The sequence below is a fragment of the Pongo abelii genome, chromosome 19 (assembly GCF_028885655.2).
Source record: "Pongo abelii isolate AG06213 chromosome 19, NHGRI_mPonAbe1-v2.0_pri, whole genome shotgun sequence".
Taxonomy (NCBI): domain Eukaryota; kingdom Metazoa; phylum Chordata; class Mammalia; order Primates; family Hominidae; genus Pongo; species Pongo abelii.
This window is the reverse complement of record NC_072004.2, coordinates 29,478,184-29,550,272: the sequence shown is the minus strand read 5'-3', so window position 1 is coordinate 29,550,272 and position 72,089 is coordinate 29,478,184. Positions and strand designations below refer to the sequence as shown.

The following is a 72,089-nucleotide window of genomic DNA, read 5'->3' as shown; positions in this document are numbered from 1 at the left end:
TTTCTCCATGTTTATTATTTTTTTTTTTTTGGGACAGATTCTCACTCTATTGCCCAGGCTGGAGTGTGGTGGTGAGATTTCAGCTCACTGCAACCTCTGCCTCCTGGGTTCAAGCGATTCTCCTGCCTCAGCCTCCCAAGTAGCTAGGATCACAGGTGCCTGCCACCGTGCCTGGCTAATTTTTGTATTTTTTAGTAGAGTTGGGGTTTCGCCATCTTGGCCAGGCTGGTGTTGAATTCTTGACCTCATGATCCACCTGCCTCAGCCTGCCAAAGTGCTGAGATTACAGGTGTGAGCCACCGAGCCTGACCAGTTTGGGTTTTTGGAGACAGAGTCTTACTCTGTCTTCCAGGCTGGAGTGCAGTCTCATGATCTCGGCTCACTGCATCCTCTGCCTCCCAGATTCAGGTGATTCTTCTGCCTCAGCCTCCCGAGTAGCTGCGATTATAGGTGCATGCCACCAATCCCGGCTAATTTTTTTGCATTTTTGGTAGAGATGGGGTTTCACCGTGTTGGCCAGGATGGCCTCGATCTCCTGACCTCATGATCCACCCGCCTCAGCCTCCCAAAATGCTGGGATTACAGGCATGAGCAAGGATGCCCAGTGAACTGTGACCATTTTCAAAGCCATGATTTATGGGAATAGCAGTCCTTTCTCTTTGTGTAAATAAACAGAGGCCACCAAAATAAGAACAAAGAGAGGCTTATGCATACAGAACTTGCTACAGAGTAAGGGTTCTGTTTAAGTTCCATTTGTTTAAGTTGTTTATAGATTCTGAATATTATTAGGCCTTTGTTGGATACATCATTTGAGAGTATCTTCTCCCATTCTGTAGTTTTGCTCTGTTGATAGTTTGTCTTGTTGTGTTTACGCTTTTATTTTACTTTAATTTTTTTTTTTTTTTTTTTTGAGGCAGAGTCTCGCTCTGTCACCCAGGCTGGAGTGCAGCGGTGTGATCTCAGCTCACTGCAACCTCTGCTTTATGGGTTCAATGGATTCTCTTGCCTCAGCCTCCTGAATAGCTGGGATTACAGGTGTGCACCACCACCACCTAATTTTTGTATTTTTATTAGAGACAGCATTTCACCATGTTGGTCAGGCTGGTCTCAGACTCCTGACTTTGTGATCTGCCCCACCTGGCCTCCAGCTTTTGGTTTAATTAAGTACCACTTGTCTATTTTTGTTTTTGCTGTGATTGCTTTTTTGGACTCTTAGCCAAAAATTCCTTGCCAAGGCCGATGTTGAGAAGACTATTTCCTAGACTATTGTCTTCCAGGATTTTTATAGTTTGAGGTCTTATATTTAAATCTTTAATCCATTTGGAGTTAATTTTTGTATATGGTGTCTGGTTAGGGGGCCCAGACTCAGTCTTCTGCATGTGGGTAGCCAGTTATCCCAGAATCATTTATTGAATAGGGAGTCATTTCCCCATTGCTCACTTTTGTTGACTTTGTCAAAGATCAGATGGTTGTAGGTGTGTGACTTTATTTCTGGGTTCTCTAACCTATTCCATTGGTCTATGTGTCTGTTTTTGTACCACTAGTATGCTATTTTGGTTACTGTAGCCTAGTAGTATAGTTTGAAGTTGCATATACGATTCCCATCAGCAGTGGACTGGATAACGAAAATGTGGTAATTATACACCATGGAACACAACATAGCCATAGAAAAAGAAACCATGTCCTTTGAAGCAACATGGATGCAGCTGGAGACCATTATCCTAAACGAATTAATGCAGCATCAGGTAACCAAATACCCCATGGTCTCACTTATAAGTGGGAGCTAAACATTGAGTACACATGGACACATAGATGGGATCAACAGACACTGGGGCCTGCTTGAGTGGGGAGGGTGGCATGAGGCTACGGGTCAAAAAACTATTGGGTACTGTGGTCACTACCTGGGTGATGATCTCATTTGTACACCAAACACCAGTGACATGCAATTTACCCATGTAACAAGCCTGCACATGTACCCCTTAAACAGAAAAATAGAAAAATTAAAAATAACTAAATAAATGAGGTATAAGTCTAATTGTTGAATGTTGTGAATGGTAACCAACAGAGCCATTGAAAATAGTGAGAGTGGCCGGGTCGGTGGCTCACGCCTGTAATCCCAACACTTTGGGAGGCTGAAGTGGGTGGATCACGAGATCAGGAGTTCGAGACCAGACTGGCCACAATGGTGAAACTCTGCTTCTACTAAAAATACAAAAATTAGCCAGGCTTGGTGGCTCATGCCTGTAATCCCAGCTACTCATGAGGCTGAGGCAGGAGAGTCACTTGAACCTGGGAGGCAGAGGTTGCAGTGAGCCAAGATTGCACCACCGCACTCTAGCCTGGGTGACAGAGCAAGACTCTGTCTCAAAAAAAAAAAAAAAAAAAAAAAAAAAACAAAAGAAAATAGTGAGAGCACACGTAAGAAAAGTGGTTCAGGCACTGGATTAAGGGGTGAGTGTCAGCCAAGTCATCAGCTATCAGAACAGGAAGCCATCAGGTAATATATCAAGTTGATATATTAAGAAGGAGGGGCCAGGCATGGTGGCTCACACCTGTAATCCCAGCACTTTGGGAGGCTGAGGCAGGCAGATCACGAGGTCAGGAGATCGAGACCATCCTGGCTAAAACAGTGAAACCCCGTCTCTACTAAAAATACAAAAAAATTAGCCAGGTGTGGCAGCGGGCACCTGTAGTCCCAGCTGCTGGGGAGACTGAGGCAGCAGAAGGGAGTGAACCTGGGAGGCGGATCTTGCAGTGAGCTGAGATCACGCCACTGCACTCCAGCCTGGGTGACATAGCAAGACTCTGTCTCAGAAAAAATAAAAATAAAAAACAGAAGGAAGAGGATCTACCTATTATATAACAGAGATAAGCACTCAGATATATAGATTATAAATAGTTTAGAAAATTTAAACATTTGATTATTCAGAAAGTAGACTTGGGAGCATTGGAGAAACGGTGAGGGAGTAGACTGCATGGAAAGCTCTTTCTTAGTGTGGGATTTTCAGTTATGCACATAGGTTTCTTACATAACATGGAAAATTCAATTAAAGAAGAAACAACGTTGTGTTTTGGGGTCCCAAAACTTCAGTGATTGATTAGAAGGATTCATAAAACTGAGTCAAGCTGAAGATACTTTAACTCTTACAAATAATGAGTTAGCTTTTTATCTACTATAAAGACATCCTAATACCTTTATACCTAAAGTGATATCAATGGCAAATTGTTATATAAAAAAGGAGAATGCTTTATAATTAAAGAAAAAAAGAAAGAAATGTTACATAGTAGCCCTCCCTTATCTGCAGGAGACACGTTCTAAGACCCGCAGTGGATGCCTGAACCTTGGATCGCATTGACCCAATTGCCGTCAATCAGAGCGCATTTCTGTTTACGATTTCCACGCACAAATTTAATGCCTTTTTCATCTTAACTAAGCACTTATCACACACATGGCTGTACTTTTTAGAGCTTGGGGTGCAACAAACAAGACTAACAGAAATTTATTTTTCCTTCTTACACTTTCACCATTAAAGGATTTGTTCTTACCATCGATCTTAGCAACCTGAGCACACGACTTCTCTCTTTCTATTTTTCTTTTTCTTTCTTTCTTTCTTTCTTTCTTTCTTTCTTTCTTTCTTTCTTTCTTTCTTTCTTTCTTTCTTTCTTTCTTTCTTGCTTGCTTGCTTGCTTGCTTGCTTGCTTGCTTGTTTGCTTTCTTGCTTCCTTGCTTCCTTTCTCTGACTCTTTCTCTCTCTCTTTCTTTCTTTTTTCTTTGTTTCTTTCATCTTTCTTTCTTTATCTTTATTTATTTATTTATTGAGATGGAATCTCACTCTCTCACCCAGGTGGCAGTTAAGTAATGCGGTATTGGCTCCCTGTAACCTTCATCTCCCAGGTTCAAGTGATTCTCGTGCCTCTGCCTCCCAAGTAGCTGGGAATACAGGCGCCCGCCACCATGCCCAAATAATTTTTGTGTTTTTTTTAGCGATGGGTTTTCACCATGTTGGACAGCCTAGTCTTGAACTCCTGACCTCAAATGATCCACCCGGCTCAGTCTCCCAAAGTGCTGGGATTACATGTGTGAGCCACCACACCTGGCCCATATATGCCATTGGATGATCGCAAATAATTATATGAATCTTGGAGAACATCATGGAAAGATGTTCATCATCTTGTTATCTGGTTATTTCAAGAGTGGAACTGGAGGGGGAATACTGCCTTTCCTGTGCATTTATTTGTAATGTTTCATTTTCATTATGAACATGTATTATTTTAATATGTTTAAATATTAATAAACACAGGCAAAAATATGTAATTTTAATTCAAGCTGAAATCGTCAAGGCAATCATACATAACCGACGGAGCAAATAAAACATTTAAAATCCCTGAATGAAAAAGAGGGGATGCCGGTGCACAGTGGCTTATGCCTATAATCCCAGCACTTTGGGAGGCCAAGGCAGGCAGATCACTTGCGGTCAGAAGTTTGAGACCACCTTGGCCAACATGGTGAATCCCTGTCTCTACTGTAAATACAAAAATTAGCCGGGGGTGATGGCATGCACCTGTAATCCCAGCTACTCGGAAGTCTGAGGCAGGAGAATTGCTTGAACCTGTGAGGTGGAGGTTGCAGTGAGCCTAGATCGCACACTGCACTCCAGGCTGGCTGGCACAGTGAGACTCTGTCTCAATAAATAAGTAAACAAACAAACAAACAAATGGAGGGGAAAAAACACAATATAAAAACCAAGTGATCTAAAAGTAGCAATATATCATAATGCCTAAATATGTGTAATTGGTGGGGCGTGGTGGCTCCAATGTCTCATAATGTCTAAATTTGTGGGATTGATGGGGCGTGATGGTTCCCACCTGTAATCCCAGCACTTTGCGAGGCCAAGGCCAGTGGATCACCTGAAGTCAGGAGTTTGAGACCAGCCTGACCAACATTGTGAAACCCTGTCCCTGCTAAAAGTAGAAAAAAATTAGTCAGGTGTTGTGGCGGACACCTGAAGTCCCAGCTACTAGGGAGGCTGAGGCAGGAGAATCGCTTGAACCCAGGAGGCAGATGTTGCAGTGAGCCGAGATCACCCCATTGCACTCCAGCCTGGGTGACAGTGTGAGACTCCCTCAAAAAAAAGTTTGTGGGACCAATTCCAATCGAGTCCAGGGGAGCACACACTGGCAACTAACAAGCCTCCTCAGGCCTCCTCAGGCCCCCTCAGGGTCCAGAGAGTGCGTCTGGAACAGACTGGGAAACTCTAGTAGGCAAAGTAAGGTGCCAGGAATAAAGACACAGCCTGACACATTCTCCACGTTCCCTCCACCCACTCCTCTCCCCACCATTCTTCCACCCGGCTCCAACTCTGCCCTCTCCCCAAGAGCCTCAGATCAAAACGTTGCAAGGAAGACAGAGATTCTCAAAGTCACAGGCTTGGGAATCTGAGCTACAAAGAATAATGAGCCTCTGCTCCCCCAACTCCTCCGTACTCCCCTCCGCACTGCTGCCCTGCACCTATCCCTCCTCCATAATTTGAACTGTCCTCCTAGAAGCTGGAGAGGCGGCCCGCCTGTCAGGAAAGAAAGGATCAGCATGCAGCAAATGCCTGGGCTACGTAGGAGCAGACGGCAAGATCAGTGCAGGGATTTAAGAAACAAGTGGCTCTCAGACCAAAGAAGACTCTGCCCGAGAGGGCACACTAAGCATTCACAGGGGCGTGCGCTGGACAGTAGCTCTCCAGTTACCCAAAGAATTGTCTGAGAAAGGCTCTGATCTGACTCAAAAGGCCCTTGGTTCCCACGGCAACGCCTCAGTGTCTGGCAGTAATAGGCTTCTGTGCCCAGACTTTCTGGGTCTGGAAGTCCCGACTCTGCAGCCTCACACAGCCCAGAGGCACATCCTATTGGCGCCTGATGGGTTAGGGAGGCTGTTTTTCCAGCTACGCCAGATGCAGCCTGAGGACAGCTCGTGTGTCTTTCTTAGTTGTTTCTTTCCGCTCACTTGCCACTCAAAGCCACAATCCACTTGCAGGCCCCCTTGTGGACACCTTTAAGCGACCGTCTAGATCTGAACTGCTCTGAGGAAATGGTCAGCTTCGTTCCCATTAGATGGCTTGGCCCAAAGGACCTAGCGATCGCCCAGACAAAAATGTCTTCCTAAAAGCTGCATGTGTCTGTGATCTCTAAGAGGCAAAACCAAACCCTAAAGAAAAAGCCAACCCACCCAGCCCTATCACAAAACAAAACAAAACAAAAACAAAAACTGCCGACAACCCACCTTTCACATGAGGAGTGCGTGAGAAGGACCTCTCCAGCCAGGATCAGGTAAGGGAATCTTTGCACTTGACTGGACCCAGAACACCCAGTGGCAGGGACCTGACTGTCACACTCTGACCCCATAGAATTTCCACCACTGACACACAGATCAGGATGCATCAGCCTGAGAGATGACACTACAAATCTGGCCTTCACAGATTGATTCCACACACATCCCATCACTGACACCAGATTCCCTCATCACTGACCCTATATATCCACAAGAATTGATTCCATGGACCTCATCACTATCCAAAAGACCACCCATCACTAATCTACAGACCCTCATCTCTCACCCCAGGGACCCCACAATTTCCCCATCCCTGATTCCAGGATCTATAGAACCTCATCTCTTATCCTCACAGACCTATTAATAAGAGGATACATTCACGGGAGACTGTGTTGACCATTTTACACATCCATTGTGTGTGTGTGTGTGTGTGTGTGTGTGTGTGCTGATTAATGGACTTAGGTGAACTTTAGCATTTTGGTAGCCAATGCAGTTTTTCAATGCCTTTTCTTTTTCTTGTACAACGTTAAAGAGCTTAGTTCAGTAAGTGTGGTTTGCAATTTATCAATGCCTATCCCTTATTGAGTCCTCGTCATGCATATTTGTTATTAATCATAATTCACAATTCTTACAACTCAGAGACACCAGAGACTCACATAAGAAGAATGGCTGTGGGTTTATATTATTGTTATTTTTTGGTTTCTGTAGATTACAAAAGTCATTCATTTGTATCAAGTCACTAAGGGTATATTTTGTTTTCTTAAAAAAATGTAATTAAAAATATTTTTTCTGGAATGCAGTGGTATAAACACGGCCACTGCAGCCTCGACCTCCTGGGCTCGAGTGATCCTCCCACCTCAGCCTACCTACTGGCTGAGACCACAGGCATGCAACAATACATCCACCTAATTAAACAACTTTTTTTTTTTTTTTGATAGAGATAGGCATCTCACTATGTTGCAGAGACTGGTCTTGAATTCCTGGGCTCAACTGATCCTCCCACCTTGGCCTCCCAAAGTGTTGCAGTTAGAGGTGTGAGCCAGTGTACCCAGCTGATAAAATCTTAAACAGAGTAAAATACTTTGGGAACTAATGTAAAATTTCCACTGAGGTGATGCATCAGAAATTAAAGTTGAATAAAATGGTCCTAAGGCATCTAAAACAATGGAAACTAAATCTTGAGCCAGGTGCAGTGGCTCATGCCTGCAATCCCAGCACTTTGGGAGGCCAAAGTGGTGGACTCATTTGAGGTCAGAAGTTTGAGACCAGCCTAGCCAACACAGTGAAACACTGTCTCTACTAGAAATACAAAAATTAGCTGGGAGGTTGCAGTGAGCTGAAATCGTGCAACTGCACTCCAGCCTGGGAAAGAGAGGGAGACTCTGTCTCAAAAAATAAAATAAATAAAATAAAAATAAAGAAGAAGAAGAAACAATATCTTGATTTCTTCATCAAGTGTAAAAATGTGGACTCTGGAGGCACACAAGTACTCTTTTCCTTGAAGTTTTATTGAGAAATATTAACATATCACAGAAGCCACCCATTTAAAGTGTAAAATTCAATGATTTCAGTATATTTGCACAATTGTGCAAACATCACCACAATAAATTTTAGATCATTTTCATTACCCCAAAGTAAACCCCATATCCCTCCATTTCCTCAAACTCCCCTAACCCTGGGCCACCACTAATCTACTTTCTGTCCTATGCATTCGTGTTTTTTGGACATTTTATTTAAATGGAATTACATGTGATATTTCGTGACTAGCTTCTTCCACTTAGCATATTTTCAAGGTTCATTCAATCCTGCATGTGCAGAGGGGGCACTTTACGTAAGGATAAACCTCGGGGGGTGCTTACTGATTGATTTTGAAACTTTGCTTCAAAATTGTGTGTGTGTGTGTGTGTGTGTGTGTGTGTGTGTGTATATATATATATATATATATATATATATTTTTTTTTTTTTTTTTTTGAGACAGAGTCTCACTGTGTTGCCAGGCTGGAGTGCAGTGGTGCAATCTCGGCTCTCTCCAACCTCCACCTCCCGGGTTCAAAGGATTATCCTGCCTCAGCCTCCTGAGTAGCTGGGATTATAGGCATGGCCCACCACACCTGGCTACTTCTATTTTTAGTAGAAACGGGGCTCTTCCATGTTGGTCAGGCTGGTCCTGACCACCACCATGCCCAGCTAATGTTTTTTTAAAGACACGGTCTCACTCTGTCACTCAGGCTGGAGTGCAGTGGCACAATGTCAGCTCACTGCAGCTTCAACCTCCAGGGCTCAAATGATCCTCCCACCTCAGCCGCCCAAGTAGCTGTGACCACAAACATGTGCCACCACGCCTGACTAACTTTTGTATTTTTAAAATACAAAAAACCCTGTTAAGACAGGGTTTTGGCATGTTGTCCAGGCTGGTCTCGAACTCCAGAGCTCAAGTGATCCACCTACCTTGGCCTCCCAAAGTGCTGGGATTACAGGTGTGAGCCATTGCACTTGGCCTAATTTTTTTTTTTCTGAAGAGATGAGGTCTTGCTGTGTTGCCCAGACTGGTCTCAAACTCCTGGCTCAAGCAATCCTCCCACCTGGGCCTTCCAAAATGCTGGGATTACAAATGTGAGCCCCCACACCACCCCATTCTTTCTTTTATACTGAGTATTCAGAATTTTTTTAAAATGTGTTTTCCACTTACAGCATTTCTCAGATTGAAATAGCCATCTTTCAACTGTTCAGCAACCTTATCGGACAACACAGCTCTGGAGGGTGATTTTATGTACATTCCCACTGCTCTCTGCCTCCTTGATTCCCGTCTACCCCACACCCCTGCAGTCTGTGACTACCGTGTCCCTCTCTCCTCTCTGTCTCTTGTATTCCTTTAATATGGAGAATTATTTCCAATTCCTTAACATCGTGCCCTGATTTTTTTCTGTCTTATATTCAAGGGTCACAGTTTTCTTCTCACCATCATTGCAATCTTTTCCCATAAGATGTGACATGCCTTTTTGTCTTGGTTGAGTATTTATTTGCAATACATGAATGACTGTTTTATTTGATACATTAGTGACCTTTTCTTTTTTTTTTTTTTCTGAGATGGAGTCTCGCTCTGTCACCCAGGCTGGAGTACAGTGGCATGATCTCAGCTCACTACAACCTCTGCCTTCCAGGTTCAAGTGATTCTGCCACCTCAGCCTCCGAAGTAGCTGGGATTACAGATGTGCACCACCACGCCTGGCTAATTTTTGTCTTCTTAGTAGAGACAGAGTTTTGCCATCTTGGCTAGGCTGGTGTCGACCTCCTGACCTCAGGTAATCCACCTGCCTTGGCCTCCCAAAGTGCTAGGATTATAGGTGTGAGTCACCTCACTTGTCCAGTCTGCACTATTCCTTAGTGTCAGACAATTTGAGCCAAACAATGTCTTTCTCATTCAGATGTGACCTTCAGGGTCTAATTTTTGTATTTTTAGACAAGGTTTCATTTCTTTCTTTCTTTCTTTCTTTCTTTCTTTCTTTCTTTCTTTCCTTCTTTCCTTCTTTCTTTCTTTCTTTCTTTTCTTTTCTTTCTTTCTGTTTTGTTGAGACAGAGTTTCACTCTTGTCACCCAGGCTGGAGTGCAGTGGCGTGATCTCAGGTCAGTGCAACCTTCGCATCCCGGGTTCAAGTGATTCTCCTGCCTCAGCTTGCTGGGTAGCTGGGAATTACAGGCACCTGCCACCACACCTGGCTAATTTTTTGTATTTTTAGTAGAAACAGGGATTCACCATGCTGGGCAGACTGGTCTTGAACCCCTGACCTTAGGTGATCCACCCACCTCAGCCTCCCAAAGTGTGGGGTTACAGGCATGAGCCAGTGCCTGGCCTCTCCTGGCTAATTCTTTGTATTTCTGAAGAGACGGGGTTTCACCATCTTGGCCAGAATGGTCTTGATCTCCTGATCTCGTGATCTGCTGGCCTCAGCCTCCCAAAGAGCTGGGATTAGAGGTGTGAGCCACTGCACCCAGCCTCAGTGTAGCTTTTTATCAAAGTATTTATTTAGTAAAAATTAATCAAAGGGCACAAGCATTTCAATACTTAGGTTATTTAAGATGAAATTTGTGACCAGAAGAGTGCCAGACACACAAGAAATGTTTTGTGTATGAAGGAACCACAAATTAGATAAACAAATTTGAAGGAACCAAGTAACAAATAATTTTCTGTTGTTTGTTTTGGTATGTTATTTTGGGAATGTGATTAATCACATATGTCAAGGGCATTGGGAAGAATTTCCAGATACTCTGATAAGCATGACATCTTAATCATAGGAAATAAAGCAAGGCTATCTTAGGAAATTAGGTATCACTGCCAAGGACCTCTACATGAGAAGATAAATTAAAATTACTATTAAATTTGTAACAATCAGATGGGCTGGCAGTCATGATGTGTCATTTTTTCTCAGCATTTTTTCTTTTCCTTGATTCAATAAAACAAACTTAAACGCCAGCTATCTGCAGAACCCTCACTAGACTATGTTTAATGATATGTGAAACACAGCCTGCACACTCACAGATCCTTGCCATGTCCCGTTCCCATCCTCTCAAAACCTGTGTTACCCTGTGGCTAGATTTCTCAACGAGAAGAAAGAGAGAGAGGAATGAGAACCATCTTTTTTCAGGTCGCTCTACACAGCTCCTGCAGGTAGACAATGACCTCTCCGGTGAGGCTTTTATCCTTGGCTGGTGGGTGGAGGCCTTAATCCTAGAAAAGAGGGCTCTCAGGGTGGGGAGGTGATTTAAATCCTTATGAGATAGACGCAGCTCCCCACCTCACCAGACCTTCACAAACCCAAACTGGAACCACCAGAAAAATGACTGACAACCGGCCACAGGACCCAGGCAGAGAGGCGGAGACAGGCTGACCAGAAGAAAGGCCGACGTACAAGATACTGCCCTCTGGCACACAGGGCACATGTGTCCCAACACACACACACGCGCACACAGACAGACACAGAGCGAAAGAGCGAGAAAGGAGAGAGAGAGAAATAAGAGAGAGACTTACGCACACACACAAACGCACAAAGACGTAGGGCAGTGGCACGTTAACACCCACCCCCAGGCAGTCCCTGAATTTTCCGGGTTCTGCTCTCCGCAACTATGACCCACCGGTGAGAGAGCAGCCTACGGGCACACAAGCAAGCCTCTCCTTTTTTGAAGAGACTCACTGGCACACCGTCTGTGCAGGCGTGAGGCTGGGATCCCGCGCTGCTTCTTCGGCCCTCTGCCCGCGGTTTCTTCCTCTTGGACGACCCTCCGTGAATCCCGGCCTCCAGAGACCATCCTGCTGATGCCCTGGCCAGGACTGGTCTTAGCCCCGATTCTGATTAATCCTCTAATCCCAGGTACTCGGGAGGTGGAGGCAAGAGAATCATTTGTACCCAAGTGGCAGAGTTTGCAGTGAGCTGAGATCCCGCCACTGCACTCCAGACTGGGTGACAGAGCGAGACTCGGACTGTTAAAAAAATAATAATAAAATAAATGATGGTGGAGAGGCGGCTGCGGGGACTGGGGCGGTGGCTGGTGAGGTGAAGATTGGGAGAGGGGCCTCATCGACCCTCGGCAAATCCTGGCCTGAGGCTGGGATCTCGCGCTGCCTCCCCTGTGATCTGCCTGAGGTTTCTTGCTCCTGAGGTTTCTTCCTGGTTTTTGACCCTCCGAGAATACCGGTCTCCGGAGACCATCCTGTTAACACCCTGGCCAGGACTGATCTCAGCCCCCACTCTGACGCACTATCACGCAGGGCTCCTACATCGCCAAGTCTCAGGGACCCACTTCTGGGCAACAGTGGCGGTCACTGCTACCAAAGCCGTGGCTCGGGCCTCCCGCATGCGCACTGGCAAGGCCGACTCCCTCCTTGCTCCCTACAGTCAGGCTGCGGACCCTTTAAAAAATGGCGGCGACACGACGGGCTGCGGGGACTGGGGCGGCGGCGAAGTCAGAGATGGCAGGTGGGAAGAGTACTAGGAGAGGGCCTGCAGGAGACCCATGGTTGGACCCATAGGAGTCCTGTCATCAGGACCTTCTTGATCGGTCTTCTGTTTCAGTTCCTAGTGGTGGAGGAGCTTCAGGGTGCCGGCTGGGCATTCCAGACTCCTCTTCGGATCTGATTATGGATCCGAACGGGTGATCAGGAATGGGGTTACAATGTAGTGAGGCGGGAAGGGTCTCGGTGGGACACAGAAAGATCCCAAGGGCCGCAAGGCATACTGTAGGCTGAAAATGCACGGACCCATGAGCCCACTGCCTCCCTTCTTCCTGGGTGGAGCAGTGGCCTGCCTTTATCTCCAAGGCCCGGGGCTCTGGCATCCCGAAACTGCTTTCTGCCACATGTGCAAAGAGAGACAGAGGTGAGTCCGAGATGGAGCCAATGTGACCACACGTGGTACTGACATCCCCCAAGAGCAGATGGAGTGAGCGTGTGTCTCTGAGGCCGTATGGGGCGATGCCGAGACAGATAGTGACGTCCAGGCGTGCCTCCGTGGGCCACTGGGACCTTCCACACAAAGCTGAGGAAAAGCCAAGCACACCTGAAAACATGCGAGGCAGGGCCTGTGCCCCAGTCCAAGCCACATTCAGGGATGCCTGCCAGAGGGCCCCAGAGGTTTCGACAAACGACACCACACTGACACCCCGCCACCGGGTAGGAACCCCTGACGCCACCTCCCCTAAACCCAGCAAAACCCAGTCCCTTTGGCTCCCTCACATCAGTGGCAGCCAAAAGATTCACTGCTTGAAGGCACTTTCCCCAGGAGCAGAGCAACCGGATGGCCCTTAGGAATGAGAGAGGAAGCACAGGTGGGAGGCAACACTGCCTTTCCTAGAAGGCAAAGGTCCGCCACGTTGGGGTCGCCTCCCGCTCTTCCTGGACTGACCACGCAGCCCTCAATTCCGACATGGAGACCAAGGGAGCTTCCTGTCCAAGACAGGTATGGCAGCCCAGAGCTCCAGGATCATCACACCTGCCCAATCATCCAGAAATAGGTTTGGAGAGGGAAGCAATCATGAAACGGACCCCAAAGAAATTTCTCCCTGATAGACTGGGACGTGTTCTTTGTTGAAGACGTTGAGCCAGACTAAGAAGCCTCTAGGATTCCAAGAAACTGGGCAGACAGAGAAATAAGGAGCAGAGAGCAGAGGCCAGCGCCCAGGCAGGATACGGCACAATGCCACCATCACGGGCATCCGGGAACAAGTGCCAAACGGGTGACTTGGCCAGGAAGGCTAGCGTTTGGGTGACAGAAATGCTTGCCGCATCCCATTGCCGGCTTCCTTCTCTGTCCCTGTGTCTAGCTGTGGCTAGATTTCTCAACGAGGGCAAAGTGCGAGAGGAGTGGAAACCATCTTCTTGAAGGTCTGTGGGCACCCTCCTGCGGGTGGACAATGAGCAACTGTGAGGCCTTTGTCCTTGGCTGGGGTGTGGTCGTCTTGATCCTAGCAAAGAGGCAGCTGAGGATGAGAAGGGTATTGAAACCCTTGCGAGTCAGGCTGGAGGCTCAGAGCCCCGACAATGAAGCAGGGCCACGGAGAACTCCTGCTTTGCCAAGCCTCAGGGACTGGATTCTAAGTCAACCATGGAAATCAATGTGACGGGAAAATCAGCTAGAGCCTCGTGGATACGCATTTGCTGGGCCGATTCGCGCTCCACTCCTGGAAGTCAGGCTGTGGCCCCTTTAAACAATGGTGACTGGCGGTGGCAGGGGGAATCCTGCTGCAGCTGCGGCGATGGTGGGATGCAGGTTCCAGTAGGGGGCTGCAGGGGAGAGAGGGCCGCGGGGGTCCCAGGGCCAAACCCTGAGGAGTCCTGTCTTAAAGACTTCCTTGAGCTGACTTCCACCGGTGGAGAGAGAGCTTCAGGGCACCTGCTGGCGTCTCAAGACCCCTCTTCAGATCCCATTTTGGACCCCTCCGGGTGAAGAAGGTTAGGCTCACCACATCTGCTGACAAAGGAAGGGCCTCGTTGCAGGACAGAATGATCGCATGGGCCTCAAGGCGTGGTGTCAGTGGAAAAATCACTGATCCATGAACCCTCTTCCTCCCTCCTCCTTTGAAAGAGCAGTCGCCTGCCCCACTTGTAAAAGCTCTGGGGCCCTTGCAAGCTGATACCTCTTTCCAGAACACATGCAAACAGAGACAAGGGCAACTCCAAAGTGGAGCCAATGCCAACACATGTGGGACTGCTGTATCCCAGAATAGACAGTGTGAATATGTGTCACTGAAGTCATATGGGGCAATGGCGAAACACAAGATGGTGTTCAGGCATGTGCCAGGTGGAAGGGGGGCACAAGTGACCTTTCCATCAATGCCAAGGAAAATCAAAGAACACCTGGATCCAGGAGGGGGCCAAAACATTCAGGGAGTCAGTCCACCCAGGAGCAGAGGAGAGAATGTTTCTCGAGAATGAGACTGGAAGTGCAGAGGAAATGCAACACCACCTGTCCCAGAAGACTAGGCCTGTCACAGTGGCCTACTGCTCATTCTAGGCAATCCACCCACTGATGAGGTGAAACACGGAGACCAAGGTAGCTTGCCTGTCTGAGACACCTATGGAAGTCAAGCTCTCCAGGGTCATCCAACCAGCCCAATCCAGCAGAAACAGGTTGGGAGAGAGAAACAATCATGACATGGATGTCCACCAACTGTCTCCCTGATGGACAGGGAAGTGAGCTTTGTTGAAGACATTCAGCCAGATCAAGAGGCATCTAGGCCTCTCAGAAACAGGGGAGATAGAGTAACAGGGTGGCCAGAGCAGAGGTCAGAGCCCAGGGAGGATACAGCACCGTGCCACTGCCATGGACATAAGGGGAGAGGTGCCAAATGGGTGACTTGTCCAGAGAGGCCAGCGTCACAGGGACAGGGATTGCTGCCATCTCCCATTCCCGGCTTCCTCTTCAAGACTGTATCGTGGTATGGCTTCATTTCTCAGAGAAGAGCCGTGAAAAGATACAGCCATCTTCTCTGACGTGGGTCTGCTCCTCTCCTGCAGGACAATGAGCTCCTGTGGGGCCTTTGTCCTAGGCTGGAGTGTCATCATCTTGATCCTGGAAAAGAAGCTGCTAAGGATGGGGATGATAGTCCAATTGCTCCGGGACAAACGCATCTCCTCATGTGTCCAGGCCTTCACAAACCTAAAGTGGAAGGGCCAGGAAAATGATTGACAACCGGTCACATGAACCAGGCAGAGACGCAGAAAGAGGTTCACCAAAGACCGGCCAACATGGAAGAAATCGCTTTCTGGCACACAGGGCACATTTGTCCAAAGACACACACGCACAAGGGCACACACACACACACACATACAAACCGACAGAGAGAGGGAAAGAAACTGACAGAGTGACAGACAGCGAGAGAGGAGAGAATGGGAGTCACCCCCCCCCCCACACGCACACACAGACACATACACAGTCAGAGCAGTGGCACGGAAACACCTCCTCCTCAGCCCACAGGCAGCCCCTGAGGCTGCGGGGTTCTGCTCTCAACGAGAACGACTGTTGGGTGAGAGAGTAGCCCAAGAGCACGCAGTCCGACTTGTCCTAGAGATCATGGGGGCACAACTTTTGGGGAGACTCACCCGAACACCGTCCGGGCAGGCCTGAGGCTAGTCTGTCGCGGTGTTTCCCCTGGACTCCGCCGAGGGTTTCTTCATCCTGGTCGGCCCTTTGCGAGTCCTGGCATCCGGAGACATTCCTGTCGACCCCGTGGAGAGGTCAGGCTGGAGCCTCGGAGCCCCAACACCCAAACACTGCCATGGAGGTCTCCTGCTTTGCCAAGCCTCGGGACTGGTTTCTGACAACCGTGGGAATCACTGTGATAGCAGAAGCAGCTGGTGCTTCACACATGCGCATTGGCGGGGCCGACTGAGGCTCCGCTCCTGGGGATCAGGCTGCGTCCCCTTGAAACAATGGCGGCTGTGCGACTGCAGGGGCGCTCCTGCTGCAGCCTCAGCCACCTCTGGATCCGGGATCCAGTAGGGGGCGGCGTGAGAGAGGAGGCCGCAAGTGAATAGCGCCAAACCCTCAGGAGTCCTGTCTTCAGGACTTCCTTCAGCCGACTTCCACCAGTGGAGAGGGAGCTCAAGGGCTCCTACTGGGGTCTCAGGACTCCTCTTCAGGTCTGATCTCGGACCTACCCGGTGAGAAAGGAGGGGGAGCTTCAGGGCGCCTGCTGGGGATCCTTCAGATCCGATTATGGACCCCTCCGGGTGAGAAAGGATGGGCTCACCACATCTGGTGAGGCAGGCAGGGCCTCGCTGCAGCACAGAATGACCCCATGGGCCTCAAGGCGTGGTGTCAGCTGAAAATTCACTGATCCGTGAGCCCTCTGGCTCCCTTCTCCTTTGAAAGAGCAGTGGCCTGCCCCGCATCTAAAAGTCCTGGAGCTTCTGCAAGCCGACACCGTTTTACAGAAGCCGTGCAAGCACGGACAGGGGGGAATCCGAGGTTGAGACAATGCGACCACGCGTGGCACTGGCGTATCTCAGTGCAGGTGGTGTGAATGTGTGTCACCGGAGTCATCTGGGGCGATGGTGAAACAAACAGTGGTGTCCAGGCATGTGCCCAATGGAAGGGGTGAAAAAGTGACCCTTCCACCAATGCCAAGGAAAATCAAAGAACACCTGGGAACCAGGAGGTGGCCTGTGCCTGAGTCCAAGCCACATTTTGAAACATCTGCCAGAGGAGCAAAGAGGTTTCTGCAACATTCACCCCACCCCCAACCCTCCACCGTCCAGGTAGCCCTGATGCGACCTCCCCTGCCCCCAGCCCCAGCCCCAGCCCCAGCCCCAGCCCAGTCGTTTTGGCTCCGTGACGTTCGATACGGCCAAAAGATCCAGGGAGTCCTTCCACCCAGGAGCAGAGGAAAGAATGTCCCTCAAGTATGAGACAGGAAGTGCAGAGGAAATGCGACACCACCTGTCCTAGAAGGCAAGGCCAGTCATGGTCGCCTAGCGCTCATTCTAGGCAATCCACCCACCCATGAGGGGAAACATGCAGAGCAAGGAAGCTTCCTTGTCTGAGACACATATGGAAGCCAAGAGCTCCAGGGTCATCAGACCTGCCCAGTCAAGCAGAAACAGGCTTGCAGAGAGAAACAATCACAACACAGGTCTCCAGGAAGTGTCTCCCTGACCGACTGGGAAGTCATCTTTGTTGAAGACATTCAGCCAGAGTGAGAGGCATCCAGGCCCCTGAGAAACAGGGGAGACAGAGCAAGAGGGAGGTCAGAGCAGAGGCCAGAGCCCAGGAGGATACAGCACCGTGCCACCGCCACAGGCATAAGGGGAGGGGTGCCACTAGGGTGGCTTGTCCAGAGAGGCCAGCGTTCCAGTGACAGGGATTGTTGCCATCTCCCTTTAATGGCTTCCTCTTCCAGACTGTATCGTGATGTGGCTTCATTTCTCAGAGAAGAGCTGTGAAAAGATACAACCATCTTCTCTGACGTGGGTCGGCTCCTCTCCCACAGGACGATGAGCTCCTGTGGGGATTTTGTCCTTGGCTGTAGTGTGGTCATCTTGATCCTAGAAAAGAGGCCGCTCAGGATGGGGATGAGATTTCAATTGCTCCGGGACCAACGCATCTCCTCACGTGGTCAAGGCCTTCACAGACCCAAAGTGGAACCGCGGCGAAAACGATTGACAACCAGCCACATGACCCAGGCAGAGACCTAAAAAGAGGCTCATGAAAGACAGGCCAAAAATCAAGAAGTCGCTTTTTGGCGCACAGGGCACATTCTTCCGAAGTCACTCGCAGACGGGAACACACACACACACAATGACAGAGAGAGAGAAAGAAGCCCACAGAGAGTGAGAGACAGAGAGAAGAGAGGATGGGAGACACGCACACACACACACACACACAAGTACACACACACACACAGTCATACAGCAGTGGCACAGAAGCATACACCCCCACGCAACTCCTGAGGCTGCGGGGTTCTGCTCTCTGCGAGAACGACCCTTGGATGAGAAAGCAGCCTAGCGACACGCAGGCCGACCTGTCCTCGAGATCACGGGGACAGGACTTTTGGGGAGACTCACCCGAACACCGTCCTGGCAGGCCTGAGGCTGGGATGCCGCGCTGGTTCCCCAGGTCTCTGCCTGTGGTTTCGTCATCATGGTCGGCCCTTTGCGACTCCTGGCATCCGGAGATGTTCCTGTCGACCGCGTGGAGAGGTCAGGCTGCAGCCTCGGAGCCCCGACACCCAAGCACTGCCACGGAGGGCTCCGGCTTTGCCAAGCCTGGGGGACTGGTTTCTAAGACAACCGTGGGAATCACTGAAGGCAGAAGCTGCAGGCGCCTCGCGCATGCACATTGGCGGGGCCAACTCGCGCTGGACTCCTGGCAGTCAGGCTGCGCCCCCTTGAAACAATGGAGGCTGCGCGGCGGCAGGCGCGCTCCTGGTGTAACCTCCGCCGCGGCTGGATCCGGGATCCATTAGGGGGCATCGTGGGAGAGGGGTCCGCGGGTGACCTAGGGCCAAACCCTCAGGAGTCCTGTCTTCAGGACTTCCTTGAGCCAACTTCCACTAGTGAAGAGAGAGCTCTAGGACTCCTGCTGGAGTCTCAGGACTCCTCTTTGGATCGGATCTTGGACCCCTCTGGGTGAGAAAGGATGGGCTCACCACATCCGCTGACCAGGCAGGGCCTCGCTGCAGCACAGAATGTTCCCATGGGCCTCAAGACTGTAGTGTCAGCTGAAAATTCACTGACCCATGAGCCCTCTGCCTCCCTCCTCCTTTGAAAGAGCAGTGGCCTGCCCCGCTTCTAAAAGCCCAGGGGCTCCTGCAAGCTGATACCACTTTCCAGGACACAGGCAAACGGGGACGGGGCTATTCCAAGGTGGAACCAAGGCGACCACGCATGGCAGTGGCGTATCCCAGAGCAGATGGTGTGGATGTGTGTCACTGAGGGCATATGGGGCGATGGCGAAACAACCAATGGTGTCCAGGCATGTACCCAGGTGAAGGGGGGTACAAGTGACCTTTCCATCAATGCCAAGCAAAATCAAAGAACACCTGGGATCCAGCAGGGGGCCAAAAGATTCAGGGAGTCAGTCTACCCAGGAGCAGAGGAGAGGACGTCCCTCAAGAATGAGACAGGAGATGCAGAGGAAATTCGACACCGCAGCTGTCACAGAAGACAAGGCCAGCCATGGTCGTTTACCCTTGCTTCTAGGCAATCCACACACCCATGAGGTGAAACATGGAGACCAAGGTAGCTTCCCTGTCTGAGACACATATGGAAGCTAAGAGCTCCAGGGTCATCAAACCTGCCCAATCAAGCAGAAACAGGTTTGGAGAGAGACACAATCATGAAATGGATGTCCACCAACTGACTCCATGATGGACTGGGAAGTGATCTTTGTTGAAGACATTCAGCCAGACCTAGAAGCTTCTAGGCCTCTCAGAAACAAGGGAGACAGAGTAAGAGGGAGGACAGAGCAGGGTCCAGAGCCCAGGCAGGATACAGCACTGTGCCACTGCCACGGGCATAAGGGGAGGGGTGCCAAACGGGTAACTTGTCCAGAGAGGCCACCATGACAGAGATTGTTGCCATCTCCCATTCCCGGCTTCCTCTTCAAGACTGTATCATGGTGTGGCTTCATTTCTCAGAGAAGAGCGGTGAAAAGATACAGCCATCTTCTTGGACGTGGGTCTGCTCCTCTCCTGCAGGAGAGTGAGCTCCTGTGGGGCTTTTATCCTTGGCTGGAGTGTGGTCATCTTGATCCTAGAAAAGAGGCCACTCAGGATGGGGATGAGATTTCAATTGCTCCAGGACCCACGCATCTCCTCACGTTGTAGAGGCCTTCACAAACCCAAAGTGGAACCGCCAGGAAAATGATTGACAACCGGCCACATGACCCAGGCAGAGATGCAGAAAGAGGCTCACCAAAGACCAGCCGACATGCAAGAAATCGCTTTCTGGCGCACAGGGCACATTCGTCCAAACACACACACGCACAATGGCACACACACACACATACACACACACACAAACTGACAGAGAGACGGAAAGAAATAGACAGAGAGTGACAGCGAGAGAGGAGAGAATGGGACACACACACACACACACACGCACACAGTCATACAGCGGTGTCACGGAAACACCCCCACCTCAGCCCTCAGGCAACCCCTGAGGCTGCGGGGTTCTGCTCTCCACGCAAATGACCCTCGGGTGAGAGAGCAGCCCACGGACACACAGGCAGACCTGTCATCCAGATTACGGGGGAATGACTTTTGGGGAGACTCACCCGAACACCATCCGGTCAGGCCTGAGGATGGGATGCCGCTCTGCTTCCCCGGACTCTGCCTGTGGTTTCGCCATCCTGGTTGGCCCATTTCAAGTCCTGGCATCCGGAGACGTTCCTGTGGACCCCGTGGAGAAGTCAGGCCGGAGCCTCGGAGCCCCGACACCGAAGCCCTGCCACGGAGGGCTCCTGCTTTGCCAAGCCTCAGGGAGTGGTTTCAACCACAACCCTGGGAATCGCTGTGACGGGGAGAAGCAGCTCGCTCCTCACGCATGCGCATTTACTGGGCCGAGTCGCGTAGCTCCTGGAAGTCAGGCTGAGGTCCCTTTAAACAATGGCAGCTGCGCGGAGGCAGTGGGGCTGTTCTTTCTGTAGCAGCGGTGGCGGCTGGATACGGGGCCCAGTATGGGGCGGCGTGGGAGAGGGGACCGCGGACGTCCAGTACCAAACCGTGTCACCTGGAGTGACTGGCTCTCCAAGGGCCAGCTGGCCATCGTATCCTGGAGATGGTCAACAAAGCTTTGACCCTGACCAGAAAGGAAAATGCTGGCAGTGCCCTGGACTGAGGACAACCAGGACATATCACGCTTACCTGGGAAGGGCCCATACACAAAGGCTCCTGGAGAAGCACAGGGCCTGTCACCAAGATGACCAACATCTGGGGATTGTGACCCTGGGGACTGGCTATGTGAGTGTACTGTGTGAGCTGCCCCAAAATGCCACCCAGAAAGTGGAAATGGCCCTGGAAAGCTGTAGCAGGGAAACCCCTCACTGGTGAGTTATTCTCCACCTGCCTCCCTCTGTTCCTGGCAACACTGCCCCATCTCGATTTTCAACCCCAGCTGTGTCTGCCTGGAGGGTGGCATGGCCAGCGTTAGTATTTCCTTCTACAGCTCAGTGATGGGCTCCAGCAGCCCTCACCATGCCTCAGAACCTGAGGCCCTTAGGGAAGGACAGGACATGCTGCAAACACAAACCCAGTGAGAGAGGGTCCTCTGGCCACAGAGGTCACAGGTAGGGGTCTACAGACTCCAGTTCTCAGTTCCTGACCAGGTTTCAACCATCAGCATGCTCTTTAACCTTATTATTTCTTGTCATTCCCATCTGTGACATGAGGAAGGCACCCACCTCAGAGGTTTTGTGAGCAACAAATGAATACGATTAAAGTGCCTTTCCTGGTGCTATACATAAAGCCAGGCATGAGTCCTTGTGCAGCTGCCCCACACGTCCAGGTCCCATAGGCTAGCTCAGACCCCAACGTTGGGCCAGTTCTCAACAGATGCCTGGATGCCAGGCCCCCCCTGGAGATACTGGGACCCTGGTCTGGGCCTGGACAGAAGGTCTTGCTGTGCCATTTGGAGATGACCGCATAGGTGAGGAGTGGGGCCTATGTGGCCCTGTGAAGGGGTGTGCCCTAAGGCGGGGCTTGGGTGCCTCGCTGGGAGGGCACAGGATGGAAGGGCCGGCAGGTGAGACCCAAGGCCGCTCTATACCACGTTTTGAACAAACCTGTCACTCTCCACCTGCAGACTCAGCTCTGCATATTTAAGACACTATTGGGCCCTTAGTTAAAAAATGATATTTTGCTTGCACACTCAGCGTTCTCATCCAACATCAGTGGGGAATCAAAAATCTTTTATTTGGAAACAACAAGTAAGGGAAGCAATGTTGAAAATTTGTCATGGCTCCATAACCCACACCTCCTCTGGGGATTGATTATTTTCTTAAAATGCAACGTGTACTGTTAGTTTAAATCATCCCAACTGGATAACACTCTTTAAATCTTCAGTAAACCTTTGCGTTTAAACCACCTGCAGATGAGAGTAAATCTGTTAGGTGAGAGGAGAGTGAGCACTCAGTGGAGGTGAAATAAAATCAGGTAATAAGAACTTAGATTGTGGTCTCTTGACACCTCCCGCCCACCCCACCAGAATGTGGCAGCTGAACAAGAAGACATGGCAGGCCTGGCCACAGTGCCCAGTGGGGCTGCCCACCCTAGCTCTTAGGAAACTGGATACTTGGGGCCAGTGGCCCCCCAGGGCCTGTCGTCCACCTGGGTCCTAGGGGTAAACCTAAGACCTGTGTCCACCTGTGTCTTAGGAGTAGACCTAAGACCTGTATTTCCCCTGGGGCCTGATGTCCACCTGAAGACTGGAGTTCACCTGTGCCCTACTGTCCAACTCGGGCCTGAGGTCACTAAGGTCGTAGGTATCCCTCTGAGGCCTGGTGCCCACTTGTCCCTGATTTCTACCTGGATCCTGGGTATCCACCTGGAGCCATATACCCATCATAAGCCTGGTTACCTTCCTGGGGCCTGAGCATCAACTGGGGGCCTAATGTACACCTGGAGTTCAGTGTCCACCTGGGGCCAGAGTTCTATGACGAGCCTGGTCTTCACCTCGGGCCTGTCTCTCTCTCTGTGTGTGTAATCTCACTTTCTATGAATAGATTTGAAAAATAACTTTCCGGGTTTTTTTTTGTTATTGCTCTTACACAGTTAAATTTACATAAATGGACACATTGATTTGTTTCTGTCTTCTCATTTTTTCTTATCACCTTGCTTCAGTTGCTTTATTATTTCTATTCATCACCACTTAAAGGGCCAATCACAGGATACCAAAAACGACTTTATAAGGAACAGTGGTAAAGAAACATTGATTAAAAAATATGAAAATCTGTAACATAAGTATAATTAAAAGTATAATTTTGAAATTTTAATTTAAACAAGTGGGATAGGGAAATAGGTAGAAAATTAATTTTAACTAGCTCTTTGGTAAGCCAGCACAATAATATTGAAAATCAAAAGTAAAAAAGCTGAAAAGGATGTAAATAACACGGTCAATATCTTTATCTAAAAGTATACAAATGTACATTTGTATTTCATCATGTTTTCAAATGTAGGTCATGAATTAGACAACAAATGAGTAATCAATGTATTCTAAATCATCAATATCATATTGTATTCCTCAAAGCCAGCAATAATTAACATTTTCAGATATTTGGAAATCACTAAGACCATTATTAAGCAATCTTGAAGTTAGAGAGAAAACAATAGGTGAATTATGAAAACAATGTAGTATAATGATAAATACCTTTAGATATGTAAGTTTTTGAGAATGCATTTAAACAGAAATTGGAGGTATATTTCTAACTTTAAGTACATTTTTTAGAAAAAGCTGAAAATCTAATAAAACTAAATCATCCATCTGAAAACCTAGAAAAAGCATACAAGTAAACAAAAATCATAACAAATTTAAGTAACATAAACTAAGAAATAACAGAAGACAAAATATTAAAATAAGAAAATAATTTTTGATATTAGTAGCAATACTAATTAAGAACATAAGGTATGCAGATGAAACAGAATTTTGAAAAAGCTATTACTAGAGATGTAACATAGATAAAAAATGTGGCCTTCAAATAGCAAGAAAAAATGTTTATCCTGGTTCCTTTCACAAATTCCTCCAAACTCTCAAAGATACACAGAAAGCAACAAATATGAACAAATGGAAAATAGAAAAGCACGACAAACTAGACCTGTTCATTTCACACACTCCTATTAGGTTGGTGTAAAAGTTATTGCAGTTTTTGCCATTAAAAGTAATGTCAAAAACAGCAATAATTTTCACGCCAACCTAATAACAATCTTTTGTTTATAATTTGCCTTTTTCTGCATATGGGACTAATCCAAGTATTTAGTTTCCATATGGGCATTATGATCGGCATGGGTTTGTGGGTGGTGGATATACAGTGTTGGCACAATTTGCTATGTAGGGTTTGCTCTTAGACATCCAGATAGAGTTACCAGGCAGTAGCCTATCTATTCTCTGAGTCTGGAGGTCTGAGAACAGGGTGGGTAGGAGAATATAGTGAGAACTCTGTGAGGAATTAGAGATATGGGGGTTACACTCTTGACCTACGTGTAGCCAGCAAGCCCTATTCAATGTGCTGAGTTTAGAGAAAGGCTCAGACAAGGGCCTAGAGCATGGGCAGGAGAATCTGCAAGCTTCCCAGGGTTCTGCCTGGGCCAGGGCCATGCCCAGCACAGCCTTGAAAGGACAGAACTGGGGTCCTGCAGTCCACCTCTGTGGGCACCTGGAATTACGACCATCCCACCTGCCCTAGTGTAGACAGGGGCTACAGGAGATGAAGCCTCCGTTTTCTCCTGTATATAATGTGAGGTGCTTAGAGCATGAAACCGTAGGGTTTCACATGCTCTGATAGTGCTTGTTGACCTTGGTTTTTTATGAATGACCCCGTGTTTGCTGAGACACTTGAAAAAAGCTATTCACTCTGGGGGTCCTTCAGAGCAGAGAGAGGCTTGGTGGTTCGGGTGGATGAGGATTTGGGATAGGACAGAATGTGCCCAGGCACTGGACCCTGTGTCAAAAGTCCCGGAACACGATCAAACCTCATTTGGAAGTTGGGGGAAATTGCTGCCCTGGCTGTGGTGAGGACGCCTCGAGAGTGAACTGCACATCCCAGGAACTGGAGGCAAAGAAGGGACAAAAGAGACTGCTGAGGTCCTTCTTGCTGCCCTTGGAGCCTGCAGATCCTGCTCCTTTGCCTCCAGGGACCCTAGAGAGCCACTGACTTGAGGAATCCTAAATGCAGGTCCCTGTTTTGTTCTGTGATGCTCCTGCCTGAGGCTGCAGTGCTGATGCTCGCTACAGGGTGGGTGGGAGGACAGTGTTCTGTGTTCCTGGTGCCCACTGAGCTGTTCTCATGCATCTGGAGCCAGGGGAGAGTCATGCTGAGGTCATGCAGTTCCTGTTCTTATGAATGATCTCCACATTATGAGGTGGCCAGAAGCAAGAAGAGACATTTGACATCCTCCCATTTATTCACTCAGCAACTCTGCCCTTAGCATTAGTCCTGTGTGCCAGGTGCCCTGGTGGGCCCAGCATACGGTACTGAAAATGTCCACGTGGTCCCTACCCCCAGGGGCCACAGTCTGAGGACAGGTAGACATCAAGCCCCAAGTTGATACCTAGGTGTCCGGTGGACATCACGCCCCAGATGGACACCCTGGCCAGAGGTACACTTCAGGTCCCAAATGGAAATTCAGCCATAGGTGGATATCTGGCCGCAGGTGGATAGCCAGTCCCAGGTGGACATCAGGCTCCAGGTTGACATCAGTCCCCAAGAGGATATCTAGGCCCCAGGTGGATGCCCATTACATACTTGTAAATTGTCAAGACTGTTTTTTTTTTTTAAAGCAAGTGAGAGCTATCATAAAACATGATAACTTTTAGTAGATTTTGAATATTCCTAAACTCCATGAGAAATCATAATAAATATTTTAAAAATCAGCGTGTATATGGAATGAGTATTTTTAAATGTATCTTTCATGTTAAAAGATTTAGAATAAAATGTTACAAAAGTTATCTGTGTTATTCATAGAAAATGTAGACAATGAAAAGAATCAGAGACTAAAAATACCTATATTCTTGGCTATGAGATAATCGCTGCTATGGCACATTCCTTCTAACCTTATTGCCATAGATTTTTTATACCTAATATTGATTTTATGCCACACATTTCATTACATATGCAATGGAGTATTACTTATTCATTACTAAATCACAAAGAGTTTGATTGATTGTGTGTATATTTAAAAAGGCAAAGGAGAGAGATAAATTTACATAATTCAGGTTTTTCCACTTAGCATTTTATCAATAAACATATGTGGTTGAGAGCATATGCATGAGAGATTTGGTTCTGCATTTATTTCGGATGGTCTCATGTCCTATGTGCTTATCACTAAATATGATTCTATTGTAAACTATATGCATTTATTTTTACATATGTCCTTAAAGGAACAAAAACATTTACCTTTGATGTTAAAGCAAATAAACAACAACAATCTGTTCTAATGCCAGAGGAACAGCAAACTGAGGGTGATTGTAAAATTATATATATGAATACATCACTTTAGAGGACCCTTAATTTTTTTCCAAGGGGATCTTTGACTATATGTCATTTGTATTTTATTTAATGATTTTATAATTTAACCCCTAAATTATAAATCTAGAATTTAGAAAGTATATTTCCTTGCCGGATTACATTTTTGGAAATATTATTTTATATGTGTACAAATATTACAAGTCATTGTAGACACTGGAAAAGTATATTATTATTTAAAGGCAATAAAGTTTCTACAATAAACTGGTATACCAAATAAAATTGTTGGTGCATTTTTTCCAGTAGATTTTGTACATATTACATATTTAACCTTTTTTATTCAGCACATAATTTTTGAGTATTTACTAAGTGTCTGCATTACGAACTGTGTTTAAAGAGTGAAATAACAGACATGGCCTCGAACATTAAAAATTAAAGTTAGGTCCCCTATTTATATATTTAAAAATGGTAATTATGAAAACTTGTTGAGATTTTTACCTAGATAACATTACAATAATACGCTTGATGTTAATATTTGCAAGTGAGCAAAAAAGAAAATAAAAAGATGGTTTAATTCATTCAATGTACACTTTAAAATTGCAGAAAATAGTCAAGTTTCTTTGCTTTGCAATTGAATGTCTATGTGTTTTTCTCTGCAACTTGGCTTTTGTGGAGTGAGAGAAACAATTATTCTTCCAGCCCAATAAAGGCAGAAGAGTAACAATAAATCTAATATTTTAAATGCTGATCAAAAGATAGTAAACATATTATTTCAGAATACTGAGATCAATAAGTTGATCTACAAAAAAAGCCAAACTGACAGTATAACTGAATAAGAAAAGGCCCAAAAGAGACAAAATACTTTTTGTTTTGTTACCTCGGTATGACACAACTTACCCTAACTATAAAGACCCTACATTTCACTTTTAGCATTTTTATTTCTCTAAGAATAAAATGTGTATGAGGAATTTATAAAAAAAATTGACACTATAGGTTAATACTGCAATGAGCACTTTTCGAGAAAAGACTTTTTTACTCTCTTACCAACATGATGTTAGCAGTATTTATTTTCTCCAGAAATAATGCGGCAATAAAAATATCAGTATGTGTGTAAAATTAGTGTAGTTTCTTAAAGAAATGAGTTAGACCACAGGCTAATTATGTGTATTTCACTGGTATTTGAATGCCTACAATCATATTCTTTATAAGGCACAGAGAAGATTTTCCAAAAAAACAAATATGAGAACCTGAAAAGTAATTACCACTTGGTAGTGACAATATGGATAGGGTGAAGGGCGTCATCAGGAAGCAATGAAAAAGATACATTTGCAGTTAAATTTGAAAACCATGATGTTTAACACATATGGTAATAAAAAATACTTTCTCCTGTTTCAAAATTATTATAGACTTCAAGATAGAAGCTAAAATATCTAGGGATAATGATATGGTTAACCACAAATTAAAAATTAAAGGATATTTTGAGTATTATAAGTTAAGAATGAGATCTTATTACCCAATGAAAAGGGAATAATTCATTATGCTCCATATCCATTGAATTAAAAGGCCCCATAACCTGGGTAATTTAAAAGTTTAATTTGATTTAAAAGTCTTGTTTTGTTCATCAAGCTGAAGGGTTTGCTCTCAGCAATATTCTAGGATTGCATATCCCCAACTCTGTATGAAGTATACAAAGAATGTTATAAGGGCCACAATCTAAATGTTATTATGTAAATAATTTAGTACCATTTCATTTGCCTTTGTAGATTTAAATATGTAAATGGCTTTCTCATATTAGGAAACATCATTTTTCAAAACCCAGATAAACATAATATATTGCAGGAGAATAATTATTTATTTATTTAAAAAGAAATGCTGGATGCTAAGTCCAAAAGACATAAATTATTTTATACTAATAACTACTAACATTTTATTCATTAACACATAAAGGTCAAAGATTTTAAAATAATCTTTAAATGATTAGCAACATGTTGATCTTTTTCTTTTTTCATAAACCTTTTTGAGTCTTACAAATACTAAATTATACAAGCAATATTAAATATTAAATTCAATAAACTTGAATTAAAATATTCAAATTTACTAGAATATGGACATTGGAAAAATGAAAATAAACAGAAGCATAAAGAAGCATATGTAAAATTAAGAAAGCTACTGAGAGTGTTTAAACTACATATTCATCTGTAGTCTAACTTCTGCCATAAATAAGGTGTCTTCTCAGTAAAACACAAACTGTTCATGAAGGGAAAAAGCATGTTGTATTAGGGAATATTCAACATAATTTTTTTAGTACTAACTTGTGCCTTGAATTTTATTTGATTTTGTGTTATGAACTTATGCACTTGATAATTTCTTTTTTCTTAAAAAAATGTATTTACAACTCTATTCAAAAGTAGTTTTTTTTTTGTTTTTTTTTTTTTTTAGACAGAGTTTCGCTCTTATCACCTAGGATGGAGTGCAATGGTGTGATCTTGGCTCACAGCAACCTTTGCCTCCCTGATTCAGGCGATTCTCTTGCCTCAGCCTCCTGAGTAGCTAGGACTACAAGCATGCACCAACATGCCTGGCTAATTTTGTTTTTAATAGAAATGGGGTTTTGCCATGTTGGCCAGGCTAGTCTCGAACTCCTGACCTCAGGTAATCCACCCACCTTGGCCTCCCAAAGTGCTGGGATTACAGGCAAGAGCCACCATGCCCAACCTCAAAAGCAGTTTTTAAAAGCAAACACAATATAACACCAAAGTTGATGAATCTATGCTCACTGAATTTTGCCAGGTTTAAAAAATTATTTACAGAATACTGCATCAAAAATAAGGCAATAACCCAAAATATACCATTAAAGATGTATTCACTCCTACAACTAGAAAGAACTAATCTATCTGGTAGCAAATAATACTTCATTCAGTTTCAGCATGTCTGAAATCTTTTTTTTTTTTTTTTTTTGAGACGGAGTCATGCTCTGTCACCCAGGCTGGAGTGCAGTGGCGCGATCTCAGCTCACTGCAAGTTCTGCCTCCTGGGTTCAGACATTCTCCTGCCTCAGCCTCCCACATAGCTGGATTACAGGTGCCCGCCACCACACCTGGCTACTTTTTTTGTATTTTTGGTAGAGATGGGGTTTCACTGTGTTAGCTAGGATGGTCTCGATCTCCTGATCTCGTGATCTACCCACCTTGGCCTCCCAAAGTGCTGGAATTACAGGCGTGAGTCACCAAGCTCGGCCTCAGCATGTCTGAAATCTTTAAGGAAAAAAGTGATAAAACGTGACCCTCATTCTTCATTACACTCTTAGAACACTTGAGGGAAAATAATTTCCAAAGCACAAATTGGTAAAGAGGTTTAATCTTTCAAAAAGATATTCAGTGTTCAAAATCCAAGAATGCAATATCAGGCTGGGTGCAGTGGCTTATGCCTGTAATCCCAGTACATTGGGAGGCCAAGGTGGGTCGATCACCTGAGATCAGGAGTTTGAGACCAGCCTGGACAACATGGTGAAACCCCGACCCTACTAAAAATACAAAAATTAGTGAGGCGTGGTGGTGTGCACCTGTAGTCCTAGCTGCCTGGGGAGCTGAGGCAGGAGAATTGCTTGAACCTGGGAGTTGGAGGTTGCAGTGAACCAAGATCATGCCACTGCACTCCAGCCTGGGTGACAGAATGAGATTCCATCTCAGAAAAAAAAAAAGAATGTAGTATCGGTATACACAGCTAATATACTGAATGAAAGAAATAGAATAATTTGAAGAGCTATCTTGATGAAAAAGGAGTCATGATGAAAGTTGTATTCATGTCTCTGAATGAAGGAAATTGCAATGTGAGAAATTAGTACTATGACTACTATACTAAAAGCTTATTGCTAACATGTGTTGAGTTATTAACGTGTGTTAGGCAGAGTACCATACAATTTAAATGTGTTATCTCATTTATTGTAGGTAAAATGTAATTTTGAACTCTGGGATTATAAATGAATTAACTGGAATAAACTTCTATTTAAGTGGTCATCTATAAATTGGTATCTAGGAACAGGGTGATACAGTGCCCAAGTTTTCTAAGTATTCTTACTAACAGTTGTTTTTCTTGGATATTGCTCTTTTTTGGTCTTTGATTTTTTTTATTTTAGAAAACTAATAAATTCACTCTTCTTGGTACTGACACTTGGGTTTCATAGAAGAAAAAGTAGTTAAATTCTGTACCTTTAATTTTATTTCATTTTTTCTCTTTTAAAATTATTTTTAATTGGCATGTAATAATTGTACAGGTTTATGGGTTACAGAGTGATATTTTGATATATTTATGCAATGTGTAATGATCAAGTCAGAGTCATTAGAATATACATTACCTAAATCATTTATTATTTCTTTGCAGGAGAATATTAAAAATCTTTTCTTCTAGTTATTTGAAAACACACAATAAATTCCCTTTAACTACAGTCACCCTGCAGTGCGGTAGAGAACTATAACCTATTCCTTCTCTCCAGCTGTAATTTTGTATGTGTTAACCAAATTTTTCTTATACTCCCCTTTCTCTTTCCTGTATATGGTAACCAATACTCTGCTATCTAAGCTTCCATACGTGAGAACATGTAGTTATGTGCTGTTTATTTCTCTCTTTTTTTTTTTTTTTTTTTGAGACAGAGTCTTGCTCTTTCTCCCAGGTCAGACTGCAGTGGCGCTATCTTGGCTCACTGCAAGCTCCGCCTCCCAGGTTCACACCATTCTCCTGCCTGAGCCTCCCGAGTAGCTGGGACTACAGGTGCCTGCCACCTCGCCCGGCTAATTTTTTTTTGTATTTGCAGTAGAGACGGGGTTTCACTGTGTTAGCCAGGATGGTCTCGATCTCCTGACCTCGTGATCCGCCTGTCTTGGCCTCCCAAAGTGCTGGGATTACAGGCATGAGTCCCCGCTCCTGGCCTGTGGTGTTTATTTTTCTATGCCAGGCTTATTTCACCTAAGCTAATACCCTCCAGTTGCATTCATGTTGCCACAAATGACAGGATTTTGTTCTTTATTATAACTCAATAGTATTCCATTATATAGGTATGTTACATTTTCTTTATTCATTCATCTGTTGATGGACACTTATGTTGATTCTATATCTTGGCTATTGTGAATAGTGCTGTAATAAACATGGGGGTGCAGGTAACCCTTTGATATATTGATTTTCTTTCCTTTGGATATATATTGAAAACCATACGATTAAATCAATAAACACAATGAAAGCATTTGGCAAAATTAAACATTCTTACATGACAAAAGCCTCTCAACAATTTAGTATAGAAAACATATGCTTCAACACAAAAGGGCATAAAGACAAACCCACAGCTAAGATCATACTGAATATGGAAAAGGTGAAAAATGAAAACTGGAGCAAGAAAAGGAGGCCCACTTTCACCACTCATATTTCACATACTGAAAGTCTTAGCCAGGGCAATTCAGTTAGAGAAAGAAATAAAGGGTGTCTGAATTGGAAAGGAGACAGTCAAATTGTCCCTGTTTGCAGACAATGTGATTTCATACACAGAAAAAACTAAAGACTCTACCAAAAACTTCTTAGAGTGATAAATGAATTTAATAAATTTAATAAAGTTGCAGGATATAAAATCAACATACAAAAAACAGTAGCATTTCTATATGTTGCTAGTAAACTAGCTGAAAAAAAATTAAGGAAGCTATTTCTTTTACAATAGCTACAAAAATGTAGCTATTGTAGAAATAAACTTAACCGAGGAAGTAAAAGATTTCTACAACAAAAATTACAAACATCAATGAAAGAAATGAAAGAAAACACAGAAAAGGAAAGACATCCAGGTTTATGGACTGAAATAATTAATATTCTAAAATGACTCACTATCCTACGTGATTTACAAATTCAGTATAATCACTAGCTTGTATTTTCAAAAGCACCTTAGCTGCATATTCTTAAGTCATTCAAATGACAATGCCTGGATTTAAGTGTAAGAGGTATTTTTATATCTATTTTATATTGGGCACAATATAGTGTGCTCGACCTCAACTTTGCTCAAAGATTGGAGCAGGTGCTGACAGCGAGGAGAACCCAGACAGTGGGCGCAGGCACTTCTGAGCCTGTGGGGTCACGGGGGCCCTCCCAGGCACCAAGAGTGCAGAGTGCCTGGGTCTGCAGCCGTGGCTTGAAAGGCTCCAGCTGTACCTGGGAGGGTGGGGCTCCTGCCTTCTCCTGGCTCCCAAGAGCACAGGACTGCCTGGGTCGCAGACCCTCCTTGGGCAGCTGCAGTTGCGCCTGGGGAGTTACTGCCCTGGCAATTTGGAAGGGGCTGAGCTCCCACTTGTCCCCAGCTCCCACTGGCTCCATAGAGTGTGCAGCCCTGGCCGTGACTCCTCTCTGCGTTTTCCCTTCAGTAGTGCACGGGCGAGGTGCAGGTGGCATGGGGGCCCTGGCTAATGCCGCACAAATGAACCTGATGCTCCTGGGGCCAATCCTGCAAGACCCGGCTGCCAGCGCTGATGGGCTCCCAGATGTGGTGGGAAGCGAAGTTGAGGCCACCATGGAGGGTCTGCACCTGGGAGTGGGTCCTGCCCAGCCATTAGGGGGCGGTGCAGTCAGATGCCTTGAGGACACAGGGAACGGGGACCTACCACCGCCACTGCTGCTCCTGCTGCTGCTCCTGACAACACTGCCCGTGCGGCCCAAGTGCTACTGACATGATGGCAACTGCCACTCCAGATGGCCAGCCGCTCCCATCAATAGTGTCCATATCTGGGAAGAAAAGTCAGGAAATAAATTATTGGTCAATAAAAATAATAGCAATAATAGTCCATGTTAAATTGACTGATCAACAGTGTTTGCTTTTGTTTAGGATTTTATTTTTTGCTTCATATTTATTAAACACATTTTATTTTATTGAGAACAAAATGTTAGATTTTTGGAAATTCATTTAGTACTTGTAAGTGTACTCTAGCAATGAAATTCTTAGCCAGACAGTTTAGACTCTAGTTTATATTTTATTGGTCAGAAATATTGTGTAATTTTAAAAATCTTGGTATATGTCTACATATGTTTAGTTGCAATTTAACTTTACCTACAGTCAGGTTTAATAGCTATCCTTTTGTGAAAGGATGATATCTTACCCTTTGTAGATCCACAGTGCCTATCAACAATGTTTACTTGCAACATGTTGACAACTAACAGAAGCAAGGTATTAATTTGCTAATAACTTATTATCCTGGGGGACAGTACTATTCATTCCCAGGCACTTAAATTTCTACCAAGACACATTTATATATAGCTGGAAAGAAATTAAAGAAAGCACAAAAAAGGAAAGACATCCAGGACTGTATTATTTTAATTAATTAATTATTAAATTAACGTTTCAATTATCTTGAGTGCTTTCTCATATGAGATTTGTCTGGAATAGTAACATACCAGGACTTCTGCTTTGGAATTTCCTTTTTTCTGAATTTCTTTTTTTTGTGTGACAACTTAGCATTTTTTTTATATCTTTCTAAGTTGATACTGTTTTATTATTTCCTTCAAGAATTGAGAATGTACTTACACATTGAGCATACGAAATTTCCCATTATATCAAATCTTTATTTATTACAAAATTCAAATAAGCTAATAGATCCTAATGTTGCCATTGTTTGCATTTTCCTCTAGCCTAAAATTATTTTTATTTCAATTTTTGGAAAATTATAACTCTTGTTTAATATCATCTCCCAACTCAAAACCAGATAAATAAAGCAATAAAGAAAACAGAGGCCAGGCACAGTGGCTCATGCCTGTAATCCCAGCACTTTGGGAGACCAGGAATAGTTGATCACTTGAGCCCAGGAGTTCAAGACCAGCCTGAGTAATATAACAAAACCCTATCTCTACTAAAAATACAAAAATTAGCCACGTGTGCTGGTGCATGCCTGTAGTCCCAGCTACTTGGGAGGCTGAGGGACAAGAATCACTTGAACTTGGGAGGCAAAGGTTACAGTGAGTGGAGCTGGTGCCACTGTTCTCCAGCTTGGGTGGCAGAGCCAGACCTTTTCTCTGAAAAAAAAAAAAAAAGAAAAGAGAAAAAAATGTTTCCTAATTAGTAAAGATAGTTTATAGACAAGATCAATAATAAACAAGATGTTTATAATCAAGATCATCAATAAACAAGATGTTTATGAACAGCCACAATTGCATAAGTTGGAAAACAATCATTTAGGTAAAGTTCTGGTGGTGTTGTATGTGCCTGTATGTGTGATAACATTTATCTATTAATCTTAATGTCATGCAAGGACAGTATCTTGATTTCTGCACTCCAAATTATTTCTTATTAGTAAATAAAAAATAAGTTTATCAGCTAGCAAATATTGCTTAAAAACTTGAAACACAAAAACATTGATATTATATGTATATATTTGTCAACACATAAAATATTCTGCATTTGTCATTTGCTCAAGTCTGAATGCTTTGGTTAGAAAAAAAGCTTCTAAATTTTATTTCTAGAAGATCACAATCTAAATTTCATATTCCCAAAGTTAATAAACAAATATAGTTGATAATTTTTCACAGTTGAAAGATAGGCATTATGATATATAAAATAGAAAAAAGTGAAGATTTATGTGGTTTAGCTGAGTCAATGAGTCAAAAATGTGGAATGCTGAAAAAAATAATGAAATATTTTATCCCATTCATAGAAGCACTTCTTCAAATTATAATTTTCAGAGATGATCATAGTACATTCAAAATTAATTTTTAAATTTTGGTAACTGCTTTAATAAGGATGATTGAGAAACTGCAGTGTATTAAGAATATAATAGTAGGGAACTAGGAACATCAGCCCTGACTCAGATTTCACCCGTAACTACTGAAAATGATAAAGAGAGGTTGGGGTGACATGATTCATATATTTGAATGTCTATCATGCTGAAAATTTCATTTTATTTTAATTTCTTAATTGAAGGATAAAATTTTATGTATTTATTTTGTACAACATGATATTTTGAGGTATATTTACGTTGTGAGGTGACTAAATATAGCTAATTAGCATATGTATTACCTTATATTGTTATGAATTTTGTGGTAATTAACATCCAAAATATATAAGAAATTCAAACAACTCAATAGCAAGAAGGCAAATGAACTGATTAAAATATAAGCAAAAGATCTGAGCAGACATTTCTCAAAAGAAGACATACAAATGGCCAAGTAGGCATATGCAAAAAATGTTCAACATCACAATTATTATGGAAATGCAAACTACAGCTCCACTCTGCTGTCATCTCACACCTATTATAATGGTTATTATCAAAAATACAAGAATTAAACGTGTTGATCAGGGTGTGGAGACCAGGGAACCCTTGTACACTATTGGTGGGAATATATTCACTTCGTGTAAAAGTAATTACAGTTTTGCCATTACATTCAATGGCAAAAACTTCAATTACTTTTGCACTAACCTAATAAATTAGTACAGCCGCTATGTATTAAATATTAAGTTTTAGGCTGCTAAGTATTATGGTTCTCCAGAAATTTTAAAATTGAACTACTATATGATCCAGTGATCCCACTGCTGGGTATCTACCTATCCAAAGGATATAAAATCAGTATATGGAACAGATATCTGCACTCCCATGTTTATTGCAGTATTATTCACAGTAGTCATGATATGGAATCAACTTGTGTCCATCGACGGGGGAATGGATAGAGAAAATGTGGCATATACATACAATGAAATACATTCAGCCACAGAAAAGAAGGAAATTCTGTCATTTGTGAAAACGTGGATGAACCTGGAGAATATTATGATCTAGGCCAGAAAGACAATTATCACATAGTCTCATTTGTATGTGGAATCTCAAAAAGTTAAGAAGTAGAGAGTAAAATGTTTTTTTGCCAGCAGCTAGTGTGGTTGGGAATGGAGTTTGGTAGATGTTGGTCAAAGGATACACAACTATAGTCAGAGAGAAGGAGTAAAATTCAAGAGATCTATTGTGCAATGTGCTGACTATTGTTAGCAACTTAATGTATTTTTGAGAAATTCTGAGAGTGGATTAGTGTTCTAAACCAAAATGATAACTATGTGAGATGATGCTGGAAACTAATGGAAACATTTCTTTTTGTATGAAGACAGGACTGTGAACAAGGGTGATTGTAGCATTGTTGGTTGAAATGCAGATGAAGGCCATTGACTTCTTTCAGTGTTCTTCAAGAGCTTTGGAATGCAAGGAACCAACGTGGTATGGAGAAAAAAATGTTACATATAGTGTCAGAAAACTCAGATGATAAACTTAATAAATGCATGAATTTGGGAAGATAATTTACATCTCTCAGGATCAGTTACTTCATACCAAGGTTTATACGTGGGTTATTAGGAAGTCTGATTTAAATGATGTAAGTGAAATGTCTGAAACATAAGTTATTCTCAGTAATATTATAGTTATTTAACACAACCTTTTAATGGGCATATGGTGTTAATGATACATTAAATTATATTTTAATATTTCAAGAAAATACTTTCATAAAGGAGTTTCATTCTTGTTGAACAGGCTGGAGTGCAATGGCACGATCTCAGCTCACTGCAACCTCTGCCTCCCGGGTTCAAGCTATTCTCCTGCCTCAGCCTCCCGGGTAGCTGGGATTACAGGCATGCGCCACCATGCATGGCTAATTTTGTATTTTTAGTAGAGACGGCATTTTGCCATGTTGGCCAGGCTGGTTTTGAATTAGTGACTTCAGGTGATCCACCCACCTTGGCATCTCAAAGTGTTGGGATTACAGGCGTGAGCCACTGCAGCCAGCCGAAAATAATTTTATTACATTTAAAATACTAATAAAACTTATTTAATCTACATTTGCTTATGTTACAAAAATATGGTTGCAGTATGAATTCAGATGGTTTACACATTAAAATTACTAACCTCTATGGCTGAAAAAGTTACCTATAAATGTTCATCGCCTTTAATTGATATTCACTCATATATGAAAATATATCACACTAATCAAATTGCAGATGTAGTAATAAAAAAGCAAAACTGTGCTATGAGTTTTGAACACCAATTTAATTTGACAGAACTTAAGTGACCAGAAAGAAAATAGAATTATTTGCAACTGCAGAAATTGCTGCTGGGTTAAAATTGACATTGAAAAAGCCCACCTTTTGACACCCCCCTCCCCCACATTGGCAACTGTTGGAATCAATTGTATGCTCCCAAGGCAAATTATTGTCCATAACATCACAAAAAGTAATGAGAGCAAAAGGATTTCTGTAAGAACATGAGGCTTTCCTAAGCACTAAACTAACAAAGCTTGAACTTAGCCAAGAAATGGGAAGCTGCAGACACTGCACATCAGCAAAATGTCTTGGCAGAAGATGGACATGCAGAAGTGCAATCACTGACTTATTTATTTTCCACTCTAGGGGACACCAATATGAAAGTGACTAATATAGGATAATCATTCCCAGAACCAATTAAACATAGCATGCCATTTCTTGTGGAGAATATTTCATGCTCAGGGAAATTAAACCATTTTATTATGATTAAGTTTCCTTAGTCAAACATGCTTTAAACTTACATTCTCACACTGTTAACTAGAAGGGTATGAATTTACTTTCCTATGGTGTACAGGTGATTTCTGGAGGGAAATAGATGAAGTGCTCACGTGGAATGGAACTAGAGTGTGGTTCTTTTTGTATTCTACTTTGCATTAACTGAAATATTTAGTGTATTGATCTCATTTCCCAAATGAATAAAATGGAGTTCAGAAAGCTTATGTGATTTGCAAATTGAGGCAGAGCTGATAACACACAGTGTTGTTTTGGCAGTGCAAGTTTCTGACTTCAAATCCGTTTAGACCACAGAGTTTTATCTATACAGCATAATTATGACCAGATCTAAGAAATCAAATTCTAAAACAATAGAGACTATATTTTGATGATGTTTTACTATATGATCAAGAACAATAAGTTAGGATACATTTAAATGACTTTAGTGTGTTTCATCGGTTCAATTTTTATGACTGCACTGTGAATTATAGGCATTTTAAACTTATTTTAATTGTATTTTCCAAATGTGAATTGGACAAATATTTAAAATTGTTGTATTCTCACCACAAAAAAGGTATGTAAGGCAATGCATATGTTCATTAGCTAGATTTAATCATTCCACAATATATATACTTTAAAATATCATATTGTACACGATATGTACAATGGTATCTACAAATTAAAAATGGAAATAATAATAATAAATTATGTCTTAGGCAAATATTCACTGATATTGGAAATAATATTTATGCATCTCATTGACTCAATTTATACTAAAGGCAAATAGCCATCTTCCTTAATAGTAGTTGTAGTATTTCCATAGCCATCTCTGTTTATCTCTGCAGTTTACTGTGGAGCAAATTTTCATACTTCAACACTAAGAGGAATACTTCAAAGGAAAATTGAGATATGAAAGTTGGTTGAAGGTTTTATGGGGAAAACTGGGTTATTTGTGGATAGATGTCATAGCACACAACCGTGTAGCAACTTATACTCAAGTACCATTCAAATATCTCCTCCTCACAAAATGTCTTCTGCTCCCTCGATTCCTTTCTTTAGGCATCTTCTGGTCTCTCATGGGAAGAATATATAATAATAAAGAGGGCTTGAGAGGAAAACAGACTAGTATTGGCTAATCCATTACATACTCTGGGTAAATTGTTTGAACCATATTCACACCCTGTTAATAAAACCTATCCCATATGGTTAAAATGGGTATTCAATAACATGTCTTTAATGTGTTTAGCACAACACCCAGCTAACTGTACCAATTGTGATAATGGTAACAAAGAAGTGGTCTGAAGCAAACAGAGAGGGAAAGCCCTTATTCCACTTCACATAATCTCCATCATTCTTGCCCCAAAGAGTATGTAACATACAATATAATTAAAAATGAGTATAGGACATTTAAGATTTCCAGGCTTATCTTCTGACCAACTTGCCATTAAGTTCTTCTGCTGCAGATATTATAGACACTTTATAAAGTAAGCACTCAAAATCCTCGTCTCCCTGGTCGTCCTCATGTTTGTTTGCCACTGGCATCCTAGAGAATGAACTGGCCTTCTCAATAACACCTTTTTTTTTTTTGAGACGGAGTCTTGCTCTTTCGCCCAGGCCGGACTGCAGTGGCATAATCTCGGCTCACTGCAAGCTCTGCCTCCCGGGTTCACGCCATTCTCCTGCCTCAGCCTCCCGAGTAGCTGGGACTACAGGCGCCCGCCATGGCGCCCAGCTAATTTTTTTGGTATTTTTAGTGAAGACGGGGTTTCACCGTGTTAGCCAGGATGGTCTCGATCTCCTGACCTCGTGATCCGCCCGCCTCGGCCTCCCAAAGTGCTGGGATTACAGGCATGAGCCACCGCGCCCGGCCCTCAGTAACATTTTGACTTGATCTATCAAGGCGCTTTCGTCAGTGCTTCTGGACCGCAGCCGCCACCTACAGCCTCCACAGTGCCAGGCGTCCCTGAGCTGGCCTCACTCCAGTTCCTGAGCACCAAGGCCACAGAAGCTGAGGCCCCTGATGGAGGCGCCAAGGCCCTGGGGGTGGTTGCCCGAGTCCCGCGCCTGTCTCCTGAAAGGCCAAGGGTGGCCTGCATCTCGCTGATGGCTGTTCCCTGCACTGTTCAGCCCCTCCTGGGAAGCCAGTGGCAGCCCCTGCAGCATGCACTCAGCTGCTCCTGCCCCGCAGGTGGGGCTCACTTGCCTCCAGCCCCACTCCAGCTCCTGAGACTAGAAGGAGTCAGACGAGGAGGTGTGCAACCTGACCAAGGTGGTCCTAGCGGGGAGCTTCGCTCCAGCGCTCTTCCGGGGAGGCTGGCTCACTTCTGGGACAGTGGCCAACCAAGGCCTGCGACCACCTGCCGAGCCGGTGACCGACGCTGCCCGACCCTCCCTCGCCCGCCAGGGCCCAACGCCCGTTGGACGAATCCCTGCTGCACAGCGGGCTCTGGTACCTGCCGTGCCTCATTTAACGGGACGCCAGGGCCAGGCGCCTCTGGCCGTGCTTTCAGCCCCAAGATTTCTACGGCTTGGATCCCGCTGTGCGAGCCGCTCAGTGAGATCTGCTGCTGGAGGGGTGGGCTGCATCTAGGAGGGGTTGATGGTGTCTCATCCCTGCAGTCCTATGGAAACAGGCTGTCTCAGAGAGGGGAGATGGGCAAGCCAGCTGTGGATACCCGGCTGAATGGCCTGGACGCAGCCCGCAGCAGCCTGGAGGAGAAGCTGGAGGGCTAGGTACCCACAGACGGGCTGGAAGCCTGGCCACTGTCACAGAAGTCAAGGAGTGTCCCCAAATCTCCCAGCCCCAGAAGCTCACCCTGAAGGGCTGAGGCCAGCACTGGGAGTTGTTCAAGCAAGACATGCAATCCTGCCATGAGAGCCAGGCCACGCCCCAGTGGACACCCACCCCACACCCTCGGCAGCTCAACCTCAAGGGCTGTGAGGGCATTTCTGGTGTTAGCATCTCTGGCTGCAAGTTCTGCATCCAACTCACCCGAGGCAAGCGACCCCCACCTGCGAGGCAGGAGCAGCCGAGTGCATGCTGCAGGGGCTGCCACTGGCTTCCCAGGAGGGGCTGCACCTTGCAGCGAACAGCCGCCAGCGAGATGCAGGCCTTCCAGCAGACAGGCACCGGGTTCGGCAACCACCCCCAGGGCAGTGGCGCCGTTGTCAGGGGCCTCAGCCTCTGTGGTCTTGGTACTCCCTCCACACCCCAACCCTGCACTTCCACAAAAGTTCAAGGCCAAGCAGCTCATCCCACGGATCCTGGAAGCCCCCAGAATGTGGCCTGGCTCTTGCCGACCAGGCCCAGTTGTGCCTCCATCAGGCCTGGCAATCCTTGCCTGACTTTGGCATCTACTACCTCATGGTCAGGCTCAAGAGCAGAAAAGATCCTGGGACTCGTCAACAATCAACAGTTCATATCGACTTGACCGTTGGTGATGTGGTGACCTGGCATTTCAGCGATATGTGGTACTGGGATGTCAAACTGGGATACCAGCAGGCGGTTATCAACATGGCCTTCAGCTGTGTGTCTCCCATCTGTCCAGTTATGCACAACCACATCAGGGGCTACAATTTCCTGTTGATCCAGAGTGGGCCCCTGGGGAGGAGCTGGATGAGGGGATCTCTTCCTGCAGCTCAGGGGCGGAGGCCTTCTAAGGGCTGTCTGACTGCCCCTGTCCTGCTTATCCTCTGCGGCTAGGCTCCCAAGCCCACACCCACTGGGTCTGGCTGCCCCACACCTGCTCCAGGCAGTCACTGAGCTGGGCTTGTTCACCTGGTGCCACTGGCTTTCTGCAGGCCAGGGACCTGGCTGAGCCAGACTCTGCCATCATCCAGGCTAGGGACAGGGGTCCTGAGCTCATAAGGTGCCCGCTTCCCTTGTCCAAGAGGCTGAGGCCAACACCCCTGACCTCTCTGTAGTCCCTGAACACACAAAGAAGTCCAACTCTAACTGTGGGATGATGAGTCCTGGTTTCAAACTGAAGTTTATGTCTTCTTACTTTTAAAGACTAGTAATCACTGTAATTCCCCAAGAAGATAAGGTGTCATGAATGTATTTTTTAACTGTCGTAGACTTATTGAAGTGAGTTTTGCAGTTCTAGTAATCCACAGAACACATTTAAAAAAATTGAATAATCTACCTTTGTTTCAGTGTCGGGTACTGATCTTGGTACGGCATTGGAAAGTAAACATGATGTAAAAAATCGCTGGTCTTATATAATTTATATTCTAGCAGGTAAGAGAAACAAACTGTGTATTAGTAAAATATACAGTGCATCAGGTGGTTCTAAGGAGGAAAACAAAGCAGGGCAGAAAAAGGAAGTGCTTAGAAAAACTTTTAGTAATACGATTAAGGTAGGCACCACTTTGAGGAAACATTTGAGGAAAATGATGAACACGGTAAATATTCATTAGGAAAAAATGGAATTTTTGTAAAATGAGAGATGATGTAGGTGAAGAATTTGACAGTTATGGATATATTAATTTTGGGATTTCCATTAAGTAGTTAATTGGAGATGTTAAGTAAGCATTTAAATATATAAATCTGAAACTCAGGGGAGAGTTCTGGCCTGGATATAAAATGTTGAAAATCATTGCTATATTGTTCTTTTGGGCATGTTCAGCTGCATGGGTGCTGGCAAGGATTAGACACACAGACAGTTGCATTTAACAAAGGTTGTAATTTTGGCAGTAGAGTTGAATATATCAAGGGAAAGAAATGAATTGAAGTTGCATAAGCTCTAGAAATTTCAAGTTGATAATTAACTTCAATTTGTTTGAGGTAGATGGGAAGCAAAGGGATTATGGATAGTAAAAAGTTGATAGAAACAGTAGATCATTGTTTCTTTGAAGCTCACACTTTGTTTCTAGATATATTGTTTTATGGCCAAATGGAGATATTATCTTAAAAATAGAATGGTTTTTATTAAATAACATTAAATGGAAAGATGTATTTGGAGTTGTCACTTTATATAAAAAAGTTGAAGAGACATAGGAGTTATAGTGATTTACATCTTTATAAGGTATTTTTAAAGAGAGATTTGAGGAATGATGAAGGTTAAATGATTAACACAAAAACTAAGATTAAATGACCTGGGCATGGTGACCCATGCCTGTAATCCCAACATTTTGGGAGGCTGAGGTGGGTGGATCGCTTGACCCCAGGAGCTTGAGACCAACCTGAGTAACACAGTGAGACCCTGTCTCTACAAAAAATACAAAAATTAGCCAAGTGTTGTTGCATGCACTTGTAGTCCCAGCTACTGAGGAGGCTGAGTTGGGAGAAATGCTTGAGTCTGGGAGGTTGAGGCTGCAATGAACTATGATTGCACTACTGCACTCCAGCATGTGTAACAGACTGAGATCCTGTGAAAGAAAAGAAAAGAAGATGAGAGAAGGGAGAAAAGGGGAGGAGAGGGGAGGGAGAGAAGAGAGAAGAAGAGAAGAGAACGAAGAGAAGAGAGAGAAGAGAAGGGAAAGAAAAAGGAAAAAGGGAGAGAGAAGAAAGGAGAAAGGGGAAGAGAGAAAATAAACAACAATAACAACAACAAAAATGACAATCAAATCAAACAACACATAGATTTACTGAAGCATAAAGAAAGACCTGAGTCTATAGACCAACAGGTTGGAGCTCCAGATGACAGTGCTGAGAAAAAAAATCCCCATGGAATCACATGCTAAAGAATATGTGTTTGATTAGGAACTCCAGAGAAGGGGTAGAAGCCAATAATGAAATGGAAAGAGTAACAAGGGAAGAAAAAGGAAATTAATAACTGGAGTGATCAATAACCAGAGGAAAAAAACCCACAAGGTAAACCAATAAATGTAAAATAAGCCAAAAGAAATAAAATCAACTACAGTAGATCAATTATTTAATGAAATGTGAACACATGAATTCCCATTGAAAGACAAAGGTCAGCTTGGGTTTAAAAATACAGTGATAACTGGGCAATATGGTGAGATCCCCATCTCTCCAAAAGAAAAAAAAATACAAAAAATTAGCTGGGTGTAACAGTGCATGCCTGTAGTCCCAGCTACTGTAGAGGCTGAGGTGGGGGGATCACCTCAAACTAGAAGGCCAATGCTGAAGTAAGCTGTGATGGTGCCACTGCACTCCAGCCAGGGCAACAGAACAAGACCTTGTCTCAATCAACACCATCACCAACAAAAAAACCCAGTGATGTATATATACAAGAAAAACACTTAAACAATGATAATGGTAGAAAATAAAAGAATGCCAAGAGATACCAGGAAAGCACAAAAGCTAAAGTAAAATCAAGAGCGGCCATAATAATAATAGAGGGGTGGAATTTAAGGTTAAGCACTGAAATGGGATAAAGAGGGACACCGTGTAATGATAGGCACAATTTGTAATGAGAGAACACTCAAAATCTGCATGCTCCCAACAGCATCACGGTAAATACAAAAAGCAAAATCTAGTAAAAGATGAGATTTATAGAGAAAATTACAGAGAACACTCAAAATCTGCATGCTCCCCACAGCATCACAGTAAATATAAAAAGCAAAAACTAGTAAAAGAAGAGATTTATAGAGAAAATTTGAGTGGAAGGCTAAATCTCTGTTAGAACTAGAGTAAAAGCCTCCTCCCTCAAAGGATACAAAAGAAGTGAAAGTTTGAATAACCAAAAACTTGATTTGGTATATATGGGACCTTATATCCCTTAAATAGAAAATATACATTTTTTCTATATCTATGAAAATCTGAGAAAAATCATTTGTTTGGCCACAAAGAAATTCATAATAAATTTTAAAAGTGGAGACTTTACACATTTGGAGAAAATGAATGCTTTCCTGGTAAAATATAAAGTGCCCCTAATGAACTAAACAATGAGTAGAAACTTAATTACCATTGATGAGAAAAAAATCTGCCACTGAAAAAAGCACCAGGTCCAGACGGTTTCATGAGAAGGAACTGTAGAAACCTTTAGAATTCACCTCTGTCAACATCTTCCTCCTCTGGGAAGCACTCCTGGATTTCCCTCTTGCTGACAAGATCCTGGGAGAGTGGCTTCTCCATCATGTCCCTGACACAGCTCCTTGAAGATGTACTGTATCATATCATAACCATATGATATCATATCTGCATACCACATCCTAACTGGATTTGATGGCCATTCTGTCCTGGACAAGAAGCTACCTGAGTGTAGGAATCACACTTTTTTATTGGTTCCTAGTGCCTGGTACAGCAGCTGACACTGGCTGACTAGGTGAATACGGTAAGTGAAAAAGCAGAATGCACAATCATCAGTACTCTGTGATGCCCCTATGGGAACTCCCCAAGACACACACATAGGAAGGAGAATAAATGAAAAGAAACCAAAATGCTAACAGTAATTAGATTGAGATTTCCCCCATTATCCAAATATTTGTGATGGAGTTAAACAATTTTTATAGGGGTGAATAGTAACTTATACAACCACCTGGGCCAAGGAGTAGAAAAGGAGGAGGAAGGCTCAGAGGATCTTCAGGCAGGCCCTTCTGCTACCTCGGCTTCCTTTCTCCAGCCAGGTTGTCCAGCCCCCAGGCAGACATGAAGGCCTTGACAGGGGCCTCTGCCCCACCACCTTCATGCCTCATAGGGGACCTCTAGCTAGGAGAAGGTGATGAAACAGGGTGGGCACCCATTGGGAGCCTAAGCTGGAGAGAAGGGTCCCGTGGGTCTTACCTGGCCCAGGCAGCAGCTCTGGAAATTCTATCAACACTAGATTCCTTCAAACAGAGCCTCCTAAATTTTAGCAAGAGCTCCTATGCCCTTCAGCCCCAGGGCCTTAGTCCTGTCAGCCCCATCTTCCCCTCAATATAAACCAACAGCCACTGTCCCCTCACTCCGTGGCCCAGATCCAGCTCTGAGTTTCCCTGGCATTCGGGCATGGAGCCCCAACTGCATTCCTGGTGATCAGCTACCCCTGGTCATGACCAAGGTCTTTCCTATGCCCCAGAGCCTGGCACTGACCATCCATCTAGGCTGGCATTCCAGACTAATGCCCACCCTCCCTCTACTGGACACAGTCAGCTCTAGGAAGGGCAGAGAAAATCCATCTAGAATGAGGGCAACTGCTGTGGCTGGGGAAAGATGCGACAGGGCAGATGAGCTTGTCCTGGTCCATCTCAGGCCCCTGCAGGCTGCAGGGAGCCAGGGACTAAGAGGTGAATAAGAGGTGTAGCCTTCAGGGAGATCCCCAGAGGACCATGGCACCTGAAAGGAAGGGAGGGGTGGATGGAGAGAGCTCTTGGTGGACAGGAATGTGAAGTGAAGATGGAGGGAGACCCAAGAACCTGCTCTCTCAGAGGTCAGACACTAGACAGGCAGCGGGGCTTCTGGGTCAGCCTGGGTCAGCAGGTGAGTCTGGGGAGGGAAAGGTTGGGCCAGGCGTAATCCAGCTGAACCACCCCAGGGAGGCTTCTCCAGCTTGGGGGTGGGGGAGTTGCTGTAGGAGGAAGTACAGGCAAGGGGACTCGCTGGAGTCCCCTCAACCTGGCTTCAGCTTCCTGCTGATACCAGCTTCCCTTTCAAAAGGCCCCCAGCTGGCCCTGGAGTAGAACAGATGGGTCTGTCCTGAAGCCAGTTTCTTTCTCTCAATCACAGCGACTTTGGGCTGCCCTTGGAGTTTGACCTAGGAAGTGGGTGCAGGGCCTGGATCCAGAGAGGAGGGGTCACCGGATGGGTTACAGGATGGGGGAAGGGGAGGTCCAGGTAGAAGTTCAGGAGGGAGGGGAGAGAGTGAGGAAACTGCTGCGGCCCTCTCCTGGTCCTTCATGGGTGAGGGCTCACTCACAGTTCCCACAAGAGGAGGAGGAACAAGGGCTCCCAGCTCCTTCCAGTCCGGGCTGCCAGCTCAGATGTGGGGCCTCCAGAGCTGCTTGTACAAGAAGTTGCAGCAGCCAGGCTCCACCATCCTGGGCTTTCCCCTATTGAGGTGGGAATGATGACTGCACCCTGAAATCCCCGAGTCAGGACCACAGCAGTGGGGAGGAGGCTCAGAGGCCCCTTTATTCCACAGGCTTTTGCCTGGCTTCCCTGGGATTCCTGAGTGGCCTCCTTTGAGGGAGGGGAAGAGTTGTCCCTGCTTACCTTCCCCTTGCCACCCTCTCTCTCCTTCAAGAGAGCTTGCTTTCTGCCCTCTCCTAGGCAGCCAGGGAACAGGAGACATCCCTCTCCTGGGACATCAAATTCTCCAACTACACCCTCAGCTGCAGATGGCAAGGTCACAATTTGGAATTCCTGTCTCCTTCCTTCCTTCCCATGCCCACAACAGGGCTGGGCACACAGAGGATGCTCAGAAGAATGAGCACGTGCTTGCCTTTGGCTTGCATTCTTCTTGCCGAGTCGAACAGCGTGGTCAACCCTGAAGGCCACCTGGCTGAAACTGAACCCGGTGGCCTGGGTGGGTTTTATGGGCAGGAGACCTGGAACTGTCCTGGACACAGCCATTTCCTGGCAGCGTGACCTTCGGCCAGTCACTAAACCTCTCTGAACATCTGTTTGTACTCAAGGCAAATGGAGGTGCCTATGTCTGCCTTCCAACTTGTTAGAAGCTTAACCCTGGGTTCAAGCCTTTGAGTAAGAGGCCACAGTACTCTTAGCCCCTTTGGGACTGTGTCTTATCATATTTTATGTCCCCTGTGTCCAACACAGTGACCAGTACATACGAAGTACTCAATATGTGAAATTAGAGTGCATGGTGAATGACAAGACTGCGCCATACATGGCAGGAGCTCCTCTCTTCTAGGGGTCTGTGGGCTTGCCCAGTAGCCTGCCCTAAGCCATGAGCCGATGCCCAACAGACAGGTGTCCCCACACACTCCCCAATTACCCTGTGTCACTGCCACCCTCACATCATTGCCCCCTCTGTTCTGCTCCACCTCTCCTTTCTTACGAGATCCCTTCTCAGCAATGATCTCCTGCCCATCCACCTAAACTTGGGGATATTTCCATCTATGACCCTACACCCCGTCTATCCACACCATCTCTCTCCCCTTCTGCCTGTTGTCTACACTCTCGATCCGCATCCTCACCTTCACTCCTGACCCACTGTCCTCTGCCTTCAGCAACACCCTTGACCAGCTGGGCTTCTGGTGGCCACATTGGATAGGTGTACTATGGCCTTTATCTAACTTGACCTTTCTGTAGCCCCCTTCTTCTGGACACTTCTTGCCCTTTGGGCCAGCACTCTTGTGCTTCTCCTCCTTGATCTGTGCCTGCTGCTTCCTCTCAGGCTTCTCTTTTCCTCCCTTTGTCTGGCATCTACCTTCAGGCAGGCCCGGTGTTTCCTCCATCCTACTCTTCCTCAAGTCATCTCCCCTCAGTAAATAGCACCACTGTCTGCCCATGAGTGCAAACTGGGAAGCTAGAACTTGGTCTGATTTCCCATAGATGCCCCTTCACCACCAGACCTTGCCTACTCTACTTCTCAAAACCTCCAGTCATTGCCACATGCCCATGGTACCACCAAGGACCTTAGCCATTCTTGCAGCCCTGGCCATGGGGAATTTTTTTTCTCAATCCCACTCCCTTCTCTGCTAAAAGCCTTACAATGGCCAGAGGATGGCATGCACATTCCTGGCAAGGGCCCATGAGACCATGCCCAGATGGGCACTAGCCACTTGCAACTCCCTACTCCACTCTTGAACCCGACCCACATGTCCTCTCCTGCTGGCCTCCCATCTAAGAGGGTGAGACCCCCAGGACCATGGCTGTGTCTTAGTTCTCTCTAGATGTAAAAGCTCACCCGGGTCTTGGCAGGTGTTCAATTAGTTCATGCCTAATGATTAGGTGAATGGACCTGGAGGATCATGCTGGGGAAAGGGGATAGAGAGGGCCAGCTTTTCCTGAACCCTCTGAGGAGATAACAGGCAGGCTCACCTTTCAGGCTATTCCTTCCCAAAATGCTGCTGGAAAATATAAGATCAGGGGTGGAGGTCCAACTAACTCCCGACACTGGACTTTCTTGGGGATGGAGTGTCAGAGAGGCCCACAGCTGACTCCTGAATAAAACACAGTCACAGGGACTGTGGTATTATTGTACTCATCACATAGTCGGGGTGAGGGTGTGGGAAACAGGACCAGAGATGCTGAATGACTTGTGGAGGTCACATAGTAAATTAGGGACACAATTGGGCTCAGGGAGCAGCCTCTTTGGCCAATGTCCTAGTTCCTTCCTGCAAAAGTCCCTGGCCCCATCACCTGCACCCCTCCCGCACAGGCCACTGCAACCATGAACCTGCTGGGAGACAGAGGAAAGATGGGCAGAGGCACTATCCAACAGGCACCCTGGTACTGGGATGATGTCTTCTCAGAAGATGCTGGGACCTGGGATGCCGCGTTCATCTTAGGGCCTGGGCCCTGGGATGTTGGCCCTTGAGCAGACCTGCAGAGCACTGGCTCATAGGTAAAGGGCTGCCACTCCTCCACCCTCCTCAACACACACCCCGTGCACTCTGTCTGAGCCAGACCCTGGGCCAGAAATGAGGTTCAAAGGGCATGGCCATTTCCCAACCTCCAGGGACACCTTTCAGAGGGGCAGACACTCCCACCATCACCAGGACAGAGAATGTGGAGAGGCCTGGAAGTCTGCCACCACGAGCCAGTGCAGGAAACAGAGGGGTGCCAGGACAAGAGCACTGGCATCCAGCCACCCATCCCAGAGATGCTGCCTGGCCGACTGGCAGGGGCTCGAGACAGGGACCCGCTTAGTCCCCATGCCCTCCTGCCAGTTGCTGTTTTCCAGCCTGGTCACAAGGTGACGGGCTGCCTCTGCAGGAGCCTGAGTGAAGGTGGCACAGACCTGGAGGGAAGCAGACCAAGGCCTACCCAGAGAGTCTGGGTAGACCACCTGCTGCTGCCAAGCACGTCCAAGTCTCCCCTTGCATAAGGCTCACAGCAACCCTAATTGTGTATTGTGCTTACATATAGGGATGTTGGGCCTGGAGGAATTAAGTGGCTGTCAGCAGCTGGCAGGTGACCCAGTGGAGTCAAATTCACGTTTTCCTAGTCTCAAAACCTGAACTCTGCATTATAATGAGAAGGGTGGATGGAAGACCTATTAGCAGGCTCAGGGGAACGGTGCCTCCTTCCTCTGGGCATCCAGGACTCAGGCCTGGCACATGGCAGGAATCAATGTTCATTGTAATGACATCAATTACAAAGAAAGAAATCAAAGGCACCCAAGGTTCAGAGGTAATCTGTCCACCCCACTCCCTTTGGGCGAAAGAACAAGCCAAGACCCTGAGAAAGGAAGTGAAAGCCAGGAAAATAGGAGGCCAGTGCAGAGGCCACATTCCACCCGGCATCCATCCATCCCAATCTCAAGTGGAATGAAAGCCCAAATCGGGAGCTGACCAGAATGACCCAAGTTTGCACTCCAGCTGTTCCCTGCACGTTGGAGTGCTCCCAACTGGGCACCGGGCTATGTGTGGACTGCCTTTGTAATGAAGGGAATGCGAGGATGGACATGGAAGCACCTTCTGTGTCATCTGTCTGCATCTTTTTTGCAGGTGAAGGTGCAGGACCCCATCCACACCTCACCAGATTGTATCCTCTCCCCTACCTGACCTTATTGCTGCTCACACTCTCCATCCCTAAATGTAATCCCGATACAAGGGAGGAGTGTCCCCCTCACGATGGGAAGCACCTGCTTGGCTGGAAACCCAATCCGAGGTAAATTCAAGGAGCTCTGTGAACAGGACTGCTAGGGTCTGGCTCTGGGTTGGCCACAGGATAATGAAGCACTGGGAGTTGTCTGTTCTTGGGTGTAGTGTGGTCCTTTTCTTTCTAGAAGGTTGGCTCCTTTGCAGGGGGAGGTGACTTAAACCCCGGCTGGTCTCAGCCAGCCTCCCAATTCATCGCGGATTCAGGAACCACGGAAACACAAAGGACATGGGGTCCCACAGCCCACACAAAGCCACACAGATAGGCTACCAAAAGGTGGAGGAAAAAAATCTGTAGTGCGTTAGCCACATTCATTTAAGCCGACTCCACTTACAGGCGCGCACACACACAGGCACACACACACGCACACACATACACAAAGTCACACACACACGCAGACATCCAACACTTGCAACACTCCCTCAGAAACACACAGCCCGGCAGCTTCTGAGGCTGGGTGGTTCTGAAGGAAGCCCCACGTGGGAGACAGCAACCCCGTGGAAAACAGGGGGCTATACCTAGAAATCAAAGTGGGGCAAGTTTCAAAAAGACTCACCCTTACAACGACTAGGCAGGCCGGAGGCATCCTGCAGATCCTTTAGGATCCTTAGAGATTTCGTGGTTTAGTCCTGGGGCTCTGCCTTACGTTTCTTCAGGCTCGTTCACATCTGCCCTCTCCTAGGATCGTCGGACTATCCTGTGGATCCCACGGAGAAGACAGGCGAGAGTCCACCGCCTTCGCACCTCCACGGTGGTCTCCTTCCCAGGTAAGCCGCAGGGATTTGTCATTAGGCAACAGTGGCATTCATCGTGATGCTAGCCAGAGCTCACAGCTCAGGCCTGGTGCCCTGAAACTAGCGCATGCGCATTAGCGAGGCAGGCCGGAGCACCGGACTGTCAGAGCTGTCAGCCTGCCCAAGCAGAAGAAAATGGTACAGGCAGAGCCGGCCTGGTATCGGGAAAAAGACTGCTTGACATAACCCACTGCGGGACCCTAAAAGTCTTGACCTTAGGGACCCATCGGGTCGTCTCCGTTGTCGGGTCCCGCTGGACGAGGAGGCGTTTCAAGAGTGTGAGTTGGTCGCTGGAAACTGCTCTTCTGACACCCTTCCTGAAAGAGGCTGTTTGCAGGAATCAGGTCCCATGGGGATTGGAATATAGTCTGGTGAGTTGTTGAGGGGTCTTTGGGTGATGGAATCTAAACTGAGACCCCAGAGGCAGGTGTCAGCAAAAGATGGACGGGCCCTTGGCCTCACTGCGTTACTTCATCCCGGGCCTCGCAGAGGATCTCTAGGAAAGGCAGAAACCATGACAAATGCAAGTCCAAGGTGGAGCAGTGTTCTCACACCTCGAACTGGCCTCTCATGGCTGCAGATGAGGTTGAGACATTGTCTCAGAAGTTGTCTGTGGTGATTGAAAGCCTGAAAAGGGTGGCCAGCAGTGCTGTTGACGGGCACTGTTGACCCTCCATGAAAGCCAACAAAAATCAAGGCTCGCCTGAGAGAGCGAGCTGACTTGTGCTGGAGTCCAAGCAATGTTCAAAGATTCCTGTCAGAAAACCCAAAACGCTCCTGCAAAGTGCAAACAACCTCAGCCCCAAAAGGAGACCACGACTCACAACCTGGAGGGCAGCCTGCCTACCTGAAGTCCCTTTAGCTGCCTGAAATCCCTGGCAGCCAAAAGATTTATGGCGAGAGGCAGTCCCATCTAGCAACAGCCCAATGAAAGAACCTCTCCACAATGAGAAAGGACGTGCCGATGAAATGAAACAGAGCCTAGATTATCAGGCAAAAGCCAGCCATGGCTGCCTGCTACTCATCCTATAGTAATCATGCAGCCCTTCAATAGAAGTGGGAGAATGAGAATTTCCTTGTTGGCAAATGTAATGGGAATTTATGGTTGTAAAAGTATAACAGCTGCCAGTCATTAAAACGTGACAGCGTTTAGAAGAAAACACTCATGTAATGGATTCTCATGAGGATCGTCCTCTGTGAAGTGGGAAACATTTAGTGTGTAAGACGTTGAGCCAGCCCCAGGAAACCCTAGGCCGACAAGGAACATGGAAGTCAGCAAAAGAAGAGGCAAATGCGGTGGCCACATCCCACCCAGCATCAACCCATCACACTTCCATTTGGCTCTAGGTATGAAAGCCCCCAAATCGGGAGTTTGCCAGGATGGCCTCAGTTTGCACTCCAAATGTTCCCTGCACCTTGGAGTACTCCTACCTGAACACCAGGCCATGGGTGTACTGTTTGTGCAATTAAGGTATTGAGGGGATGCAGTTGGAAGCACCTTCATCTGTCTTCACCTTTCTTTGCAGGTAAAGGTGTGGGACCTCATCCACCCCACAACAGATTGTGTTCTCTCCCCTATCTGACCATATTGCTGCTCACACTCTCTGTCCCTGAATGAAATCTGAAGATGATGGAGGAGTGCCCCCTCACGACGGGAAGTACCTGCTAGGCTAGGAACCGAATTCGATGTAAATTCAAGGGGCCCTGCGGACAGAACTGCTAGTGTCTTTCCCTGACTTGGAAGCAAGACAGTAAAACACTGGGAGATGTCCTTTCTTGGGTGTGGTGTGTTCCTGTTCTTTCTAGAAACACGGCTTTTTTTTTTTTTTTTTGCAGTGGAGGTGATTTTGACCCAGGCCGGTCTCAGCCAGACTCCCAATTCACTGCGGATTCATGATCCACAGAAAGATAAAGAACACCGAGCCGCGCAGACCAAGCAGAGCCACACAGACAGGACAACAAAAGGTTGGGAGACTTAAAAAAAAGAAGCGCTGCAGTGCATTAGCCACATTCCTTTAAGTCGACTACACTTACAGGCACACACACACACACACACACACACACAGCCACACACACACGCAGACTTCCAACACTCATAACACCCCCACAGAACACACAGACCGGTAGCTTCTGAGGCTGCATGTTTCTGAAGGAAGCCCCACCTAAGACAGAGCAACCCTGAGGAACACAGGTGGGCTGTATCTAAAAATCACAGTGGGGCAAGTTTCAAAAAGACTCACCCCTACAACGACTAGACAGGCCTGAGACATCCTGCAGATCCTTTTGGATCCTTAGGGATTTCGCGGTTTATTCCTGGGGCTCTGCTTGACGTTTCTTCAGGCTGGCTCACGTCTACCCTCTCCTAGGATCATGGGACTATCCCGTGGATCCCATAGAGAAGATAGGCGAGAGTCCACCCCCTAGGCACCTCCACAAAGGTCTCTGTCTCCGCCAAGCCGCAGGGATTTGTCGCTAGGTGACGGTGGCATTCATTGTGACGCTAGCCAGAATTTACAGCTCAGGCCTGGTGCCCTGAGACTAGCGCATGCGCATTAGCGAGGCAGTCTCGGGCGCCCAGATGTCAGAGCTGTCAGCCTGCTTAAGCGGAGGAAAATGGTACAGGCAGAGCTGGCCTGGTATCAGGCAAAAGGCTGCCTATGATAACCCAGTGCAGGACCCTACAAGTCTCGACCTTAGGGCCCCCTCGGGCCGTCTCCGTGGTCGGGTCCCACGGGAGAAGGAGGCATTTCGAGAGTGTGAGTTGGTCTCTGGAAACTGCTTTTCTGACTCCCTTCCCGAAAGAGGCTGCGTTCAGGAATCGGGTCCCATGGGGACTGGAATATAGTCTGGTGAGCTGTTGAGGGGTCTTTGGGTGATGAACTCATACCTGAGACCCCAGAGGCGGGTGTCAGCGAAAGATGGCCGGGCCTTTGATCTCATTGCCTCCCTTCATCCTGGGCCTCGCAGGGGCTCTCTGGGAAAGGCAGGAACTATGGCAAAGGCAAGTCCAAGGTGTAGCAGTGTTCTCACACCTTGAACTGGCCTCTCACAGGTGCAGAGGAGGTTGAGACATTGTCTCAGAGGCCGTCTGTGGCGATTGCAAGCAGGAAAAGGGTGTCCAGCAGTGCTGTTGAGGGGCACTGTTGATCCCCCATTAAAACAAAGGAAAATCAAGGTTCGCATGAGGGAACCAGCTGACTTGTGCTGGAGTCCAAGCAACATTCAAGGATTCCTGTCAGAGGACCCAAAAGTCTCCTGGCAAAGTGCAAACAACCTCAGGCACCACAACGAGATCATAATACACAACCTGGAGCACAGCCTGCCTACTCGAAGTCCCTTTGATCCCTGAAATCCCCAGCAGCCAATAGAACTGTGGCGAGAGGCAGTCCCACCCAGCAACAGCCCAATGAAACAGCCTCTCCGCTATGAGAAAGGAAGTGCAGGTGAAATGAAACAGAGCCTAGATTACCAGGCAAAAGCCAGCCACGGCTGCCTGCTTTCCATCCTATAGGAATCATGCAGCCCTCCAATAGGAGTAGGAGAACAAGAGTTTCCTTTTTGGAGGATATGGTGACAATGCTTTGTGATGTGTGGATTTATTATATAGAGTTAAACCTTTGTTTTGATTCGGAAGGTTGGATACGCTCTTTTGAAATGTCCCCTCATTTGGAATGTCCCCTCATAGATTTGTACAATCTTTTGAAATGTCCCCTCATTTGAAATGTCCCCTCATAATTTTGTACTATCTATGAGGGAACATTTCAAAATTTTTTGAGGCATATAGTGAAAAACTGAATATCCTGGGATAAAAACTACAAAGAAGCTATGTATGAAAATGCTTTCTGATGTCTGATCTCATCTCAGAGTTAAACCTTTCCTGAGATTCAGCAGGTCAGAAACACTTTCTTTCTAGAATCTATGAAGGGACATTTTTGAGAAAATTGAGGCCTATAGTAAAAAACTGATTATCTTGTGATAAAAACTAGAAACAAGACTTCAGTGAAATGATTTGTGACTTCTTGATTCATCTTATGAAGCTAAATCTTTGTTTTGATTCAGCAGTTTTAAAGACTTTTTTTGTAGAATCTGTGAAGGGACATTTGGCGGCCCTTTGATACCCATTGAGAAAAACAGAATATCCCCTGATAAAAACTTCATGCAAGCTATCTGTCAAAAGGCTTTAGAATGTGTGCATTTATCTCACAGAGTTAATCTTTGTCTTGATTCAGCAGGTTGGAAGCACGTTTTTTGCAGAACCTAAGAAGAGACATTTCAAAGCACATTGAGGCCTATAGTGAAAAACCGAAAATCCCGTGATAAAAACTACAAACAAGCTATCTGTGAAAATGCTTTCTGACGTGTGAAATTATGTCACACACTTAAAGATTTGTTTTAATTCAGTAGTTTGGAAACACTCTTTTTGTAGGATCTACGAGGGGACATTTCAGAGCCCATGCAGTCCTATAGTGAAATAACGAATATCCCATGGTAAAAACTAGAAACAAGCTATCTGTGAAAATGCTTTAGGATTTGTGGGCTCATCTCAAAGAGTTAAACCTTTGTTTTGATTCAGCAGGTTGGAAACACTCCTTTTGTAGAATCTACGAATAAACTTTGTGGAACCCATTGAGGCATATAGTGAAAAACAAAATATTCTGCGATAAAAACTAAAAGCTTGCTATCTGTGAATATGCTTTGTGACGTTTGGATTCATCTTACAAAGGTAAAACTTTCTTTTGATTGAATAAGTTAAAAACACTCATTTTGTAGAATCTGCAAAGGAAAGTTTCAGAGCCCATTGAAGCCTATACTAAAAAACCAAATATTTCACGATATAAAGTAGAAACAAGCAATCAGTGAAAACACTTTGCTGTGTGTGAATTCATCTCACAGAGTTAAACTTTTTTTTTTTTTTTTTAGTAGGTTGGAAAAACTCTTTCTGTAGAATCTGCGAAGGGACATTTTAAAGCCCATTGAGGCGTATAGTGAAAAACTGTATATCCTGTGATAGAAATTAGAAACAAGCTATCAGTGAAAATGTTTTGCAACGTGTGGATCTATCTCACAGAGTTAAACCTTTGTTTTGTTTCAACAGGTTGCAAACACTTTAATTGTGGAAACTATGAAGAGCCTTTTCGTAGCTCATTAAGGCCTATAGTGAAAAATTGATTATCCCACGATAAAAACTAGAAACCCTATTTGTAAAAATGCTTTGCAATGTGTAGATTCATCTCACAGAGTGAAACTTTTGTTTTCACTCAGCAGGTTGGAAACTCGTTTTTCGTAGAATTTCAGAAAAGTTATTTGGAAGCCCATTGAGGCCTATAGTGAAAAACTGAATATTTGCAATAAAAAACTAAAAGGAAGCTTTTTGTGAAAATGCTTTGTGATCTGTGGATTCATCTCACAGTGTTAAACCTTTCTTCTGATTCAGCAGATTGTTAACACTTTTTTTTGTAGAATCTAGGAAAACACGTTTCGGAGCCCATTGAGGCCTATAGTGAAAAACAGAATATCTCGTGATAAAAACTAGAAGCAAGTGATCTGTGAGAAAACTTTGTGATATTTGGATTTATCTGACAGAGTTAAACCTTTGCTGTGATTCTGCAAGTTGGATACACTCTTTTTGTACAGTCTACGAAGGTACATAGACCCACTGAGAAGTATAGTGAAAAAACAAACGTTCATCAACAAAAACTAAAAAGAAACTATGTCTGAAAATGCTTTGCAATGTGTGATTTCATCTCACAGAGCTAAACCTCTCTTTTATTCAGCAGATTGTGAACACTTGTTTTATAGAATATACAAAGGGACATTTCACACCCATTGATGCCTATAGTAATAAACCAAATATTTTGTGATAGAAACAATAAAAAATCTATCTCTGAATATGCTTTGCCACGTGTGGATTCATCTCACAGAGTTAAACCTTTGTTATTATTCAGCAGGTTGGAAACAATTTTTTTGGAGAATCTAAGAAGGGACATTTTGGAGGTCATTGAGACCTGTAGTGAAAAACCGAATATCCCGTGGTAAAAACTAGAAACAAGCCATCTGTGAAAATGTTTTACATTGTGTGGATTCATCTCGCAGAGTTAAACCTTTTTTCTGATTCAGCAGATTGAAAACTTTCCTTTTGTAGATTCAACAAAGAAACATTTCAGAGCCCATTGACAAACCGAACATCACACAATAAAAACTAAAAACAAGCTATCTGTGAAAATACCTTGCAATGTGTGGATTTATCTCACAGAATTACACCTTTGTTTTGATTCAGCTCTTTGGATACACTCTTTTTCTACAATCTACAAAAAGAGTTTTAGAAGCCTGTTGAAGCCTACAGAGAAAAGCTGAATGTCCCACTGTAACAATAACAAATAACTATGTCTGAAAATTATTTGCCATGTGTGATTCCATCTCACAGAGTTACACCTTTTTGTGATTCAGCACATTGATGAACAACCCATTATCCCATGATAAAAACTAGAAACAGGCTCTAAGTAAAAATTTTTTGCAATGTGTGGATTCATCTCATAGATTGAATCCTTTGTCTTGATTCAGCAGATTGGAAAATATCTTTTTGTAAAATCTATGAAGGGATATTTGGAAGCCTATTGAGGCCCATAGTGAAACACTGATTATCCTGCAATAAAAAGTAGAAACAATCTATCTTTGAAAATGCTTTGCAATATGTGGATTCATCTCACAGAGTTAAACCTTTGTATTTATTCGACAGGTTAAAAAATACTTTTTTAAATAGAATATACAAAGGACATTTCATACCCATTGATGCCTATAGTAAAAAACTGAATATTTTGCAATAAAAATAATAAAAATTCTATCTCTGAAAATGCTTTACAATGTGTGGATTCATCTCACAGAGTTAAATCTTTGTTTTAATTAAGCAGGTTGGAAACAGTCTCTTTGTAGAATCTAAGAAAGGACATTTTGGAGCCCATTAGGGCCAATAGTGAAAAACCAAATATCCCACAATAAAAACTAGAAAAAACCTACCTGTGAAAATGCTTTGTGATGTTTGGATTCATCTGATAGAGTTAAACCTTTGTATTTATCCAGCACATTGGAAACAGTCTTTTTGTACCATCTCTGTGGGACATTTCAGAGGCCATTGAGGCCTACAGTGAAAAATCGAATATCCCACTAAAGAAACTAGAAACAACCTATCAGTAAAAATTCTTTGCCATGTGTATATTTATCTCACAGAGTTAATCCTTTGTCTTGATTCAGCAGGTTGGAAACACTCTTCTTGTAGAATCTGCAATTGTACATTTTGGAGCCAATTTTGGTCTATAGTGAAAAACCAAATATCCTGCAATAAAAACTAGAAACAAGCTATCTTTGAAATTGCTTTGTGATGTGTCAATACTTCTCACAGAGTTAAACATTTGTTTTGATTTACCAGGTTGGAAACACTCTTTTTATAGACTCTATGAAGGGACATGTTAGAGTCCATTAAGGCCAAGAGTAAAACACTGAATATCCCACGATAAAAACTAGAAACTATGAAAACGCTTTGAGATGTGTGAATTCATCTCAAAAAGATAAACCTTTGTTTTGATTCAGCAGGACGGAATCACTCTTTTTGTCCCTTTGTCTACAGAGGGACATTTCAGAACCCATTGAAGCCTACAGTGAAAAACTAAATATCCCACAATAAAAACTAGAAACAAGCTATCTGTAAAAATGCTTTGCCATGCAGGGATTCATCTCTCAGACTTAAACATTTGTTTTGATTGAGCAGAATAAAAAGACTGTTTTTGTAGTATCTACAAAAGGACATTTCGGAGCCCGTGGACGAGTATAGCAAAAAATCAAATATCCCGCAATGTAAAATAGAGAAAAGCTATCTGTGAAAACGCTTTGAAATGTGTGCATTCATTTTACAGAGTTAAACCTTTGTTTTGATTCAGCAGGTTGGAAACTCTTTTTGTAGAATCTATGAAGTGATATTTCGGAGCCCATGGAGAAGTATATGGAAAAAGTAAATATCCTTTGATGAAAAGGAGAAAGAAGCTATTTGTGAAAATGGTTTGGGATGTGTGGATCCATCTCACAGAGTTAAACCCTTGTTTTGATTCAGCAGGCTGGAAACACTCTTTTTGTAGATTCTATGAAAGGACATTCCAAAGCTAATTGAGACCTATAGTGAAATCTTGACTATCCCACAATGAAGACTAGAAACAAGCTATCTGTCAAAAGATCTTGGATGTGTGGAATAATCTCTTATAGTTAAATCTTTGTTTTTATTCAGCAGGTTGGAAACATTCTTTTTGTAGAATATACCAAGAAACATCTTGGAGCCCATGGATGAATATATTGAAACATTGAATATCTTGCAATAAAAACTACAAAAAAGCTATGTGTAAAAATGCTTTTTGTTGTGTGGATTCATCTTACAGAGTTAAACACTTATTTTGATTCAGCAGGTTGGAAACACCCTTTTTGTAGAATGTGCTAAGGGCCATATCAGAGCCCATTGAGGCCTACAGTGAAAGACCGAATACCCTGCCATGAAAACTAGAAACAAGCTATCTGTGAAAATGCTTTGCATTGTGTGGATTCATCTCACAGAGTTAAACCTTTTTTTCAGTCAGCAGGTTAAAAAAAACTGTTTTTGTATAATCTATGAATAAATATTTAAAAGCCTATTGAAGCCTGCATTGAAAAACAAAATATGTGGAGATAAAAACTAGAAACAAGCTGTTAAAATGCTTTGCAATGTATGGATTCATATCACAGAATTAAAACTTTGTTTTGATTAAGCAAGTTGTAAACAGTCTGTTTGTAGAATCTACAGGACATTTTGGTACACATTGAGGCCTATAGTAAAAGCTGAATATCCCATATCAAAAACGAGAAACAAGTTATCTGTGAAAATCCTTTGTGATGTGTGGATTCAACTCATAGAGGTAAAACTTTGTTTTGATTTAGCCGATAGGAAACACTCTTTCTGTAGAATCTATAAAGGGACATTTCAGAGCCCATAGAGAAATAAATGGAAAAAGTGAATATTCTTTGATAAAAAGTAGGAACAAGCTATCTGTGAAAATGCTTTGGGATTTGTGAATCCATCTCAAAAGAGTTAAATTTTTATTTTGATTCAGCAGACTGGAAACACTCTATTTGTAGATTATATGAAAAGACATTACAAAGCTTATTTAGGCCTATGGTGAAAAGCTGAATATCCCGTGCTGAAACTAGAAACAGGCTATCGATCAAAAGATATTGTGATGTGTGGAATCATCTCTCAGAGTTAAACAGTTGCTTTTATTCAGCAGGTTGGAAACACTTTTTGTGGAATATACGAAGCGACATTTCAGAACCCATAAATGAGCATATTGAAACACTGAATATAATATCCTGCAATAAAAACTAAAAACAAGCTACCTCTGAAAATGCTTTGCATTGTGTGGATTTATCTCACAGAGTTAAATATTTATTTTGATTCAGCAGGTTGGAAACACTCTATTTGTAGAATCAACTAAAGGCCATTTTGGAGCCCATTTGGGCCTACAGTGAAAGAACAAATATCCTGCAATAAAAACTAGAAACAAGCTATCTGTGAAAATGCTTTGTGATGTGTGGATTCATCTCACAGAGTTAAACCTTTGTTTTAATTCAGTAGGTTAAAAAAAATCTCTTTTTGTAGAATCTACAAAGAAACATTTCAAAGCCCATTGAAGCTTGCAGTGAAAAACAAAATATGTGGAGATAAAAACTGGAAACAAGCTATCCGTCAAAATACTTTGTGATGTGTGGATTCATATTGCAGAATTAAAACTTTGTTTTGATTAAGCAGGTTGTAAACAGTCTGTTTGCAGAATCTACGACAAGACATTTTGGTGCACATTGAGGCCTATAGTAAAAATTGAATATCTGCATTAAAAATGAGAAACAAGCTATCTGTGATAATGCTTTGAAATGTGTGGATTCAACTCACAGAGGTAAACCCTTGTTTTGATTTAGCATTTAGGAAATGCTCTTTTTTGTAGAATCTATGAAGGGACATTTCGGAGCCCATGGAGAAGTAAATAGAAAAATCGAATATCCTTTGATAAATAGTAGAAACAAGCTATCTATGAAAATGCTTTGAGATGTGTGGATCCATCTCACGAGTTAAATGTTTGTTTTGATTCAGAAGGCTGGAAATGCTATTTCTGTAGATTATACAAAAGGACATTACAAAGTTCAGTGAGGCCTATAGTGAAAAGCTAAATATCCCGCAATGAAAACTAGAAACAGGCTATCTGTAAAAAGGTCCTGTGATGTGTGGAATCATCTCTCAGAGTTAAATCTTTGTTTTTATTCAGCAGATTGGAAACACTCTTTTTGTAGAATATACAATGGGACATTTTGGAGCCCATAAACAAGTACATTGAAACACAAATATCCTGCAATAAAAATTAAAGACAAGCTACTTCTGAAAATGTTTGCATTGTGTGGATTAATCTCACAGAGTTAAATATTCTTTTTCATTCAGCAGATTGGAAATACTCTCTTTGTAGAATCTACTAAAGGCCATTTTGAAGCCCATTTAGGCCTACAGTGAAAGACCAAATATACCATGATAAAGACTAGAAACAAGCTATCTGTGAAAATGTTTTGTGATGTGTGGATTCATCTCACAAAGTTAAACCTTCATTTTAATCCAGCAGTTTGGAAAACTCTTTTTGTAGAATCTATGAAGAAACATTTTAATGCACATTGAAGCCAATAGTGAAAAAAATGTGGAAATAAAAACTAGAAACAAGCTATCTGTGAAAATGCTTTAGAATGTGTTAATTCATATCACAGAGTTAAACCTTTGTTTTGATTAAGCAGGTTGGGAACAGTCTGTTTGTAGAACCTACGAGAAGATATTTTGCTGCACATTAAGGCCTACAGTGAAAAACCAAATATTTCACAATAAAAATGAGAAACAAGCGATCTGTGGAAATGCTTTCCAATGTGTGGATTCATCTCATGGAGTAAAACCTTTGTTTTGATTCAGCACATGGAAAGCACTCCTTTTGTACAATCTACAAGGGGACATTTGGGAACCTATTGAGGTCCATACTGGAAAACCAAATATCCCATGGTAAAAGCTAGAAACAAGCTATTTGTAAAAATGCTTTGCAATGTGTGGATGCATCTCACAGATTTAAAGCTCTGTTTTGTCAGCAGATTGGAAACACTCTTTTTGTAGAATCTACGAAAGGAAATTTGGGAATCCACAAAGGCCAATAGTGAAAAACTGAATATCTGGTGACAAAAACTAGAAAAAAGCTATCTGTGAAAATGCTTTGCAATGTGTCAATTCACATCACAGAGTTAAACCTTTATCTTGATTCAGCAGGTTGGAAACAGTTTTTTTGTAGAACCTAAGAAGGCACATTCAGAGAACATTGAGCCCTACAGTTAAAAACTTTATATCTCAAGATAAAAACTAGAAACAAGCTATATATGAGAATGCTTTGTGATGTGTGGATTCAACTCACAGAGTTAAGCCTTTGTTTTGATTCAGCCAGTTGGAAATATTTTTTGTAGAATCTATGAAGGGACATTTCAGATCCCATGAAGAAGCATATGAAAAAAACCAACATCCTGTGATAAAAACTAGAAACAAGGTATTTGTGAAAATTCTTTGAGATCTGTGGATTCACCTCACAGAGCTAAACCCTTGTTTTGATTCAGCAGGCAAAACTCTCTCTTTTTGTAGGCCTGAATGGACATTTTGGAGCCCAGTGTGGCCTGTAGTGGAAAACTGAATACCCACGATAAAAACCAGAACCAAGCTATCTATGAAAATCCTTTATGATGTGTCTTTTCATGTCACAAAGTTAAAACTTTGTTTTGATTAATCATGTTGAAAGCACTTGTTTTTGTAGAATCTATCAGGGGATATTTGAGAGCCTATTGAGGTCTGCAGTGAAAAACCAAGCCAAATATCCAGTGATAAATACTAGAAACATACTATACGTGAAAATGCTTTGTGATGTGTGGACTCATCTCACAGAATTAAACCTTTGCTTTGAGTAAGCAAGTTTGAAGCACTCTTCTTGTAGAAATCATGAAGGTACATTTTAAAGCCCATTGAGGCCTATAGTCAAAAACTGATTATTCTGCAATAAAAACTTGAAACAAGCTGTCAGTGAAAATGCTTTGTGATGTGTGGATTTCTATCTCAGAGTTATATATTTGTTTTGATTCAGCCAGCTGGAAACACTGTTTTCATAGAATCTATGAAGGGACATTTCAGAGCCCTTTGAGGCCTATATTAAAAAACCAAATATCCCACAATTAAACCTAGAAACAACCTATCTGTAAAAGTGTCTTGCGAAGTTTGGAATGATCTCTCAGAATTAAACCTTTGGTTTGATTCTGCAGGCTGGAAACACTCTTTTTGTAGAATCTATATAGGGATTTTTCAGATCTCAATGTGGCCTCAAATGAAAAACAGAGTATCCCATGGAAAAACTAAAAAGAATCCTTCTGTGAAAATGCTTTATGATGTGTGCACACATCTCACAGAGTTAAACCTTTGTTTTTATACAGAAAATTGGAAACTTTTTTTTAGAATCTACAAAGGAACACTTAGGGGCCTATTGAGGCCTCTAGTGGGAAACCAAATATCCCGTGATAAAAACTAGAAACAAGCCATCTGTGAAAATGTTTGTGATGTGCAGATGTTTCTCCCAGAGTTAAGCCTATATTTATATACAGCAGGTGGAAAACATTCTTTTTGCAGAATCTAAAAGACGACATTTCCGAGCTCTCTGTGGTCTATAGTAAAAAACAAAATATCCCCCTATAAAAACTAGAACAAACAATCTGTGAAAATGCTTTATGATGTGTAGATCTATCTCATACAGTTAAAACCTTGTTTTGATTCAGCGGGTTGGAAATACTTTTTTGTAGAATCTACAAAGGGAAATTTTGGAACCCATTGGGCCTATAGTGAATAATCAAATATCACACAATAAAAACTAGAAAAAAACTATCAGTGAAAATGTTTTGTGATGTGTGGATTTACCTCACAGAGTTAAACCTCTGTTTGTATTCAGCACGTTGAAAACCCTCATTTTGTAGAATCTACAAAGGGACATTTCAGAGACCTTTGAGGCCTATAGTCAAAAACAGAATATCTCATGATAAAAACTAGAAATAATCTATGTCTGAAAATGGTTTGCAATGTGTAGATTCATCATACAGAGTTAAAACTTTATTTTTATATGGCATTTTGGAAACACTGTTTTAGTAGAATCTAAGAGGGAACAATTCTGAGCTAGTGAGGCCTATGGTAAAAAAAACGAATATCTCGTGATAAAAACTTGAAACAAGCTATCTGTGAAATTGCTTTGTGATGTGTGGATTCAACTCAAAGAGTTGAACTGTTGCTTTGATTCAGCAGATTAGAAAAATTCTTTTTGTAGAATCTTTGAGGGGCATTTCTGAGCCCACTGAGGCTTACACTTAAAAACTGAATATTCCATGATAAAAACGAGAAAAAATGATATTTGTGAAAATGCTTTGCAGTAGGTGGATTCACCTCACAACATTAAAACTTTTTTTTTATTCAGAAGGTTGGAAACTCTTTTTTTGTGCAATCTATGAAGAGACATTTTAAAGCTGATTGAGGCTTACAGTGAAAAACCAAATATCCCATGATAAATCTATGTGAAGCTGTCTCTGAAAATGCTTTGCAATGTGTGATTTAATCTCACAGAGTTAAATCTTTCTTTTCATTCAGGGGTTGGAAACATTCTTTGTGTAGAATCTTCAATAAAACATTTCAGAGCAAATTGAGGCCTACAGTGATAAACTGAATATCCAGCAATAAAAGCTAAAAACAAGCTATCTTTTAAAAATGCTTTGCAAATGTAGATTCATCTTACAAAGTTAAATTTTCTTTTGCTTCATTAGCTTGGAATCTCAGTGTTTGTAGAATCTATGAGGGGACAATTCAAAGACAATATTGTCCTGTAGAGAAAAACCAATGTCCTGCAATAAAAACTAGAAACAAGCCTCTGTGAAAATGCTTTGCGATGTGTGGATTCATCTCAAAAAGTTAAACTTTGTTTTGATTCAGCAGGTCAAATTTGTACAATCTACAGAGGGATGTTTCAAAGCCCATTGAGCCTTAGCAAAAAACTAAACATCCTGTGGTAAAAACTAGAAACAAGCTATCTGTGAATATGCTTGGTGATGTGTGAGTTTATCCCACAGAAGTAAACCTTTGTTTTCATACTGCAGGTATGAAAAACTCTTTTACTTGAATCTAAAAGAATAAATTTCTGAGGACTTTGAGTCTTGTAGTGTAAAATCAAATATTCCATGATAAAAACTAGAAATAAGCTATCTGTGAAGATGCTTTGCAATGTGTGGATTCATCTCTTAGTGTTAAAGCTTAGTTTTGTTTCAGCAAGTTGGAAACACTTTATTTGTAGAATCTACGAAGGGACATTTTGGAACCCATTGAGACCTATAGTGAAACACAGAATATTTTGCAATGAAAACTGAAAACATGTTATCTATGAAAATGCTTCACATGTATAGATTCTACTCAGACAGGTAAACCTTTCCTTATATACAGTAGGTTGGAAACACTGTTTTTGTAAATTGTAAGAGAGGGCAATTTAGAATCCATTGAGGCCTATAGTGAAAAATGCAATATTCCATGAGAAAAACTAAAAAAAGTGTATCTGTGAAAATTCTTTGTAATGTGTGGATTCATCTTACCGATTTAACAATTGTTTGTATTCAGGAAGTTGATAATAGTCTGTTAGTAAAATCTAAGAAGGAACATTTCGAAGCCCATTGATGCTTATATTGAAAAACCAGTTATCCCACGATAAAAACCAGAAATAAGCTATTTGTGAAAAATGCTCTGTGATGTGTGGATTCATCTCACAGTTAAAATTTTGTTGAGGCTAACCCTGAGAAACCAAATATTTTGTGGTATAAACTATAATAAAGCTATTTCTGAAAATGCTTTGTGATGTGTGATTTCATCTCACAGAGTTTAACTTTTCTTGATTCAGCAGGTTGGAAACACTTTTTTTTTTTGTATAATCTATGAAAGGGCATTTCAGAGCCTATTGAGTCCTACAATAAAAAAGTGAATATCCCTTGATAAAAACTAAAAAAAGCTATCTGTGAAAATGCTTTGCAAGATGTGAGTTGATCTCAAGGCTTATATTGAAAAACCAATATCTGGTGATAAAAATTAGAAATAAGCTATCTGTGAATTAGCTTTGCAATGTGTGGATTTATCTCACAGAGTTAAACCTATGTTTATATACAGAGGTTGGAAACACTCTTTTAGTAGATTCAGAAAAAAGACATTTCTGAGCCCTTTGAGGCCTGTAAAGAAAAATCAAATATTTCCCAATAAAAACTGAAAAAAAAAACTATCTGTAAAAACACTTTGCCATGTGTGGATTCATCTCGCAGAGTTAAAGCCTTGTTTTGATTCAGCAGGTGGTAAATGCTTTTTTTGTAGAATCCACCAAGGTACATTTCGGAGCCCATGGGTGCCTATAATAAAATAGCAATAAAAACTAGAAACAAGCTGTGTGGTAAAATGCTTCATGATGTGTGGAATCATCTCACATAATTAAACCTTTGTTTCTATTAAACAGGTTGGAAACACTCTTTTAGTAGAATCTATGAAGGATCATTTTGAAGCCCATTGAGGCCTATAGTAAAAACTGGATATCCCATGATAAAAACTAGAAACAAGCTATCTGTGAAAATGCTTTGTGATGTGCAAATTCATCTCATAGAGTTAAACCTTACTTTTAATTCAGAAGGTTGGAAATACTTTTTTTGTAGAATCTAAGAAGAGACATTTCAAAGCCCATTGAGTCCTATGGTAAATAACCAAATATTCCCTGATAAAAACTAGAATCAAGCTATCTGTGAAAATGCTTTGCAATGTGTGGATTTTTCTTACTGAGTTAAACCCTTGTTCTGATTCCATAGTCTGGAAACACTAATTTTGTAGACTCTATGAGAGGACATTTTGGAGCCCCTTGAGGCCAATTCTGAAAAACTGAATATATCTTGATAAAAATTATAAAGAAGCTATCTCTGAAAATGCTTTATGATGTGTGATTTCATCTCACAGAGTTAAACTTTTCTTCTGATTCAGCAGTTTGTAAACGCTTTTCTTGTAGAATCTATGAGGGGATATTTCAGAGCCCAGTGAGTGTGACAATAAATAAATGAATATCCCTTGACAAAAACTACAAACAAGCTATCTGTGAAAACACACTGAGATGTGTGAATTCATCTCACAGAGTTTAAACTTTGTTTTGATTCAAAAGGTTGGAAACACTTTTTTTGTAAAATCAACCAAAAAACATTTCTGAGCCTGTTGAGGCCTATAGTGAAAAACCAATATGCCATGATAAAGTCTAGAAACAAGCTGCCTGTGAATTATCTTTGAAATGTTTGGATTTATTCCACAGAGGTAAACCCTTTTTTGTTTTTGATTCAGCAGGTTGTAAACTGCTGTATAATCTATGAGGAGACATTTTGGAGCCCATTAGGACCTATAGTGAAAAACCAAATATCTTTTGATAAAAGCTAGAAACAAGCTAACTGTGAAAATGTTTGTGATATGTGGCTTTATCTCAGAGCTAAACCTATGTTTATATACAGCAGGTTGGCAACACTCTGTTAGTAGAATCTAAAAGAAGAAATTTCTGAGTCCTTTGAGGCCTATCACGTAAAACCAAATATCCCCAATAAAAACTGAAAAAACATTATCTGTGAAAATGCTTTAAGATTTGTGGATTCATCTCACAAAGTTAAACCTCTGTTTTGATTCAGAAGGTTGGAAACACTGTTTTTGTAGCATCTACAGTAGTAAATTTCAGAGCTCATAGTGGCCTATACTAAAAAAAACAGATATCCCATGATAAAAACTAGAAAAAAGCTGTGTGTGAAAATGTTTTGTAAAGTGTGGATTCATGTCACAGAGTTAAATTATTCTTTTCATTTAGCAGGTTCGAAACACTGTTTTTGTAGAATCTATGAAGGGGCATTTCAGAGCTTATTGAGGCCTATAGTGAAAAACTGAACATGCCATGATAAAATCTAGAACAAGCTCTCTGTAAAAATGTTCTGCAATATGTGATTTCATCTCACAGATTTTAATTTTTGTTTTGACTCAGCAGGTTGGAAACACTCTTTTTGTAGAATCTATGAGGGTACATTTCTCAGTCAGCTGAGGACTATAGTGAAAGGCTGAATATCCTGTGATAAAAACCAGAAAGAAGTTATCTGTGAAAATTCTTTGCAATCTGTGGATTTATCTCAAGGTGTTAAACTTTTGTTTTGATTCAGCAGTTTGGAAACTCTCCTTTTTTACAATCGACTGGGAGATATTTCAAAGCCCATTGAGGCTTATAGTGAAAAACCTAATATCCCGCTATAAAAACAATAAAGAAGTTATCTCTGAAAATGCTTTGCAATGCGTAATTTTACCTCACAGAGTTAAACCTTTCTTTTGATTTAGCAGGCTAAAAACACTCTTTGGCCGGGCACGGTGGCTCATGCCTGTAATCCCAGCACTTTGGGAGGCTGAGGCAGGTGGATCACGAGGTCAAGTGATCAAGACCATCCTGGCCAACATGGGGAAATCCTGTCTCTACTAAGTATACAAAAAATTAGCCAGGCATGGTGGCAGGCACCTGTAGTCCCAGCTACTCAGGAGGCTGAGGCAGGAGAATGGCATGAACCTGGGAGGCGGAGCTTGTAGAATATATGATAGGAAATTTCAGAGCAAACTGAGGCATATAGTGATAAACCAAATATACTGTGATAAAAACTAGAAACAAGGTATCTGTAAAAATGCTTTGTGATGTGTAGATTCATCCTACACAGTTAAAACTTTGTTTTGCATCAGCCCTTTGAAAACACCCTGCCTGTACATTCTACAAGGGGACAATTTGGAGCCCATTTTGGCATGTAGTGAAAAATCAATATCTCACAATAAAAACTATAAACATCTATCTGTGAAAATGTTTGTGATGTGTGGATTTATCTCAAAGAGTTAAAACTTTGTTTTGATTCAGCAGGTTGGAAACACTTTTTTTGGTAGAATCTAAGCAGGTACATTTTGGAGCCATTTGAGGCCTATAGTGAAAACGGAATATCTCGCAATAAAAACTAGAAGCAATGTATCTGTGAAAATGCTTTGTGATGTGTGGATTCATCTCACAGAGTTAAACCTTTCTTCTGATTCAGCAGGTTGGAAATATTGATTTTATAGAATCTATGAAACAATATTTCAGAGTCCATTGAGGTCTACAGCATAAAATCCAATGTCTCACAATAAAGACTAGAAAAAAGCTATCTATGAAAATGATTTGTGACGTGTGGATTCATCTCACAGAGTTAAACTTTGGTTTTGATTCAGTAGTTTTGAAACACTTTTTTTTGTAAAATCTATGAAGGAACATTTTGGAGCCCTTTGAGGCTTATGGAGAAAAATGGAATATCCCGTGATAAAAACTCAAAGCAAGCTATCTGTGGAAATGTTTTGCCATGAGTAAATTCGTCTCACAGAGTTAAACCTTTGTTTTGATTCAGTAAGTTGGAAATGCTCTTTTATACAGTCTATGAGGGGATATTTTGGAGCCCATTGAGGCATATAGTAAAAAACCAAATGTCTCATAATAAAAACTATAAAAAAGCTATGTCTGAAAATTCTCTGTAATGTGTGATTTTATCTCACAGAGTCAAACCTTTCTTTTGATTTAGCAGGTTGGAAACACTCTTTTTCTTGAATGTACGAAAAGACATTTTGGAGCAAATTGAGGCCTACACTGAAAAACTGAAATCCCATGATAAAAACTAGAAACAAGCTATCTTTGAAAATGCTTTCTGTTGTGTGGGTTTCTCTCACAGAGTTATACCCTTGCTTTGAATCAGCAGGTTGGAAACACTATATTTTCAGAATCCATGAAGCAACATTTCAGAGCCCATGGAGGACTATATTGAGAAACCGAATATCCTGCAATGAAAACTAGAAATAAGCTATCTGTGAAAATGCTTTGTGATATGTGGATTCATCTCATAAAGTTAAACTTTGGCTTTGATTCAACAGGCTAGGGACACTGTTTTTTTGTAGAATCTACAAAGGGACATTTTGGAGCCCATCGAGGCCTATGGTGAAAAACTGAATATTCCTTATAAAAAATAGAATGAAGCTATCTGTGAAAATGCTTTCTAATATGTGGATCTCAGAATTAAAACTTTGTTTTGATTCAGCAGTTTAAAAACACCCTTTTTGAAGCATCGACAAAGGGATATTTCAGAGCCCATGTGCATGTATATTGATAAACCAAATATCCTATGACACAAACTAACAACTATTTATTTGTGAAAATGCTTTGCAATGTGTGGATTTATCTCAGAGAGTTAAACCTTTATTTTCACTAAGAAGGTTGGGGCAGTCATTTTGTAGAATACACAAAAAATACATTTTGGAGCCTATTGAGGCCTACAGTAAAAAAATTGAATATTTCACAATAAAAACTAAAAACAATCTGTGTGTGAACCTGATTGGCAATGTGTGGATTCATCTCATGGAGTTAAACCTTTGTTTTGATTCAGCAGGTTGGAAATGCTTTTTTTTTTTTGTGGAATCTATGAAGGGTCATTTTGGAGCCCATTGAGGCCTATAATAAAAAACCGAGTATTTCGTGATTTAAGCTAGAAACAAGCTATCCATGAAAATACTTGTTGATGTGTGGATTAACTTTACAAAGTTAAATCTTTATTTTTATTCAGCAGGTTAGAAATGCTCTTTTTGTAGAATCTGTGAAGGGACATTTCAGAGCCCATTGAGGCCTACAGAGGCCTACAGTAGAAAACAAAATACCCCACAATAAAAAATAGAAACAAGCTCTATGTGAAAATGCTTTGTAATGTGTTCATTCATTTTACAAAGTTAAACCTTTGCTTTCATTCAGCAGGTTGAAAAAACTCTTTCGTAGAATCTACAAACCAACATTTCTAAGTCCATTGAGGCCTACAGTGTAAGGGCGAATATCTCGTGATTAAAACTAGAAACAAGCTATCTGTGAAAATAATTTGTGCTGTTTGCATTCATTTTACAGAGGTAAACCTTTGTTTTGATTCCGTAGGTAGGAAACACTCTTTTTGTAGGATCTACAAAGGGACATTTCAGAGCCCATTGAGGTCTACAGTGAAAAATCCAATATCCCATGATAAAAACTAGAAACAACCTATCTGTGAACATGCTTTGCAATGTGTGAGTTCATCTCACAGAGTTAAACCTTTGTTTTGATTTAGTAGGTAGAAAAAACTGTTCTTTTTTTTATTATACTTTAAGTTTTAGGGTACATGTGCACAATGTGCAGGTTAGTTACATATGTATAGATAGACACAATAAAAATGATAAAGGGGATATAACCACCAATCCCACAGAAATACAAACTACCATCAGAGAATACTACAAACACCTCTACGCAAATAAACTAGAAAATCTAGAAGAAATGGATAAATTCCTCAACACATACACCCTCCCAAGACTAAACCAGGAAGAAGTTGACTCTCTGAATAGACCAATAACAGGTTCTGA

At 43.2% G+C, this 72,089-nt stretch overlaps 1 protein-coding gene and 1 long non-coding RNA gene across 9 annotated transcripts; one reads left to right on the top strand and one right to left on the bottom strand.

Annotated features, from left to right (window-relative positions):
* Positions 1-14,204: 14,204 nt before the first annotated feature.
* Positions 14,205-53,931, bottom strand: LOC134760535 (protein FAM27L-like). Of its 8 annotated transcripts, XM_063718528.1 has the most exons (5): positions 53,713-53,892; positions 33,117-33,237; positions 20,587-20,701; positions 18,375-18,490; positions 17,449-18,001 (listed from the first exon to the last, which is right to left on the bottom strand). In XM_063718528.1, the coding sequence occupies exons 3-5, from the start codon at positions 20,658-20,660 to the stop codon at positions 17,919-17,921; spliced, it is 273 nt and encodes a 90-aa protein (XP_063574598.1). In that variant the 5' UTR covers positions 20,661-20,701; positions 33,117-33,237; positions 53,713-53,892; the 3' UTR covers positions 17,449-17,918. The 8 variants fall into 8 exon arrangements, 5 of the variants coding, with proteins under 5 accessions (XP_063574594.1, XP_063574595.1, XP_063574598.1 ...); XM_063718524.1 differs by lacking the exons at positions 17,449-18,001; positions 18,375-18,490 and adding an exon at positions 14,205-15,468 and having other exon boundaries at positions 53,713-53,931; XM_063718525.1 differs by lacking the exons at positions 17,449-18,001; positions 18,375-18,490; positions 53,713-53,892 and adding exons at positions 14,205-15,468; positions 42,151-42,238.
* LOC129051261 (uncharacterized) lies at positions 53,905-58,655 on the top strand. The gene is made up of 4 exons (XR_008515353.2): positions 53,905-54,228; positions 56,049-56,195; positions 56,568-57,394; positions 58,182-58,655. It is a non-coding gene; the product is annotated as an uncharacterized LOC129051261 (long non-coding RNA).
* The last annotated feature ends 13,434 nt before the right edge of the window (positions 58,656-72,089 follow it).

Bases quoted from the DNA above. Each gene is read 5' to 3' on its own strand.
- LOC134760535 (XM_063718523.1), bottom strand. From the start codon at position 20,660: ATGGCGAAACCACAGGCAGAGTCCGGGGAAGCAGAGCGGCATCCCATC. The intron at 18,491-20,586 runs GTGAGTCTCCCC...CGCGGTCGACAG, and splicing joins CCTGACCGGATGGTGTTCGG to GAACATCTCCGGATGCCAGG.